We start from the raw sequence: 72,089 nt of genomic DNA, 5'->3' as shown, positions 1-72,089 counted from the left end.
TTCTAGTCCTAGATTAAATTACTTCAACAGAAGACTATTTATAAATCATACTGGGCAATGGTAACTATTTTTTTTTTTTTTTTAAAAAGATTGCTGAAGGGAAAAGACCCAACTCTTCTGGAATTTTCTTGCCCAAATTCTACCATTCAGTCTTTTGTCAGCTCCTTTATTTACTTTATACCTACCTCAAGCCACTTTGGCATTATCTATGGGAGACATTTTTGAACACTTCTTGCATAAGAATTGTACAGAAAAGGCTTCATCCTTGGTGGAAAAAAATAATTGTTTAATAAGCTTGCTTTGTGTATTTCTTTTACCCTCTTCAAAGACAAAAGAGGGAGGGGGGGAATGAAGAAAAATTTCATAAAAAACTCTCCAGATCAAACTCAGAGAAATACAAAATCTAATCTCAGAATATAATTACATGTTTAGCAGTTTCAGAATGGTTTCCAAACACCTGAAAGTTCTCCTCTCACCAGAGAAAACTTGATCCTCTCACATTTTATATAAACTTACTGATTTTGAGTAAAAAGAGATATTTTGTGCCCCCAAAACAAAGTCAAGAATATTTTTGGTTTATTTCTCAATTATTTTAATATATTATATAGGACCAGATTATAAACCTTACAGTAGCTTTTCACAGTCAGGTGGTAAACCAGACTTTTCTGTTCCCAGCCTGACCATCCATCCCCATGAAGCTCACAGAGCAGCAGTATGGGGAAGAAAAGCCTGCAGAGCTCAATGTCTCCCATTGAAGCAAGTGAGTTACTTCCCAGCACACATGGAGCTCCAGAGGAGAAGCACAGAAGTTTCTGTACAATGAAGTGGATTCCAAAGGAAATATCACAACAACCTCTACAAGGTGTTAAAATCCCATGATTTGCAGGAACAGCAAAGTGGATTTATGAAACCCATGTCTACCCACTGCATTTCTTCAAACCTCAGTACCACCAGAGTGCATCCCAGAAATTGTTGGAGACCCACAAAGAGGCATTTACAGGATAATGTAACTCATAAAGGAAGTGCACCTCCTAACAGCAGAGTTCAGTAGGGAACAAAGCATCTGTTTCATGAAGAATTAAGACCTTGAATTATGCCACTTTACAATGAGAAAGAAAACTAATAGCTTCTATCATTTACCAGGAAAAAAAACTGTCAGAAAGTATGAAATCTTTCCTACTTAACAGCTTGGTGATCAGACGTATTCATCAAAGTTTAGAAACTTTAGAAGTTCCCATCCTAAATTATAAAACAAACCAAACAAACCCCTCAAGATTTCCCACATGATAAGAGTGTGTCCTACTAATTTCTCTACACTGTTTCTACAATGCAGAGAACTCTGGAGAACCTTGAAGCTACCTGAAATGATACCAGACATATATGTACCTCCAGGCCTGTCTTCTCCCTTTCCTCTCACTCTTGTTTTTGTTTTAGTTTGCTTTTGATGGTTTATATTGCTTGTGAATGATGAGGTGACAAATTCTTCCTCACAGTCGAGGTAATTAAATTCAATACATATTTCAGAAGCACAGATAGTGAATAAGTTCAAAAGTTACCTTCTGATAGTAAAATAACTGACCTGCAGCCACTGTCACACCCCTAACCCCATTGTGGAACAATTTTCTGCCCAGTCCTCATGAAGAGCAAGGAAATGCTGCAGCTGTACTTTTTAACATGTCCATAGTTGGCACCTATGAAGCCTGTGCACACTTAGAATGTTTTTTAGGAGTGGGTAAAGGAGAGAGATAAAACTAGCACAGAGAAATTAATCTACCTGCTGACTATGCTTCTGACATATAAACAAGCTTATGTGAAGTTAGGTGTTACACTGGGCTTCACCAGAGTCCAGACATGCAGAGAAGAAATTATCCAAACAAAATTCTAATGCATTCTGAGGAAGGGACACAAAGTGCAGGGTAGGGTTTGCCAGCAATTGAAACTGTCTCTGCATACTTGAGCTGCCTTGCATGCATGCATGCAGCTACAATTGTTCAATACTATCAGTGGTTTTTTGTCCTTCTTGTTCAGTGCAGTTTTTATTGCCACAGCCACTATAACATCACAGGGAAGGTTCTGGGAACTATGAAATAGGCAATAACATTAGAAAGCCTTAACCTGCCTTTTGGGATCTCCAGTGTTCAGGTATGTGATGTCCAGATGATATCCAGAAATTTCATCTTACCATTGTGGTTGGAAGCATTTTTTTTGTTTGTTTGTTTGTTTTTTCAATCTGCACAATTAGATTGTCAGTTTTTCTCTCTACACAGTATAGATAAAAATGTGCTTTGAGAGGAACACAGGTATCACAACTCTTAGCAGCTGGGAGCAGTGCACCAGTTATTACAGAGCTGAGACAGCTCAAAGACATTTTTTTAATCATCCATACGTAAGTGAAGAAGCAAATCTGTAAAGCTTCTTAGAAGGTCAGGTTGTCTGAAGTATTAATAGCACAGTCAGAAACAAAAGGTGTTTTGGTATGCAAGTATTCTTTGAGGTGCTGAACAATTAACCTATGTCCACTTTTATTCCTCTGATTTAGACTGTAATTTCAGAATGCAGAAAAATAGGGTTTACTTTCCAGACCAGAAAGGAAAGATCAGAATGGAGCTACTCAGCTTCTGAACCTCAAGAACACATTAACTTCCAGCCTGCAAGCTTTTCTGAGGCAAGATTCTTACTGTCATTATTAGAAACTCTTGTGCTGATACACTGAAGATGAAAGAAATCACAGAGCAGACAACACCACCAACAGACAAACTGCAGAAGCACAGGCATTCCTTATGCCACTTAAATGCACATCCTGAAAAAAAATAATATTTGAAGGTGAAAATGGTCCATTCCATAGGACTGAGGTGTAAGTAAAGCACAAATTTGCAAGACATTACTTCTCTTCCTTTCTTGTTGTAGCTTACAGGACCAGAGGTTATGTAGTTCAGGACCAAAATCATCAGCAGCTGGATTTGTAACTCCTCCCTCATATGAACTGGACCTTAGAGGTGTACTGGTGTGAAAGAACTGGGAGTTCTCAGTTTTGAATATGCATTTACAGCACTGAGATTACAGAAGCCCCAGAGACTCAACGAAAAAAACTGCAGGAACCCTGTCTGAAGACAAATAGAGCTCTTTTTGTTCTAATAGGCATGTTTACAGGAAAAGAGCACTGCATTAAAATTGTTAAAGATAAATGACACTCCACTTAGTCTGAATGAATCAGGATGAAGAACTAAATTTCCAACCCTGAAGTCTCCAAGATCCAGAGGCCCAAACTCAGGTCAAAGCTTACAATATTCACCTAGGAGGCAAAAAACTCCAGAAATACAAGCAAAAGCATAACATGTATACTTCATCCTCTATGTGCTTTAAAGCTGACAGTCAACTAACATTGGAAAAGGTGGGAAGAATGAGGGAATTGCAAGTTTCCCCTCCCCAGCCTTCTGATGGCTTCTCCTTGGTGGAGATTTTTAAAAGCCTGGAAATACAAGAACTGCATCTTTAACAGTATGTCCAAGACAATTGTAACTGTGCCTCCAAGACTAATTGTAAATGTCTTCATTCTTCTTTAAAGTCAGAGCACAATCTAGCAAGCCAAAAGAGGTATTAGTCTTCTGCAACATACACTGATACTCAAGCTTTGTTCTAAGTGTGTTTCTGAATTCTCATTCCAACTGAAAAAAAAAAAAAAAAAAAAAAAAAAAAAAAAAAAAAAAAAAAAAAAAAGGAAGACATTCTGGTTTCCTCAACAACTTCCTTTCTTCCTACTTATTCTGAAAATACAGTAAAGGTAGACTGACATTTCAGAGACTTGACAAATACAATCATACAGAGAAATTAATGTAAATGACAAAAATAAAACTATTCTCTGCCCCTCTTCCCCAGCAGCCATTTTGACACTGTCTCTAAGCAACTACTTAAAAGTAGTATCTTTTAGACATTTAAATATTCCACATTAGCTTAATCAGCAACACACAAAGCTTTGTTTTGACTCTTGCATTTTCACCTGTTTGGTTTTTAACACCTACCACTCTGGGAGCTGTGATATAAAGACATTCATTTCACATTCTCCCAAGAACCAATTACATGCACTGCAAACTTTCTACTCTGCTCTGTGGTGTACATCAGTTGCTTTAAAACCATTTAAAAGCCAACAAATGTACATACACAGATTTCTGTGGTCAGGACATCTGCATATTCTCAACTGTTTCTAAAGCAGGAAAAAATGCCTATTAGTATAAAATTTGAAGAAAAATTGCCCACAGGAGGAACGGGCATTAGCCATGCTTCACTTCCCTCCTTTTTGTTGACATATGAAGCACTTTTTTTCTCTTCTTTTCTTTCCAATTCAAAGTGGGTCTAAAGAGGTGAATCAGTGCACAGAGAAAAAGAGAGAAAGAGAGGGGAAAAAAAAAAAAAAGAAAAAACCCCACAACCCTCTTTTTCCAGGGTGGGTATGAAATATGAAGGCCCAACAATTGTCTGAGCTCAGTGCATTGGAATAACATTGGTTAAATTATGGATAGTTTTGAATAGTGTCACTTTTTTTTTCTCTGCAGATGGTTGTTCACACAAGGAGTCTGGCCTGCATAATTGTATCACTAATAAGCAGTAAGGCAATTAGTTGTGTAAGTGTGCTATAATCATTCTAACAGAAGAGATGACGAAGAGACAAAAAAAAGGAGGGGGGACAAAAAATGTCTTTTTTCAATTCATCAACTGACAGCCATAATTAGATATATATAATTGAAAATTCCACAGTAGGGGGGCCAGCTTATACAAATGAATTTTCTTTGCTTCTCTTACGCATTTTTTCCTTTTGCCTGAACATTCCCCCCAAGAAAAAGGCAGAAAATTTGTCATTCCAGGGGAGCGTATACTGTATGAATCACAGGCTGCTCATTCAGAGCAATGATGTCAGAATAACATCTTTTCCCCCCACTAAGAAATAGACAGCTTTGAACAGAGCCTTTATTAGCTGTTTCCAGCCACTAGCAAATTAAAAAAAAAAAACCAAAACCAAAAAAACAACAACAAAAAAACCCATAACAAAACACAAATTCCCCCAAACCAACCCAGCCTCGGATGATCTATATCAGTTTGCAGAACATGAAATGTAAAACTCTGAGAGGAGAGGTCACCTTTTTTTTTTTTCATTGACATGAAGACAGCTTGGTTTTGGTGCTGGGGGAAGAGTTCTGAGTTATAATAGACCATTACATCATCAAGCATTATGGGAAGAAGGGGATTTCTTTTGAGCGAAGCCTGATTATCAAAGGCTATAATTAAATTTGGGCTAAAAATGCCCAAGTGCTTATGAGTTTGTGGAAACTATGCACAAAACAGCTTTCCACTGAATTAATCAGCTTGCAAGTTTTCATTATTCTGGAGCTTCTCCTTTTAAACTGTAAGCTCACAATCACAGCTTATTTTTTTATCAACAAACTCCCCTAAAATTTAATTGGACAAACCTTAACTGATTTTTTCCCCTTAAAGAGAGAGAATGTTAAGGCTCAAGCTTGTTAATTAAGTACTTTAAATGCACCCAGCTGTGCAATAAATTTTCAAAGCTATACAAATGCTTTTTAAAAAATGTTTGCTCCCTTGTTTTTTAGTTAAAATATTTGTGAAAAAAGAACAACTAACTATAACAGAAGACTTCAGAAAATTCCTATACCTATGGATGATCCTGGTTAATGAAAACATAAAGAATAGAAAACTGCAGCTGATTAGAATATAACTGCATGTTACAGGACTCTTTTCAAGGACTACAATTCATTTCTAAAATGATTTAGCAATTTTTTAAAAAAATAAAATAATGAAGAAGGCTCCATGTTATACATGAATAAGATACAGTATGTTGTAAAGTTTTTCCCAGCAAAATCCTTCTAACTAACAGCAGTGAAAAGTTTACTGAAACATCACACGGAAACCTCCACACACTCAAGGACCATATGCTTGGCAGGATAAATCAACATAGCTTTGTTATCACAAAAATTAGTGGTCAGTATTCAGATCTGAAGGCCTCAATACAATTCTGAAGATGACATGAAAAGATGTATTTTAACATCAGGTCCTCTAAATATGTATTTTTGTAATTAACTAGACAGCTATGTTTGTCTAACTTATTAAAGTTAGATAAACCAAGATATTCAACACTAAATACTCTTCTATTAAATAAAAATTTGATTAAATATCTACCTGGCAGGGAAAAGTTACTGAACATGCTGACAAGTAGAGTGTTAACATTCTTCAGTAACAAACTTCTGGATAGCTCAGACAGAGTTTGTTACTGAAGAAGAAATAGTATGATAGGATCCAAGACATTAAAAATCAGTATTTTCTTACCTACTACATAACAAATCCCTGATGGCACATCCTCATGTTCTCCTTGAAAAGAGCTGACTCTGGAGAATAGGAGTACTGACTTCTACTCATTTCAGTACTTAAATTCACTCTATGTTTTACAAATGTTTCTGTTCTAGAAGTCACACCCAACTCTGGCCTTTAAAAGGTTGAAATATGCACCTGGAGACAGATACCTTAAATATCACTGGCAAAATATGAAACAATACTTTGCCAGCTCTATAGAAGCTAAATATATCACCAAAACCACTTTAGCAATGTTATGCCACAGCTTAGGTTACCAACTGCTAAGTTTAACAGAATCTGACATTTCCAGACTATCTGAGTCAAGTTTGAGACCTAATGAGGCCAAGTCCATCTCAGTGAATGGAAGATGCTCCTTGTTCCTTTTTCATTCATACAATGCAGTCAAAAATCTGCCTATGGTTACCTGTCTTGGGGAGCACACAAGGGATTGACCTGATCTGATGCCACATGTCCTCTCAACACTAAATTCTTGGCAGAGAACACGTAGGGCAGGTTTTCCCCTTCTCCTTTTAGCTTTGTAGTGTCAGGCTCAATTTAGACCTAAGAGACTGTCAGGTTAACAGCTTTTGTTCCAGAATGCTTCTAGCCAAAATTTCACTTTATCACAATAGAGTCATGGGTTGCACCAAAAGCTTGGAACGAACCCCCCCTAATCAACTAAAAAAACAAACAAAACCCCTCACCAACCCAAACATCTCTCCCTCGAAACATGCAAGGTGAGGTTCGACGAGGCTCTGAGCAGCCTGATCTAGCTGAGGATGTTCCTGCTTACTGAAAGGGGGTTGGGACCTTGAGAGGTCTCTTCCAACCCAAACCATTCTATGATTTTATAAAACCCAACCAACAAAAATGCCCCAAATAAACATTCATTCAATATTCTGTAGCTCTGCTGGTCATTACTATCAAAAACATCTTTGAATGCTTTAAGCTATTAGGAATTTTGTGGCTGATCCCAACACACTGGAACCCACTGACTGTGTGAATACATCTCCCAATGTGACACCACATTTCTCAGCTGATGGTATCTGTCACATTCCCGAAGGGCAAATGAATTCTCCACTAAAATCTTCACTTGTTTGTTCATTATTTCGAGCTGTTCCTTCAGCTCTTATACAGTTTATAAGAAGATAGCATTTTTCATTAGCAAAACCACAATCAGAGATGCACAAAGGAATGGGACTTATTCTGGAAATTCCTATTTGGAAACCAAAAACTAACTACTGCATTTTTCCTATTGTTACAGCAGCTGTCTCAGGTGTTCTTTCTCTTGCAAATAATATAACTGATCAAATACTCTGAAAATATATACTTAAGAGGTTAAATGAATGCACATTCTACTGTATTATTTTTCTTACAGAATTAAAGGTTTTATTTTATCTTAAAAGATTCTTGGCTGCATTTCCATGGTACACAATGACACATTTGGCTCTTTGTGTTTCTAACTAAGTAATGACATAGTTCTTCTAAACCATGAAAAATGTTGCGTTTGACCAAACAAGAAAGGATGAACTTCTGGGAAATTCTATTCACTGGATCTTGAACTAGACCCAGAACACTGGGACGAATCCTTTCTCTTCTGCAGCCCCCTGCCAAACCTGGCTATAGCTGCAGTGGCACTGCATTGTTTCATCCTTATTCACAGGGTACAGTAGTATCAACACAAACTGTGCTCAACTGCTGAAAGCTTGATTCTCAAACATATGGATATGTTGAAAATTAAATTGCAGGGTTTATTTGAATTTATAGACAGCTCGGTGAATGTATTTCTGAGATACAGTCTCTGTCAAGGAGATAGATGTCACCTGCCATGAGGAATATGATTGTGTAATGTGAAAATGCCACATTCTCTTTGTAGGTTATTCTATTCAATAGCTTCCTGCAAAGATTGGGGTAATGAACACTTGAGCAACTGTGGTGTGAGCTTTTTTTTTTTCCCCTACTCCCCACTCTTCCCCCTTCTCAGAATCTTATTTTGGATTAGTATTTCCTTGTTAAATATGAAACTGCCCAGATTTTTTTCCCAAATCCCATTTTCCCTTTTATTACTGTGGTGCTTCTACCCTTTTAAGACTGCTGCACTTCTGAAAGAGGAAAACCTTGCAGAACAGCGTAAAGATCCATGTGAAACTGCTGAACCTGTGAGGCAAATGATTCTTTAGAGTCACTCAACACTGTGGGAACAGTTCAACACTCTTTCAATTATAGTGTTGCATTAGCTTGTTTGTTTACATTCAAAGATTTCTTTTTTTTTTTTTTCCTATTTAATCATCTAGTCAGTTGTAATTGCCATCCCATTGTACAACTTAAATCCAAATAATCTTTCTCATATCTAACTCATTTTCTGAAGAGCAGCATCTGGACTGAAACACTGGATTATATCATGAACAAATGTAAGTAAACAGTTTGCAGGAAATAATTCAGTACACATGACTCTTACTCCCACCTGCAAATTTTTTTGTTGTTTCTACAAATTGCCTGATTATTGAAATTTTTAAAACACTATGACAAATTTATTCCATTTGGACACAATCTGTAATTGTCAACTCCTCTTTACTTTTCGGAATTTTATTTACTCAGATTAGCAACTCACAAACAGAGAGCTGAACTAATTTTTACTTGTCTTGGCCATAAATTAAAAATATATCAGTCTGAAAATACGAGCAGTATATTTATATCACAACCCAACTAAAAAAATATACCAAACATTTAAGTTAAACCAAAAAAAAAACCCCAAATAAACCCCAAAACAATACAAGACATCTGATACACTCCTTCTTCACCAAAAAGCTCCAGGTTGGATTAGAAAATGCTGATTAGAATAATTGAAAATTACAGACACACCAGTGTCTAGGATTACTTGATATAGAGCTCAAAATAGAAAGAGGAAACTATTTGCAATGTATTCACAGGAGACCATTTTCTTTTCAGGATTCTTTTACTTGCAGCAAGTTCTACGAAAAGCAAGCAAAGTCTTTTGAGAAGATCAAATAGCCCAAATCTTTGCTAAAAGCTTGGAGTAAAGATCTCTTTATAAGCAGCAAGAGAGATTTGACTTTCTGGGTACCCCAGGTGGCAAAGCCATGTATATAGGATGCCCAGAAATCGACTTCAATTGTTTTTATTTAAAAAAAAAAAGGGTCATCTACTTTGTGGTATTCCCTCAAGAGGTTTGTGTTGCTTGACAAAGGTTCGTTCTGATCCCAAATTACCTTTCTACATTTCTGGCAGTAAATGCAGCCCAGCATCACTGAACCATACTTCATTCTTAAAATGAGGATGGTTTTGTACTGATTTAAGAAGTGAAACTAAACAAATCAAACCTTCACAGGTAACAACATAATATAGTGCAGCACTAAGTACACAAATACCACACTTTAATTATTTTTTTTTCTGTCAGTAACTTAAGAGAAAGGAGGATCAGAATTTTTTTATTTCTGTGATTGCAGACTCTTACACTGAGTGCTGTAAAGGGCACCTTTGTTTTAGCTTCATCTAAAATAAACTGCCCAGTCCACCTCCTTACTGTTGATTCACAAAGAAGAGAAAATTTCCATCTTGCTCATGACAACAGAGGTAGGAAAAAGTAACTTATGTTTTCAAACTACACTAAAATATATTTTCAAAATACCAAATATTCACTTTAAAACACTGAACAATTGTGCAATACTAAGCTGCCCTTGTAACCTGAAGTTGACTGCTTTGTTACATATCCATTTAGTGAGTGCATTCTATTTTTTTCCCAAGCACTTAAGTGGAAGGAGCACCAGACTTAGGAGTGCTCCTTTCTAGTTTCTGAAAGCTTATCTGGGAAACCTTATATACATTTTACATAGGTGTTCAGGTTGAAACTCATAAAAGTAGATTAAATATTTTTCCTCTTCTCATGATTCTCAGTCTCTGAAATTACTGTCAATCTCTAACAGGTTGTTTTTTCTTTTTTTCTCACCTCTCCTCTCAACCCCCCATTACGCAAATCTCTTCCAGAAATAAACAAAAACCAAAACAAGGAAGATAGAAGTGAAAATGAGAATCAGCTAAAACACAGAGCCCAAAGCATTATTAAAATGGGACTACATTAAAAAAAAAAATAAATCAAACAAACCCAAAAGAACAAACCACAATAGAAAACCACTAAACCAAAAACCCCAATCAGTTGATAGAAAAAGCTTTCCAAAATTACAGTGAAGTGATTCTGGCCCCAAAATGATTTTCCACAATTTGGCATGTTTTTCATGGCAATCCATTAGCTGTGCTGGCATCCACCAACAGTGAGAAATTGTAATGAAACAGGAGGTCTTGCCATCTTTAGCATGGAAGAAAATGGGCTGGGGAAATGTGAGGCACATCAGGAAATCTTCTTCCACCCCATTGGTTAATTTTTACTAGCAGATTTCTTGAAAAGCACTACACTGTATCAAAGACCTTGATGTATTTAAAACAAAGAATTTATAGGCACTACAAGTGTAACCTACCTTCCACTCTTCACTGAAATACATCATCATTTTGTGCCTTGTGGTAGCAAAACTAATTTAGAGGTTCCTGACAGAAGTAATATATATATCATTAAATCTGTCCATTAATACACTCGTGCTATTATAAACATAGCAGTTTGTGGATGACAGAAACTAAAACCAACTCATTTGTTTGTGTCAGTTTTAAAATGCAATACATTTTCTTTTCAGATTGGAGCCAAGTGAAGAGAGCTTTCTGAGTAGAAAGTTAGCCCTAAACAAGGCACAGGGACCTCAGATTGAAATGCAACCTTTGAACATCATTTTCATTTGGTTCACCTCTTGGGTGTATTGAGAACCACGGTCTCAGCTCAGACCCAAGATCAAACTGTTCCCAAGCAAGTAAAAATCTTTATCATAAATAACATTCCTATTTTCAAATGAGATGTAAATTGTAAAACCAAGGCTTTTAGGGGCCTAATCTGACATAATCAGACATTAGAATTATTAATATCTATTTCTTAAAAAGAAATCTAAGCTGATTTAGCAGGATGGTAAGAGAAAAATGAAAACAAATCTATGCAGAATCCATATAAACAATTCTTGAGCCTGTCTACCTGGACAGCTTAATACTGTACAAAGTTTAGATTAGTACCCTTCCATCTCTCCATCCATCCATCCAAGATTGATGTCTATTTATGCACAGAGGAATGACAAGTAGAAAGATCCAGAAAAGAAGTATTTTCAGTTAGTAGACTGAACACACAATTTCACCAAATGGTCCAAAGGAACATTTTACAGTTCAGATGCCCCTGCTGGACTTTACTCTGAAAAAGAGCAGCATCACTCAAATGGTTGGGTACAAATAGGCCATGATATAAGAAGCTGCCACCCATCCCCTGAAATACAATAGCTGAAGGCTATTTTTACTATGTAGATATTTTTAGAATGTGTTACCATATAGTATCTATAATACATAGCAATAAAAACCTGTCAGGAAAGGAATAAAACATGCTGCATTATTCTAAAATTAATACAAACTTATCTGGACAAAGTTTTTTTTTTTCGTAGTCTGAAAGTTCTAAAAAGTACCCAGAGTTATTTTTACAGCATGTGATGGAAGTCTGAGTTACAAACACAAGCCCTCTCTCTAGGAATTCTACTGAAAGCAATAATGTACCATACATTATCACTGTGGTTATACATATATTGCTTTCACTGTAGGAACAGAGTTACTCATTTTTTCCATCTCCTTTATTTTATTTCTCAAGGAATACAATAGTCATAAATATCCTACAGGAAGTTCCCAGTGTCTACAGACTTGGCTAGATATCTTCTCTCCATAGACTTCTTATTTGGGAGTATTTGTCATGTCATCTAACTTCAGGACAGAGTGCTGACTAAGAAGAAAAGCATTTGTACTTTTTACATATACGTGCAGATGGCAACTTCCATGCCTGACACCTTCTATTTAATGACAGATCAATAAGCAAGCCTACATGTTTGGTTGTCATGGTTCTATCTACAGCAAGGAAAAGATGCAGTTGAGCTAATTACTATCTAAAAAAAAAAACAAACTCTGGGTTTGATTTTGTGTAATTTAGAAAAAAGCTTATTCATATTCTACTACAGTAAAGAAGTGGTCTTTTGAAAGATACAAATGGTTGCACTGAATGTCAGAATGGTCAGTTCTGAGAAGAAGCAACCTCTTTATTATACTCTATACTGTGATCCTCACAAAGTTGTATGAGCCACAATAATGAAAACCACTTTTTTCTATCCAACCCCAGGGTCAGACTTTCTAAATCACTCAGCTTTCAAAATATTGATGTCTTCAAATATTTTTTGTAAATAATTAGGAAAAGGAAGGTACAACTATTTTCCTGATCAGTACTAACTCCTGCCTAGGGTTTAAAAATATGTCCTACTAGTCATGTTCCTCCACCTGAAAAACAATGAAGTTTATCAGCTGTTGAGAACCAGTTTAAACACTTATGGACTTTAAAGCATCGTATACTTGAAGCAGAGTGCGTGAAGGAACTCCAAATGAATCAAGGTGACTGACTTGGCCCATTTGCTTACACCACTATTTTACCTCTAAGCCAAGCAGCAGCTACCAGTCAGCTGCACAGCTCAGACACTGATACAGCTCCCACACCAGGCAAGGACACACGATGTGGCTCTGAGCCAGTATTTTAAATAGCAGCCCATGTTCTGTTTCTCCATTTCACAGAATCACAAATGCTGTGAAGAACCTCTGAGATCATCAAGTCCAGCCTATGTCCTAGCACCACCACATCCAGCCTTTCCTTAAACACCTCCAGGGACAATGACTCCACCACTTCCCTGGGCAGGCCATTCCAGTGCCTGATCACCCTCTCCATGAGGAAGTACCTCCTGATATCCAACCTAAACCTCCCCTGGTGCAGCTCTTCTCTTCTCACTCGTGTCCTGGGAGAAGAGCCTGACCCCCACCTGATCACCACCTCCCTTCAGATAGTTTATTAACACAACTGCAGTTATCAGCCTGTGTTCACTGGAGATGCTATGCTTTGCTGGTGTTAAAATTTGAACGTTATTACTTTTATCTAATTTGTAATGCAAGACCAACATTTCAACATCAGAAATACTGGGAGAGAGCTGGAGCGTCTATGGCAGGAAATCTTTGGGAGCAGATGTAGTGATATCCTTATTAAGTTCAACACATGTAGGGTCCTTAGAATGTAAGAGAGACAGAAGCATTGACTAATGCAAGTGTTATGCCTTTACCAAGGTTACTGCCAAAGCAGAGTCATAAACCAGCAAAAACATTCAATGTGACAGGATTTGTGCTCAGATCTCCTGCAGAGATCTGGGAGAACAGCTGAGATGTAACACCAAGACAGATGCTCTGCTTTTCTTGCTTCTGCACATGGTCCAGCACAGAAGTATGCAGAGCTGGAGAGGTTAATTTAGACAGTAAGGAATCCCTCAGAAAGTTCAGTAATAAATGTTCAACAGGCACTTTTTCTCCCCCAAACTGTTCAACACACACTTTACTATTCTAATATTTTCTGCCTCAAGTGCAAAGAATGCTAAATAGTGTTAGTGTTCTTCTAGTCCTACTTGTATAGCAAAAAATCCAAAATGTCTGGAGAGGGACCACGTGCACTTTACAAGTGATAAAGGGGACTTGAAAATAAGTGCTGATCGACAGCAAGAGTTTTAGGGAAAACAGCTGCCAGGAGAAGCAAGGACACACCCTAGTTTAAGGTGGCACAGGGTAGGCAGCCCAAAACTTTTCCCAACTTTTTTGTTTCCCTGAAATGGTGTCACTAGAAGATCTGACCAAAGGATGACCAGAACCGTTTGACACTAACATGTAAACATCACAGCTGCTGCTTTGAAAATCTCCATAGAAAAAGAATTGTTTCATAAATTCCATTTTTATTGCATGTGCTTGAATGCACATACTAAAGGTGCTGCTACCTGGATTGCAAGAGTGTGGTGCTGTTCTTTTTCTGTCTGATCTGCCTGATCTTCTGCCTGATTCAGAGATTTTCAACTCAGATCATCCTGCCTCAAGCAGTAAAGAGTCATGAGCACACCTGCCACATCCTAGGGAAATTTCTAAATTATTTCATACTAAAAAAAACATCAGACATTTTCCCTGCTCATCCTGTGCTTCATGAATACTTTGTTGGAACATATTCCAACAGAACAGCATGCTTCTGCTAATCTAAAAGGCTAGCAAAGTTGGGTTTGCTAGGTGAAATCATAAGTCTTGAAATCCAAAGTTATCTGCCATTATATTTAGGGAAAAAATAAATACAAAGGAAATGTTTAGAAGTTTATCTTTACACTTATTTATCCAACAATAACACCTCTATGCATAGCCCATTTACTTAGATTTGCAATTTAAAGATGGATTTTTTTTTCATTACGTAAATCAAAGAAAAATAACTTGAAGCTGAATTAAAAATGTCCTTAGAACAACACAGAATACTGTAACTAACTAATCTACTGCTACTTTAATTCATCAACCTTTAGTAGCTAAATTGTTTTATTGTAATATGTTAAACTGCAAAGTTTCTTTACCAATAGGGTACTGAAGTTTGTCTGAAATTCTCTTCTAATTCTGTTTTGTTTTTTTTTTTTGTAGTTTTACATTCAGAAAGTTAAAGCAACTGTCTAAACCTTAGCTGGCTTAGTTGGATTATTACAATTTTGCTCTGGAGTTCCTGAGATATCTGCTTGAATAGTAACAGCTCTCTCTACTAACTATATAAATATAGATTTGATTCAACTGCTGAGTTCACAGAATTACTACTGACAATTAGCAGCTTACAAAGATCTGATTTTTTAAAAAATGCACTTCATGTTTCCAAACCAATAACAGAACTCTGGGCTAGTAAGGAGGCCTATGTATGTTTAACTTCATTTCTATTCCCCTACCTCTATGCTCCCTACCTGGCTCTAAAGATCAGTTATCAGACAAAACAGCTCAGCAAAAACTGATATCAGGCAAAATGGAAAAGGCAGAGTGGATCCACACCAATCTGAGCTGGTGGTTGAGGGCCAGTCAGCTGTGCTCCCAAGGAACTTTCCCACATTCCCTCTAACTGGTTAATAACAAGAGTTGTAAAAGGCATTATTGCACAATACTCATACCTAATATTATTGTATTTGTACAGTATATTATTGGAGGCCTCCCAGAGAATTAAGTTTGCCAAAATTAGAGTGGTTTATATGGAAACAGGATTTGTCTTTCTATTAGCCTATAAAAAAAGCATCAGTGTTATTTAGGAATAAGGTAGAGTGTGCAATTTATCTTTCTGAACTCAGATTTGGTTTCAAGCTGTATTCTTTACTATGCTTATGTATGTGTGTACATGAACATATGGATACACACATGTAACCCATAATATTTATAGTCACACCAAGAAAAAGGTAGACCCTTAAAATTGATTTCTGAATTTACTTTTGCCATTTTATCAAAAGAATATGGCTGAAACTCTATTCTTACTGCAATGTAACACACACCAATGGAACCTGGATATGAGGTATCTTGATCTTTTTATTGTGTCTAATCTAAAAGCAAAAAAACAAAAAAACCCCAACCTTTTCAGCCACTTTCCCCCCCCCCCTCCAAAAAGGTGACTTTTTCCCCCTTGTGGTCCATTTCATGCCATTTTCTTTAAACAGAGATATCAAATTGTTAAACATTTTAACCACAGTATGTCCTGGTAATTCAATCCTTTGGATTTGCTTGGGTGTCCCAAAGTGTTTTAAGTTCAAACAGCAGAAGGAAACTGCAGTGTTGGTCAGTCCCCTCTTAAATCTTCTTATGGATTTCATTTGCTGTGTGGCCTGAGAGAGGTCAAAAGGTTTTCGCACAGAAGTAGAATTTGAGAAATAATCACCTTATAGACCCACTAAATCAATCATAATTAATGCACTTGCCTAGTTCTGTCAGAGAATTGCTGCTAGAGGGCAAAATAAAGAGGCCCCTTCTAATACAATTTGAAAAGAGATCAGATCTGTCATTTCATCTAATAATTGAGCCAAATGAAAAAAGGGAAAGGTCAGAGTTCATTCAGTGACCTTATGTAAGCCCAATAATACATAATTCATTTTCATTTTATGGAATTTATAAGATGCTGTAAACTGTCAGTATACTGACTCATCTGCTTTAGCTTCCACCAAATTCTTCCTGCTCATCATGCAACACACACTGAGCTGCCAAAACTTTTAAGTGGTACATTCTGGCAGAATAATCCAAAAGCCTTCAACAAGGACTGGTATTTAATTCATTCTTCCAAGCGTGTGAAGTTAATAACTGAATAAATCACTCGCAGCTCTTTCTGAATGATATAAAACCTGTAATTTATTTACTGAGTGTTACAAATACAGTTAAAACATGTTTTCATGCAAAATGGTTTCCCTTTTTTATTATTGTTATAAAAGATTTATCTATTTCACTGTGTGGGTTTTCTTCTTGTTATTGTTGTTTTTGGTTGGGTTTTTTTTGCTAAAATAGAATGTAAATAGGTATGCCCTCAGAATGGAATACTTCAGTCCATCCCAAGTCTCAACTGACCATAGTCAGTAGAGCTCTTTTCAGTTATTACCTATGAGCCAAAAATAATCAAGACATATTAAGGAAACATTTTTGAAGTAGTTTTATAGGTTTTTTTTAATTTGATGCTGTATAATAATTGAAAATATCCAACTTGATTTACCTTTTTTTTTTAGTTTCTACAGTGAGCTGCATTCTTTACTCAATCACACTGCCACAACCAGGTTAGAGCTCTAAGTAATAAAGATGAATTGATGGTTTTGAGTTATTCCTCACTGTTTTGTCTCTAATGTCAGTACAACCTACATGTAGCACAGCATCCAGGCATTCATGGCAGAATTTCTTAATGCAAGATAAATGAATCAAGATGTAGTTACTGTCAACTGTAGTGCCCACTACAAATCCTGCTGAACAAAAGCTTTATGGAAGATACAGCACTGTCTGCCTGATGGTCACTGGCTCGACAGATTTAAGCTTCAAACACCTGTCCTGCACCAAAGAGCTTTGCATAGCTGGGACTAAAATCCCATCATGAAGGGCAACAGATGATTCTCGACATAATGTGCTTCCATGCTAATTATTTCCTAGGCCCAGCAGAAGGCTGGGTTAGAAAGCCCTGGGCACAACTCCTGCCATGTTCAGGAAAAATCATGCCTCATGAAAAGTCAAGAATCTGACAGGTTCCCAGCTTTTTTTGGCCACTAGAATTTAGTCCTGTCTTGAAGTCTGTACTGCTATCTGGTCAGTCAGTGTAATGAAAGCACAAATTTGTTTTACATGCTTTTTCTTCTCAGCTATATGAGGCTCAAGGCTGAGCCTTTTATCCTCTATGATACAACTCCTCAGAGATCATTTTAACAATTAAGAAAGAAAACCAAGATTCCATACGATACCTAATTGTACCATCTGATGTCATGTTTCCAGTTAGCTGGATAATCTATGAAACAGCTCCTCAACAGCAGCACTGGTGGCAACACCACATTGCCCTTCTGCAGTATCATGACTGCATGATTTTTAAACAGCTTTACAAAAGATCATAATCTGTAGTGTGTATAGAGAGGAAAATGAAGGCACAAAACCAACAGGTTGTTTTATACCAAACACTGAAACTGAAACCAAATTGAACAAACTGAAACTGAATAACAAATTTTCTATTATTATCTTGTACCTTACCAATGATCTTCCCCTTTTAACTTTGACTTCATATAGCAAGCCATGAAAGATACACTTCTGGCTGCTTAATGGTAAAAGTCAATTTCTATACATAAAAGCTGCAAGACATATGTGTGTCTCTCTCAAGTTACCCTTTATCTATTTACCCTTTTTCCATTTGAAATGACAACATTCTTGTATTTGTCATATTGTTTAAATCTGACCTTTGATCCTAAGGGTCACTGCACTCCCTGAGGTCATCTGCCCATCTGATTAACACATTCCATAATTTTGGAGGTGGCCAGTTTAGTGGTCTATCCCATTAATCATGGCAAAGGTACTAGAAGCAGCATGAAAAAACACTGAGGTTATCAAATCCCCACAGGAGATTAGGAAGTTAGATAAGCACATGAAGTTTAACAAACAAAAAGTCCATGCACAAACCCAAAGGCATTCAAGGCCTGAAACCCGACACAAGCAAAGCAGCATGAGAAAAACAAATATCAGGAACTTTACCTCCCTCTCATTTTTCTCTTGGAAGATTTCATAAAGCCTTGATATTTCCTCCTGAAGGTAAAATGCCTAATATGCCTTCTAGGTCAGAGGACAGTGTGAAATTACTATCAATTCTAACACTATCCAAACCCAAGAGTACAATACAGGACTAAGTCAGAAACAACTCAGATAAGAGGAGTAACCAGTTTGGGACACCACCTGCAGAACAGCACCAACCAGCCTTCAGTACAGTGCAGTTATCAAGGATATGATAAGGAGTGTTGAAACTCAGTGTGAGTTAGTTGATGAGGGGAAAAGTATTTCTCATGATGGGTCTTTTTATATTGTCTATTATACAATAAATTAAAATAATAATATAGGCATAGAATAAATTAGAATCAACCTCATATATTAGGACATGAAATATAACTTTGTATCTTGCCACTTTGCTATCTAGAAAAGATTCTTCAATGTTTTCATCTCTTCCCTGGTCTTTCCTTCATGTATTTTTACAGCAATAACAGGGACCTGTATCCTGAATGGTCTGTTCCTAACAAAATGAGACTTTGCTTGTTACCTTGAACACATCTAGTACCTAAGCTTGAGGAGAGACTCTGGCACCAGTTTTAAGCCTTTCCTTGCATTAATTAATCTAATATAAAAATAAAATTCCCATCCTAATGACAGTCCCAGCACAGCCAGTTTCAATCTTGCAATTTCTGCTTTATGTCTTTAGTTTTGAATGCATAATTATTTTCACTTACAAAAATAAAATTGGTGTGTGACACCAGGAACTTCTCAGATCAGCTGAAAGTTCAACAGAGAAAAAATTCCATCTGCTTTATCATTTCAAATAACTGGTTTTTAAAATACTAAACTGACCAAAGCTGGTATGAAACACATTCCCTAATCTGTGGCTAAACATTTAATTAATTAAATTAAAGTTCACAAAGAGGTTTAGGATCTGGGTCACATGACAGTAGGGACAGAAACCACTGCAGATACAAGCAAAAGCAAATAGTTCCATTTCTCTTATAAGATTAGGAGAAGACTTAAGCTGCTTGAAAGCATGCTTGCAAACTTGGGAGGTGGGTGGAATTACAAGCAGGATTCTTTAGAGGATCCCAGTATTCTTCAGCCTGTTCTGAAATACCTTCTTTGCTCCCCCCACACATCACAAAGTCAGCTATGATTGCCTTCCCAAAGACACTTGCTTTTCCCTACTTGCAAGAGGGAAATTAAAACCAAGTGAGTCCCAACCTCTGTCCACCTAATGGTAGAACACAGCATTAAATCACAGAATAATGGGAAATAACCAGGATCTGCTCTGCACTTCAGGTCCAAGGCAATGCACAGTAGGAAGAGCCTTTGTTTCCTATCTGAGCAGACAAGACAAAGACACAGCCCAGCCCTACTTGAACATCTGTGTGCTCTGAAGGTCTTAGTGGACAGACATTTCTGGGATCAACTAAATGATCAGTGCAGACCTGACTGCCAGGATTTCAAGTAGCTCACTTTATTCTTGGTACTGCCTTTTGTGCCATTTTGTGATAATTCACATGGAATTTGCAAGTTCTCTCCTCCAACTTGCAGTGAAAAGGCAAAAGCCACTTCTCAGAGTCAGATGCACAAATTTCCTAATGTTGTTGTCTACATGAAATATATAATCATTATACTATCTTTAAGCACTTTGCTCATGTTTCAAAGTATAAAACCTATTAAAGCCACAAATTTATAGTTCTCTGTGTGCTTCAGAGAAGTACAATGTTATAGCCGTTATAAATAAAATGCATGGATAAAGGCAGAACCACCACGATGTGGCTGCTTCCTCTGCTAAATCCGTGCATTCATTTTCTTGGATTTGGTCTGAAGATGTTGGGATGAGCAGAACATGCAGGCTGGGAAAAGCAAATCAACCCATGCTGAAGCACTTATGGGAGAACTAGAACACTGCTTTATGTTGTTGCTTCAGACACTGGAGATACAAAATAGGCAGCACAGAGGGGCAGGAGATGTTTCAAGGGATGAAGGGGCATCCTTGGAACACAAATTTCATGTGGTAGGATATTTGCATTCACCTATCAAAATTCAAAGTTTCACATAGAGTGGAAAAATTCACATTAGGTGACAGGATCTAATCAATATTTAAACACATATCTTCACATATCTAAACATGTGTCTTCACATATCTTCACATATCTTTAATAGATTAGGACTTCAAATCCTTTTAGCATGGCATAATCTTACAGTCCACCCACAATCCAAGCTTTAGATAAAATATACAAGTTAAAAATTAATATGAAAAATACGTGGTCAAAAGCTGATTTATCACAATGTTTTCCTTCATATGGAACTATGTGAACTAAGAACACCTTTTCCACAGGTTAAGTGATGCCCTGCCAGTAGAGCTGGGATGAGTTAAAATTTGGATGCAGAATCCTCAGAGGGTATTGGTTCAGATTCTTCTGGTTTTCTTGTCTTTTTAACATTTCTTTTTATCATCATCCCCCATATAATATTCAAAGACAATAATACCATTGCTCTGTACTTATAAGATAATCATATTTACCTCATCCCTGAGTACACTGCAGCTTTTAAGGTGTTTAAATCTTCACAAAAGTGAATTAATTAAATGACATATTCATTTTGCTGGTGGAGGAACCCCACAATGAGTGCCTAAATCATCCAGAGAATGTCTAATAAAACTCAGGGTCTATAATTCCTAACTCCCAGCTGCCTCCCTGGGAACAGAATCCAGGATCATGGAGATACTACAGCACCATACGAAGAAAGAACTTGCTTTTAAAACTCACACTGTAGAAGCCCAAGTCCAACTTGTGTGGGCGCAAATCTGTCTGACAAGCACAGGATGCTACATTCACTCCTGAAATATAGTGCTTTTCCAACAACTAAGCACATACTTTCCCTCCCCATCTTGGTTTGATTGATATTTGTTCTTAAGGAATAGTTACAGGAGCTTATGGAAGAAGCAGGAATGGAACTGAAGCTTCATGTACCTACAGCTTGGACTGACACTCAGTAATTCACATGCATGTATATTTAGAACATTGCTGCTAACTGTATTTTTATAAAGAAAAATTTAATAATCTTCTCTCTTAATATCAGATGTATTAAGGAGAAAAGTAAGAAGTTTGCATTCTTGACTAAGGAGGGATAAGGCAATTTAAACAAAAACATTGCATCAAAAGTTTTGAATGACACTCCTGTGATATCTTAAAAGAACTGGCAATAAATTCATCTTCCTTATTTTGTAGTGACGTTCACATTTAACAAAGCAAATGGAGACTTATTATTGTTACCTAAAGTAGGGGCACAATTAAAGAAAATGAGATTTGTTTATAGAACAACACTGGCTTGTTTTTTTTCTTCATTACTAATCATGAGTTTAATTTTTAATGGGAAAGCATTGCTAGCACAATTAACACTCAATTGACATGTGCATCCATAGACCTAATTAATTATATTTTATTGATGCCTCGTTGCTCTTTTAAATGCTTTCCAACTGCCTTCAAATTGATTTCAAATGGTTGATAGTGAAAGTCTGCATGTTTCTGGTAGGAACCTCCCTAATTTTTTTACACATGTACCTTACATAGTGTAAGTACTCATTTCTTCCCCTTTTTTACCTGGGGCTGCAGTCATTGTTGTGTAATAGACTGTTAGGAATAAAGTTAGGGAATAGACTATTTAAAAACCAGCAATGAAATGCAAAATATAAAATTTAGAGAGTTTGGATTTTCGGGGTGGTTTTTTTGGTTGTTTTGTTTCATTTTCTTTGGGCTTTGTTTGTCTGTTTGAAATAATTTGTATTTTCCAGTAGTCATGGACAGAACACATCAGTGATATTTAAAAAGTACTCAGAGAACATAAACTATAAAGTATCATGGGATTAGTGACAACTGGATTTGCTTAGCTATAGTATCACTAAATCAGGAATAAAGTTATTCAGAGAAAAAATTATTTTGAGAATTGTTATATTGGAAATTATTTTGGGAATGCTTTCAGCCTGTGGTACTATTTTCTTCTTTTCTTAAATGATATGTTAAAATTTTCTTTTTTAATCATACCATACAGATGTGCTTGAACCATTGCCATGTTATGCCAGCTAAGAAATTCAACTTTGAGACAAGCCTCAAGACAGAAAATTGCTATTACTCCAGTTTTGGGAAACTAAAACACAAATCAAGGAACAGGTTTTAGATCTTCTGAGGACAGTAGTAATTTGTAGAAGATTTTGGCACCAAGTGAGTTTCCAAAAGTGACAGGAAACCCCAACAGGCTGAAATTTAACTTATATTGGATAAATCTAAGTACACTACACTTAGCAAAGACCTTACTTGTGTTGTTGTTTATGGACTGAACTGAATCCATTTCCTCTGTTTATGTTGATTAATTTTCATATTTTAGGATTATTTCTGGTAATGTGCACTTCATAATTCTCTGGGTTGCAAGTTTCTCTTTTATTGTCTAGCTAGGGGAGCTGTATCTTTGTCATGCATCATTATGACAAGACCAATAGTTATAAACCCTTCTCTTCTAGCTCTGTGGGAGGCTGATTTTCATGACATCCTTTATCCTCTGAGTAAGCACCTGCTTAGCCTGATTATTGCCTTGGTGTTTCTTATCTAGATTATATCTAATGTGAAAGGCTATCTCAGCGACCATAATGATAAAATAACTGCCTACTTGCATCATAAATATGTTTCTGAGCAAATACATTTGTTACAAATGTTTTAAACACATAGTGAGTTTCATTGGATTATCAATGTGGAAGTCTGGCTTTCAGTCATACCTCAATTAGCCTTTGTTTCTATAGTTTAGGTATTTTTCAAATGCTAGAAAAGTATATAAATGTGTATTCGTGTACACATTTTAGATAAATACAATGTTACCAAGAGGGAAGTTCAATTTTATAAACTTTCACAATTTAATGAAAAAAACATTTTTCTTAATTGAGTTGTCTATAGCAGGAAAGCCTCTGACAAATACTATCCAGAGAATTATATTCTATGATTTTTCCTTCACTTACCATTGTGATTTAAACAATATTAACCATCATATAATTTCACTTTAACAGAAAGACAATCAAGATGAAACCTTAATTATTAAGAGCTATCAAGAGACATCAACAATTTCATATTGAATTTTATAAAAGTAATGATTGTCCTATTACAAATGCTGTAATTTCCCTTTCCTGACTGCTATAATAGTTTCCTCAATCATTAAACACTTATTTTCTCACTACCTGCCAGCAGTTTCATGGGTGGCCTCATTTAGAGAAACTAAAAGAGTATGAAATATTAAGTTTGTAAAGAATTACAAATGTAAAATAAAACCCCATGTTATTTGGTAAAATAAATTATATGTGTGCAGCACAACCATACCTTCCTTTAAATGTCTTTGGAAAAAAATATTAAGAAATAGGTGACAGATTATTACATACATATAAAATACAGGTAATAATTAAAGACCTGAAGGTCGAATCAACATTTTACAGCTGGTGAGGTAATTTATGTGATATTTTTCTTATCTGTTAGATCTGTTTCTAGCCACAGAACTGGAACTTGCAGACACAATGTCAACCTATAACAATTCAAGAGCCAGGACTCTCCAGGACTATCACCTGCATTTGCAGGCAATACCTCTGAATAATTACTCTGCTCAATTCACAGTGGAGATGTCAATGTGTTTACCTTGCAAATCCAGTGAGTGATAAAGCAGAGAATGCACATACATGGGGCTGAAAGGTTTCATTTCAGCCCAATAAAATCAGCATTAAAAAAAATATATATAAAGAAAAGCTATAGACAGGAAAATATTTACTGAATCCTTATTAACAAAGAAAGGCTTAAGTTTATTAATTGTTTAGAGGTTTTTTAGAAAAAACTTTAGAACAGAAGGGGAATTATCCAAAATCTACGTTTTCAGAAGTGTCAGATTTACAGGGAAAAAAATGAGATTCCTACAAATATTTTTCTCAATGGAACATAAAGAAAGGCAGTGCTAGGATCATAACATCTTAGAAGTCCACGTATAATTTTATAAAGATTCTGTAGGTCTACTCAAAGAGAATTCAGCTATAAAATTAAATGTTGATCTGTTGTCTTTTTCTGCTGCTGTTTTTACTTAGGCCTTAGTCTAATGTTAAAGTCACCAGATCAAAAATATCACATTTTAGCAATGTTCTGCTCAGAATCAGTCACCTTAAAGATCACTTTTCTGGGCTGGTAGTTGACTGCTATTAGAAATGCTTTTGCTCAAGTTTGGTGTGAAGTGGTACTGTAACCAGCCTTAGAGTGCAGGGGGTAAACTGCTGGTAAGGATGCTCACTGCTGACAGCAGCCAAAGATACTCTGGATCTGTGAATTGTATGGGAATGTCACACTCAGGAGCAAGTTCTGGCTGCGTTGGGAACTGAATATTCAGATCTCACTTCCAGAAGAGATTATATCAGAGACGAAAGCAAAATATATCAGAGATTCTGGAACACCCCCCCCCCAGCACGAGGCTGTAAGTGTGGCCAAGAGTAACTTAAAACGAAAAGACCTGCTTGGAATTCATATGGTGTAAGCTGAGAATATAAGATCTGGGTCATCAGATAATCATCAAGGTAGAATCTAACTGGCTTTTAGGGTTTAGGAAAGATTTTCCCTTTTCCATATGGAGATTATGCTACTGCCATGATGTAAGAGGGCTTGTGCATTTCATTCACCTACTTCTGAAGCCTCTGGTCAGACAGAAGATAATGGATCAGAAATACACAAGGTTTAATTTAGCACACTGGATAAGCACCCTTAAATTTCTGCAGACATATGAACAAACCCCCTCCACATATGCTATATTCTTTTATCTTTAATCAGCACCCAGCTTTTACATGGACATCTTAAGTGTCAATGTCAGCACAAACAAGAAAAAGGTTTGAATCAAGCTGGAGCCACTCTTCAGCTGCAGACCAAGCCAGCTGTAGTTTTTGCCTTGAACAGACCTTCCAGTACACAGTTTCTCTCCATGTCCCAGGTACTTTGAGGGTTCATGGTGCCCATCTCTTCTCATCCAAACTGTCAACTGAATCTGAATGAAGTGCTGAGTTGTAATCCTATGGGTATGTTTGGAAAGGTGGTCGTTTTCTTGGAAGAGCCACAGGCTCCTTTCACAAACAGTTGCAGAGCATAGAGTTAAAGCTCTTTAAATAGCAACTGGGTCCTCAAGTCTTATAGAGCCCTGTGAAAATCCCAGGCAGAGACAGGCTGCCAGGCCAGGTGTTCAGCAGGCAGGAGCTCTTCAAAGCTCAGCAACAGTGTGGATGGCATGAGGAGTGCATAATGTGGGCCAGCATGTAGGATACCATGGATATGCCTGGCTCTTGTCAATCACTGTCAGATCCCTAATTCTATTTAGAAATGTTTTTTCTGGTGCTTAATTCAAATCTCCAAATCGTAAGAGCCCATAAGATAACATTCTGAGGTGTTTCAGCATTTCACACTACAGTTTAAAGAACATGCTACACAGCATGTTCAATATGAATTAAAATGTTTGCACTGCTGTATTCTGTTCAGAATTTTTCCTTTAAATGGAGATTTATGGGTATTTCAGTTTCAAGCCAACAGAGCAATATTAACATTCCCATGGGGGGTGTGTGAGTAAAAGTAATCACTAATAACAGTGAGAGAATATCAGAAACAGTCATTCAGGGCAAGTTCTTGCCCTCCCCCCTTGCATCCAGATTTAAATACATCATCCTCTTTAGAGTAGGATTTAAAGGCCATCAATACATCTTGCACCCTAAAGACAAGCCCATACTCTATGTTGGAATTGTATCCCCACTTCATAACACTGTAGCAGTTTCACAACTGGTGACAACAGGAAAGTTTGAGGGCATTTTCTTATTTCACTGTGTAAAACCTGAATTAATAGATCATAGTAAGTTCTTTGTGCAAATTAATCTTTCTCAATTATTCATAAAAAATATACTCAAAAGCAAAATGTTAACAAGATGGTCACCTGATTTTTCACCCACCTCTTCATTTTAAAACATTTTGCCTTAATACAAAATGTATGATCCTTTTCACCTCCAAATGAACAAAATATGGTAGGAAAAGCACAACAATGCAGTTGTGCTAGTCAGCATTTTATCTAATGAACTGCAACAGAAACAGCCAACTGTATTGCAAGCTCAGTCTTCACTGAGAAAACATGGGGTTAGGTTTTTAGACTCTTTTATTATCCATCTGTTGCACTCAGTTATCATTAACTTAGTATTTGTCAAGATCTATTAAGACCAATTAACATGTCAACAAGTATAGATAATACACTTAAATATCCATCTAAAGCCCTTTCATACTTAGTATATTGAGCATGTACAGAAGCCAGCAGCAGAGATAGACACGTGGCCCTATGGGTACATGCTTTATTAAAAATAACCTAGAAGTGACATTTATACAAGACAGTATTTGAAATTTGGATTATCAGTCAGTGGAGTAATTCTTACCTTTATGTGGAGACTTATGAAGACAAATGACACAATATAAAACCAGTGATGATAAGTGCTGTAGTGTTGTTTTAGCCATAACATTCAAGGACTAAGCAAGATGAACCTCCTACCAAAAGAGAAAAAAAAAAAGGGGGAGGGTGAGTGGAAAAAGCACTTCTATTTTTCCTGGAAAGAGTCTGTGTCCTGCTCTCCGCTAAAAGAACTGACCAGTCAAAAAAAACATACTCACCTCACAAAAAATCCACAACCCACAGACCCCAAACCCACCACCATCCTCCACAACCCCACAGTTTAAGAGACTTTAAAATTTCAAATCATGGAGAAATGAACTGAGTAATAATTTCAATAATATTTTTGTAATCCAGCTAAGTAAGCTTCTAAGTCAGTTCATAACCATGCAATAATACAGTTTATAGTATCAGAACAAACTTAACCAAGATGATAGCTGTTTCTTTTGGATCATTTCCAGGTAACTGAATTATCACTTTGCTTAATAGGAATACATTCTGTTTAAATTTTCTTTAAACACCTCATATCAATCATATACTTCCAGTTCTCTTATTTAAGAGGAACAAAGTATATCAACTAAATGCTTGAATGGATCAGCATGATTCCAGCTGTTCTTTTTTTCATTTATAAAGGAATATGTTTCAGAAATTTCAGAAATTATACTGCAAAATATTCCTACAATTCCTTGGATCCATTTAGAAGGCATCACTTCATCCTTTTCAAGATAAAAGACTGAAACTTGTTATATCAAATGCATTATTCTCCAGCAACAGATCTCAAATTAAATAATAAAATACATTAAAGAAGCACAAACATTCTTTCACAGAAATACTCTAGTTCAGCCACAACTTCAAATGCTGTGTGCCAAGTCAAAGTGAACACTCAAACATCCCTGCTCCACAGAATTCTACCTTGTTTAGTGTTCTTATACTGATCATAACTACAGAAACCAAAATTAAAAAAAAAAGAAAGATTAACAAACCATAAGAAGATCAAGCAAGAGAAAAGGAAAATTATCAGTTTGTAATGAACATTTGACTTTTTTCACCCATTTTTTCAGTGCTATTAAAGCAAATCAAGATTGTGAGAGGAATTACACAGACAAAAGTCTCTCCAAGTTTTCAATTAAATGAAAATCTGATTTTGCTATAAGTACATGACCATCTTGTGACCAGCATGAAGTGCTTCAGACCATCACCACAGTGTAAGTCACTTGCACAGTTCAATCTAACCTAAGAGTAACTAGCTTGAATGTGCTAGTCCTCAGAGGCTTAATACTTTACAGAATATATTTCTGTAGTAACATCATGTGAAGGATGAAATACACCAACAGAAAAACATTCCACAGGCCTGAATTCTTCTGGTATTTGAATCTTTGAATGGAGATTTCTGAGTGAATGAAATAACTCCATTACACCCACCCGTGGAGATTTTATTTCCAAGCAGGAAGAAAATATTCCCAAAAGAGTAAGAAAATATTCAAGAACACACAGAGCACTTAAAATTTCTACCATACTGGCTGAAATTTTAATCAGAACAACTTGAGATTTTGGTATTTATGCCCAAACCCAAATCCAATTTTACCCATGATACATCTTCAAAAGTACATAAATTTGTACTTAACCATCTTTGGACTGGGCACCTCTGCTCTACTTATATGCCTATTTAATTGCTTAAAAGTGTCTTTTTTAAGCAATGAAAATGATCATCAACAATATAAAAGTGAATTAATTTCCCCAGCCATAGTTCAGTTTTCTTGTCACATAGTCAATAGACTTGCAATAATTGTAATAGAAAACCTTGCTTGCTTCATTCTTAAGCTTACATGTTATCTGCTTAGAAAGAGACTTTAATGCAAATGCAAGAAAGATAGAAAATACACATCTGCCATCTTTCAGAGCAAGACTTGAGAAAATGTGTTACATAGTTATAAGAATATGAACACCATTAAAACAGAAAGTGGGAAAATACATTTTAATTGAGCCTAAATGTATCTAACAAAAAAAAGTCACTTATGACAGAAGAAAACCAGCAAGACTTACGAGGAGAAAAATGCATAAATAAGAGACCTTAAAACAAAATTCTTTAGAGTGTCTCAAAAAGTATGATTACAAAAGCACTAAGCCAGGGTCATCCCTGTGGTAGAGGGGAACTGCTTCCTTAGAAGCATTTGTCTCCCTTTTTATTTTTTAAAGTGGGGACTTCAGAGGCAGTTGTTAAACTAAAAGTATCCCTCTAGGTTTGGGATAAAACTAAAAACCAAAATCTTCCTCACTGTAGGGCAATATTATGTTTCCCCCCCTTGCAGACATTTCATAAAAATGTCAGCTATTAAGTTAACATTATTTAAAGGACTTTAGGTTGTAGTTACTGAATGCAACCTAAGCTACATCCATAAAGGTCTGACATTGATCCCTGCTTGTATAAAACATGATACAGAGAGGCACTAAATAAATAATCTGTATACTGCTTCCAAAGCATCTCTATTTATCACTGCATTAATGATAAAGATCTGATTTAAAGTGAACCCTAGCGAGGGTCAAATCCGAGCACAAGCTGTAATATGATCTGCAGGAGTGCTGATAACCTGAAACAATATGAAGAAACCCTGTCAGATAAATAAAACAAACCAGCTGTCCATTAAACAGCTCACAGGCCAACAAAACCAAATGAGGACAGAACTTCTTTTTTTTTTAAATTTGTTTTCAAGGAGTGTAGAAAAGCTGCACCTGAAGATCAAGCTGGCCTAAGCCTAAGGAAATAACACAGCATGGAACAGCAAAACTGATCTGAAAAATGACAGGGACTCATAAAAAACAATTTAGATGTTCCCTTGCATCTATCAGACACCAAGAATTAACCACTAACTTCTAAATAATCAAAGGCAATTTTCTTCATGTTAAACATCTAATGTGCACATGCCATATTATAAAGGCAAACTGATCTGTTAGGTTTAAATACATTAATTTTTAAAAATCTCATAATACAAATAAAACTCTCTTGATGAAGTGAGGAAAATTCTCACTAATCCTGTCAAAAAAAAAACACCCAATGGTTTTGAAGTCTTGTGGAAAAACAGAGGGTAATTAATTTGATTTGTGTGCAATATAAATGTGAAAAAAACCAAATCTGAAATCTAGGTTGTCTTTTACTGAAGCCCCATCCTGATAGGAATGCCTGCCCAGCATTCCTATAACACAGGGCTCTGTTCACTTTGGGTTCTAATGTCATTTGCATTGGGGCCATCAGCCAAAGCACAAGGGACTCAGGACTGAAATTCTGGAAATTCCCATTCCACACTCATCCTGCTGTCCTAAAAACTTTGTTATGCTAAAGTATGTGAAACTAAACAGCTAAATTCTGATCTTTTTGATAGTTTATAATTTTTTGTTTGTATTACAGTAAATAAGCAACATGCCATCACTGCAGGCAGGGTTTGGACAAACAAGTAATCTTCTGGCCTGAAGACCACACAGAGAAAATGTCAGGAATGGAGAGCATAGCCCAGGCAATTCATCCAGACCTCCTGCCCATCTTAACATTTAAGGGGCTCTGAATTGCTGGTTACTAGCTTTTCCTAACATTCAAACTACTTTTAATTTCTTATTTAAATGATGGTAAATTTAAATAAACAATTTTTTACAGTGGATTTTTTTTTAATTGATTATGAATCTAGTACACGAGCCACAGTGGTAACAGATAACATTTTTACTGGATAGTCTCAAACCAGCTGACATCACAATTTAAAAGAAGAAGTAATAGTAGTTACAGCTGGAGAAACTGTAGAGTAAATTTGCAGTAATAGCTCTGTGTAAGCCTTTATTCTACTGGACACTATATATTGTATTTCTCTAAATGCAGAAAACATTTTCAAATTTTATTGTCTTTTTATATACATTATGGTCTCTCTATTCTCTGACCAAGGCTTCTTCTCCCTTCAATTCTATGCAGCTTCACACATCTAAAGGAAATAAACATATTCTAATACTTCTGAAAGATAATAGAGATAGGCTACACATGCAGAAGCAATAGATATTTGCTAAGCAAAAGTGAATGCATACCTAAACTGGTGAGAATAATAACTAGCAGAAAAAGGAAAGAAACCAGGTATCTACATAAAAGAAAATAAATATTAGAAATCATAAAATCTTTGCAGTGAAGAAAGAATTAGGAAAACAAGAAGATTGTGAGCAATGAAAACCATTTAGAAGCAAAAGCAGGATAGAAAACTGAAAAGGGATTAGAACACAATGAGGACAAAGATTGATGTTAATAAATGCTTGGAAAACAGAAAACATCTGCTTACATCTATGCTTTCATGTAACTGTTGAGTACATGTTGATTTGGTGGGGGTTTGTTTAATATTGTTTACATGCTTGCCTGAATATTTGAGCACATGCTATGATGGTCAGGCATGAAAGATGTTCATGACTCAGTAACAAAATCAGTTTCTGAAAAGCTCCAGGTTCTAGGATTCACACTGTTCAGCTATTGAATACAGAAAATCATAGGTTATAGGGATGTGGTAGTAGTAAAGGCAGAACCTCTAGACTGTATCACCCAGAAAATCACCACCAAGAAATAATTCTGGGATGGACTACTTCATTGTGTGGTTTTGCACTTGAAATTTCAAGTAGTTTCAGAACCTTTATAATAAATAAATTTATTTAGGTTATACGTATGGGTTAGACAATAGGTTTACTAAGCACTTACCAAGTGATAATAAACTCACAGCCAATTAGAACACTGTCTAATGAAATCTTCTACCAAAAAGCACATATGTGAGCAGCTGAGCTTTTCTGTGCTACCTAGAAATCTTGGTAAATAGTAAAATGCAGTCAACAGTAAGGTGAAAGAGAGATTCAAAGGAATAGAAGAATGAAAGAGATGCAAGCTAGCCTCATAATTTTCATCTCTGCCACAATTATTAAAAATATCATGTAACCTAATGTTTAATTAAAATAATATTTTTAATAAAATTACTGATCTTTTACTTTGTAAAATTGATACCTCCGATATGATTTCTAATTATTTTTAGATGTTTAATTTTGAGCGTCCCTATATTTTTACTGTACCAAATTTATGCATTTTCCTAAATTATAAACCTAATGGTTAAGTTAATGGTTCCAATTCACTTTGAACCCTAAACCATTTTCCAGATAGACCCTCTAGGTTATTCAATCAAGAAGCACAGGCCAGGTATAAGGCCAATTAAAATCAATGACAACTGTGTAACTAGAATTTTGCAGATCACTTCTAATATGTATTTAGGCTGAACACATTGAAACTTCCTGATGATTTTGGAAGCCAAAAGTTTGCCTATTGCAGGGCAATTACGTTAACAGTTCTGAACAACTAAATATGAATACATCTGATGCAATCTAGAGTACAGTATCTCCTCAGTGCTTAACATAAGGGGGATGCCTTCACTAAATTCAAAGGTTTATCTATGATTTTAAAACTGGAAGCCTGTTGGAGGGTCTTTTCAACTACAGGAGGCAACTATACTAGTACAATTAACTTGAGATCCTCTCTGTCTCCACAGCTACTTTTTCTCTGTTCTACTGAGCATCCACACCAAGGATCCTAACCAATACTGTAACCTGTTTACTTTGTTGCATGGATAGCCCTGGTTTTCTCTATCACTTACCACAGCTTCTGTCATACACCTCCCCCATGATTTATGTTTATGATCTTTGTGTAACTAGATCTATGGCTTGCAGCAAAACTTTTGTCTGCAGATAGACTTTAGGAGTATGCCAGACTTCAAAGCACTTGTCAATCCCATTTCCTGCTGATAGAGCAGGCCCGCATTGCCTGATACTTTTATTAAAAAATCACTTATTACTTCATCATTACTATGAATCCAGTAATTACACTGTACTAAAAAAGTACTTGTCTTTCCTCATTTCTTTTCCCCTTCTCTCTTGGAGAACACATGCCTACATCTCCTGCTTCCTGGGAGTGCCTGAATTATCTGGTTGTGGTGTATAGCTGTAGCTCCACCTCCACTGACAGATTTTGGTGCCTTCTTCAGTAAATGTTGATTTTAATCAAAGAAGAGGGTCTCATATCTCCAGCCCAAGGCACACCTTGTAGGTAAAAGGTGCAGGTTCAAATCTACCAAAACCAAAAGCAATCTGAGTTTCCAAAATTATAAGAAAATGCAACTACACAAAGAGTGATTAGAAATAGGAATTAGGGCAGATTAGTTTTGGACTATTGAATCTATGTTTTCCAGTTACTGTAACATTCAAATAAATTCTAACAGTCTGTCACTAAGCCAGCTGATCTCTGCATCTGTCAAACAGGCTGCATACCGTTCTTGTTTTACTGTTGTAATACTTGTGGTAAAAAGGAATTTAAATCATTAACCACCTAAAATAAATGTTGAATAATTTTAATCAAAGAGAACAGAGACTTGTTTTCCACACAGCCCCAAATCCGACCTCCTGACATTTACAAAAAAAGCTACTCTGTATTTTCTGCACTGACAAGAAATCCCATGTGTTCATACTGTGTCACACTACAAAAGTAAGTCAGCCATGGATTAACTTCCATATGTTCTTTTAATTGATTTAGCAAATATACATAAGATAAAGATACTTAGATGGTATTGTAAAGAGAACAGACTAAGACCTGGTCACCTTCTGCACCTTCCCAGTACAGACCTTTGTGGGCATTTCTTGTGAAAGGAGCAGTCTTTACAGATAATACACAGGAATTTACGGATAATGATACACTAGAAAGGGAGTTTTCAATTTAAATTCCTCTATAAAATTAGTATCACAGTTATACAACTTTCAAAATGCTTCCATAGTTGCTCTCTTTAAATTAAAATAACGCTGGCAGTATATTTCCAAGTTAAATTCCTATGATTTCACTTCTATGTGGATTTATAATACATTTTAATCTCTCAAAGAACACACTCTTTAGAGCTGAAACCAGCTTTTTAGGCACCCTCGAGAACTAGAAGCCTTTAAAAGAATATTTTACTGTCCCTCTGCAGACATGATCACTCCCAGACTGACTTAGTTTTCTGTTTTAATCTCTGAATAGACGCAGGCGTTTCTTTTTGGTCATAACACATTACATGCTGAGACAGTGACAATCTGTGGGAATTCAGTAACCCGTTAGAATTCGACATTTTTTAAGAGAGAAAATGTCAGCTGTGGTCAACTTCCTACCCTTTTATGGGTGACTTTTATTATTCACTCCTACCTCTTACTGCCTTCACCTCCTAAGCAAATGTTCAAACTTCTATTCAAATTGCAGAAGCTAACTTCCTCTGCAGAGAATAATACAGATTCAAAGGAGGACAAGTGTTGTTTATTAGCAATTACCATGAAAGTCCTTCCTGTAATTAACCTCAGCTTCATGGACACTACTATTTGCACTCCAGCTATCTCATAAACAGGAGCTACATTTCCATTATAGTTAGGGAAGCTGAGTCACTGCAGAAGAATGCTTATCTCCAGTCACTTTTAGCTTGCTTTTGTCTGCATGAGATATTAGTCACTGGTACCTACAGGATGACAAGAATGTCTGGATTTGGGCTTCTTTTTAAAACCCTCTTTCGTTTCCCTCTTCATATATTCAAGAATGCAGCAGTAACAGAATCAGGGCTGAGAGGTATATAAAATTCTCTTTTCATTGAAATGTACACTTTGCCTGTATGATCACTGAATCATAACCAAGAAGAATTCCAGATTGTGCCCAGCTAATGGGAGGTCTAAGACTGAATAACCCAACATTTGCTCTGTAGGCCATAAAAAGACAATAGCAAAGGATTTGTTTTAACATTTTGCAAGCTCTCAAAGAGAGCCGAGCTACAAATCAGTGCAGTGATGTATGCCTTTTGCCTGACAAAAAACCCTAAACAGACCCCTACTTTATTCAAAAAACACAATAAAATATTAAAATACCACTACAATGCACATTCCTAAATATTTGTTTTGTACTTTCCTTTTTATTTATTATTTAACACCAAGACATTAGGAGATGTTAAGAAAATATTTACCATACCAGAACCTAAAAGTATATCTCAATTCCTTGAAACTAAAAATTCAGTAGCCCCTCATGACCTAATCCTGCAAAAATGCATGCAGGCAGAATTTCCATATCCTATTACCGATTTTAACAGGACACAATCCACATGGAACTACCTGCAGATATTTACCACCAGACTGGGTCCTTCTGAAGTGTATTCAGGAATAGATTTACATGTTCTACAGAAGTAGAATGAGTACAGAGTCAAGTTAAAGCTTTACTAGTAATGCAGCATTAAACAACAAAGCTGTGGTACTTGCAATCTGACTGTAGCCTAAATTAAAATCTGATTCAAAGGGCATAGCATTTACCTTCTTTGCCTATTTAGCTATAGAACTATCAAGCAGAACTCACAGGAAAATAAAAACACTAATTAAGACTAACTGGGACTTGAAATTCTTCCCATACATACTCACTCCTTTGAGCAATTTCACTTCACATTCCCAAGTGCTAATTCCAGAGAGTTAAAGCAAAGCCTGCAGAAATCTGTATTAACTGTGAAGTCAGAGATGGGAATATTCCTTTACTTCATCTGCAAGTTTAGTGGGCATTTGGTATTTTATTGTTATTTTACTCTTGTGAGATATACTAGTTAACAGCAAGGCAGAAAAATAGACCTAGGTTATTGCATTCAAAACATCTACATTTGTTCATCCAGTCCACTAAAATGGTAAGTTTTAGGAAAAAAAACAAACACCACCCTTGTTTTCTTTTTCTTTAAGCATTTTTGTATGCTGTTCATACAGATTACAGTTGAGCAAAACGAGGTTGAATGCCATTCTCTTGAGTTTTCTTTTCAATGTATACAGTGAACCAACTGCAGACATAAATTGCATACAAGCTGGGTTTTTTTCTTCCCCAGTGGGAGTGGCAACTGGAATCTGGACCTTTGCCACATGAGTTGTGCAATTCAGAGCACAGGACTTATAGAGGCAGGATGGTCAGTGCACCAGCATACTAATGCACCTGAGTACCAGACTGGCCCTTGTTAGTCTTTTATAAATTAAAGTGAAACTGCAGTTTAATGTCAGAAAATACCACTCCAACTAATTTTTATGATTGAAACATAACTTCCAGGCATACCATCTGCATCTAAAGGACAGTTTTGTAAACTCATTGTTAAGGGTTTAGCTTCTCTAAATGTAGCATTTAATTTGAAGTTCTCAAACAACATAATAGAAAGAGGACAAACACTTTGCATTTTTTTTTTTTTTTTTTTTTTTTTCTTTTTTCCCTGTAGCCCAAGAGTATAAAACTCTATGGTTTTCAGTTGTGTACAGCATAAAAATAATGTTACATTAAGGAAAAAATCAAATAACAAAGCATTCACATTTCAAAATGCTCCTGTGGTAAACTACATTTCAGAGAGAAGGGAAACATTTAAGATGTGTTATTAGTTTTGGAAATCTTTTCTTATTTTGCATAGGCATTAAGAGTAGGAACAACTTTTTCAGCTTGAAGGTACTGACAGGGATTACATGACACAAGTTCTGTAAACTTTCCCTTTTGTCTAGCTTTTAAATCATACTTTTTAACAACATACATTATAACAAAATGGTACTTTGCTCTGTCAACAAGTTGTGAAGTCACTTGCTCAACCTTTTTCCTCTCATTCCCTCTGCTGTTCCTCTTCTTGGTCCTGTTTAATTTTTTGCATTTCCTGATTTTTATCTTGGGAAAACAAAAGGCAGCTGCCCTAAGTTACATGAAACAGCAAAGTGACTCTGCTAGTTAGTGATTTGCAGGTTCTAACAGTGAGTTGTGTGAAATGAAAAGGGGAGTGTCATGTTGCAAAAACTCTTTTCTCTCCCCTTTCTACAGCCGTATTTCTAATCAGCAGAAGATACATCTTGCTTGGAGTCAACCCCCTTTCTCTCTGCACATTCTTAACCTTCTATCTTATGCATGGATCACTGGTTAGCTTAGAAATGCACAGACACAAAAGGGGGAGCTGACATGTGAGGTTTGATGGCAATAATGGCTGTTTATAAGCCTAATCCATCACATTTAGTGGACACCTCCATTTTTGTCCCTCTGAAAAGGTATAAATAATAAAATGGTATAGCTTCGGCTCAGAGGTGCCTTGGTAAATATTTTAACTATTTACAAGATCACACCAATAACAAAAGAAGCATCTGTACCATCCATACAGAGGCCTCTGAATCATGAGAATAGTACCCAGATGGTTCTTACAATTGATCAACAATAAAATGTCTTCACGACAGAGCTTTTGTGACATCAGTGATATTTTTATATGCCACTGTTCAGTACCTCAAATCTGCATTCTTTTTCCCAAGAACAACTTGGTAAATATTCTTTCTCAAGAAAGAAAGAGGAAAACTTATCAGTAAAGGATCCACACACATGGTAGATCCAGCTGCAGTCCTCATTCTCTCCAAATAATCAAGGATCCAGATTACTTATGTTTCTCTTCAAGACAGTTATTATCTGGAATACATCAAGGTTTGCACTGTGTCCAACCCTGTGATAAACTCAGGCTGGTATTGGCTACATGGGCAGTAGCAGCTGATAGTTTTTCTTTGGTTTTACACTACTTGTGTCAGTATCACATCCAAAAGCAGAACAGCATACACAGTGACAAACCATAAGATAGGAGATCCAGCAGTCACAAAATGAATGTGATGGGAATCCTATTGAAGACGTGACAAGTGAGCTCTGGGGACAAAACTCTGTTTATTCTGTTTCTACATAAAGCAAATATTTTGAAGTAGTAACACATAGGTATAAAGACAGTACTTTTACCTAACTAGAGGCTTTAGGTGCCAAATCAAAAGCAACAGGAGTAAACCAGACAGTTTTAGAAAAGTGCTGAATATCTACTTGTTAAATAACCCATGAACTTAAAATGTTTCATACTGAATCATTTGTCTCACTGAATGAGGATTGTTAGCAACTGGTACCAATTTTTAATAAGGTCAGTACCCAGGTTTTGGTTGCTTTCCATCTTATTCACACATATTATAAACTAGACAGTGTTTTAGATAGCCTAAAAACTGTACTCAATTCTCTAATATTCCTTAAAACAGTGAAGCTTCAGTCACTGAATTAAAAATCCTTCTTAAATGTTACTTCAACTGGGTTGAACTATTTTACAAAGTCTATACACACCAGTACTAAATCTTTTGTCTCTAATTTTTCAAAGCCTTAATAAAGCAATTAAATTCCACCAGGCTAAAAGGTACACAAGCACCAACCAATGTAAGAAAATTAACACTGGGTCTAAATAATTATATCCATTCTTTATATGCCTGCACACACACACACACACACACACACACACACACTTGCTGTGAACTATGGAAAATGCTAACAAAGAATAAAAATGAAACGACATCTTTTTAAAAATAAAACAACTCTCAGATATAGTTTGAACCCCTTTCTTCTTCTCACAGTTAAACAAAATAGTATAGAAGCAAAGCAATTCAGAAGCATTCCTGAATATCAATGCTACCCCAATTCCAAAATTTGGTCAATAAAATTAACAGCCCTCCTTTGAATGGAATATCACACCTCTAAATGAGTTCAAGCTGGTGCTGTTATTGTCCAGTGGAATGTGAGATTTACATTTCACAGCTCCTCACCAAAGTAATGAATGAATCTGATCTCGTAAACAAACAATTCCAGTTACATGTTATTTCAATGGCCCTCCAACAATGTGTGCCTCCACAAAGAAAAATATTTATCGTGTTTGTGCTCAGCTCCAGTTCTAAATGGGACCGTAATAAAATGACACCATAAAAAACATTTTCACAGCTGAGTTTGCAATTTAATAAACAGATGCAAACAGCAGCCCTTGGAGATCAACAGTTAAAAAATAAATTATGTAGAAGACTCCCCACATCACAATGGGAACAATTGGAATGGCCTCCAGCCATGTGTAGCAGTCACAAGGTGTGTGTCCTTGGACTTTTCACAGGCATCAACCTTTGAAGTATGTTATCATGACACCAATGCAAAGCACTCAGATGATTTCAAGGAGAGGTCCGAGATTATTTGCCTTGTTTTCATGGTCCTAAATAGTAAACAATTATTCTGCAAGCACCAAATATTTTCAGCACAGAATACTTGTACTGCTCTGACCTGATAACAGTTACTAATCCATTCATTTCCTTACTCTTCATTGCTCTGCAAAAAAGTCATCAACGTTTTTTTTAAAAAAACCCAAAACTCCAGATCTTAAAAACAACAATTTGAGACATTTTTGGATTTAATTTGGAGTTTTTAGAAGTGCACACAAGTTGCATAGTTCTACTGGCATTCGTTGAAGTCAGCAGGAACTTTCCCCTCAACCTAAGTGAGAACAGTTAAACTGAGTTCTTGAGAGCCAAAGCTTCCAAATAATACACTAACCTGTGGGTGATTGTGCACACTACTTGGTTTTAATGGTATTTTCAGTCACTGAAGACATGCATTAGAGTACCATGATTGGCCAGAGATTTCACAGGAGCTCAGTTCACTAATTAAACCTACTCTTCTCAGCAACTTTAGATATTGGTATTATCTAGAGTATAATGATACCACATTAGATCAATAGCTCTACAGTGGGAAGGATATAGACAAAGATGAAATTTAACAACTGTTCAATTTCTGGATTGCAATCAGGTTGTGTGATTCTTGGGATTTGTCCCTTGATTATGGATATAATTAATTAATTAACTGGGAGTCAGTTATGCATTCAGAAGGATTAGTGCTACAAGTGACGAAAAGTAATAGCCTAACAGTTGCATTTCTACAGTAAACCAGTTACAAATCACAGCATTAAACCTATTGGAAATGTACCTTGTGGTCTGACAACCTTAAACTAAAATAGTGGGGGGGGGGGGGTGCAAGACCTGGAATAGATTTTAAAAAGTCTTCACTTATTTTCTCCTCATTGCGACGAGCTTCAAATGAGATGAACTTCTAGATTTTCATATTGTTTAGGCTAAATTATAAACTTTAAAAGTTTTACTTTGTAGGGTCCAGCAATTTAATATTCATTCCAGTATTCAGCACCTAAATGCTAAGAAGAAAATAAAGTGATTAATAACACCAAATCTTTTTTTTCCCCCCTCTAAAATAAGCCTCCCAATAAAGCAAATTTTAATGAAAAACTGTACTTCAAAACTCTGACCTGGCCAATTGCCCAAGCAGAGACTCTGCCCTAATGACAGTCTCTAAATATAGTATCATGAGAAAAGGAATAAGCCAGTGATAAAATATATTGTTTGTCCTTGGCAGATCCTTTGAATTAATTAAGAATTAATTTGGCCTTTTCAATTGTCATGAGACTCCTCTGATATACATATGATGATAGGAGTGAAGTAGTGTACTAGCTAAAATGAGAACTGATAGGAGCTTCAGGGAAATATCTCCACCTGGAAAAATTCAAAATGTTTGAGGTGACTCCCTGCTCTTCAGGATAGAACATGCTGAGGGATCCCAGCATAATTATTCAAATAAGCTTTACTGAGAGACTAGAAGGGCAGAAAACACAGTGACACATGAAGCACTTTCAAACTGCCTAGGTCTTAAGTTGAATCTCTATGTTTTTGATTGGGATAAATAAGATTAATTTTAAAAGTCAAATGGTTAATCTCTTTCCCTGCCACTAATCTAGATGGAACTGCTTTGATTATCCACCCAATAATATGATAATAAAACTAATTCTTAATCTTAAGTTTTTGTATATGCATTTTACATCTATATTTAAGTTAGACTCTTAAAGGGATCTTTAAGCCATGGGTCTGTTGGCATACAGTAAAATTTTGCATGCAACCTTGCAATGTAAACATACACATTCATTTCAGGGGAAGTATCTGTGAATTGTTCTACTCCATGGAGAGATTAAAGATTATGTAAAGGTGTCAGAGAAAATGAGCTAATTGATACTTCTCTGAAGTGCTAGTTAGAGCAATTTTATCAAGATACTCTAATGATTTATAAAGTGTAATTTTAAACATTGATTTACAAATGTGCACTTTAATGCTTTAGTAATCAAGAATCAGCTCAGAAATTAATGATCACTTTTATGGTAGCTCCTTTCATAGAGCTCTAACCCCATCAGATGGTATTTTAAACACTGAAAATGGCTGTTGCCCCCAAAGTTATTTTACACTCCTTTAGGATTAATATGGGACTTAAAATAATGGGTCCTGAACACAAAACTGCAAGGGTTGCAAGCATCCCTTCATTCTAGTCAGGTAGCCAGCAAGGCACACTACATGCTGCATTTTTAACAGTCTTCTCGGTATACAGAGGAAAAGCCACAGAGCAAATTGCTTCTCAGGTGATTGTGCAGGCTCTGATCCAACTCATATAAACAGGAACATTTCCATTTACTTAACAGGCTTTGGCTCACACAACAAGAAATGTGCATTTCACATCCCAAATTATCTCAGATCCACTTAATTACTAACCACCTGACAACTAACTGGGAATTTCGGTATCATAAAATTTCCAGTTACTGATAAGAAAATCCATCTATCTATATATATATATATATATATATATTTTTTTTTCCCCCCAAGTGATATGCCAAGTGAAATATGCCTATGGCAGATTTGATATCATCAGCTTGAAATTCTATATTTTTATGCTGGAGGCTTGAACTCAGCTAGCTGGAGCTGGTGGCTGAATTTCACCTTAAGTCAATGGCAGCATGAGCAAGGGTACTAAAGCTCACCATAACCTGCTTTCTTCAGATTTTTCATTTATTTAAATTTGCACTTTTCAAACCTACTATTGTCAAAACAGGAGATTTTATCAGACAAACTCAACTTATCTTTTGATACATGTTGTATTTCATATCTACAAAGCATGTGAATCTGATCCAAGCTGAGTCTCTACTGAGAGATATGGACATTTACAGATCTGCAATCTTCAGTCACCACCAGAGTAATCAATATCTAGATCAGATATACTGCAAATGGAAACCACTGCACAAATGTCTCATGTTTGACAAGATTCTTTAGCTTCTGTTCACTTTAACAGTTGAACATTTTAATATTTCCAAGAGTCTCACATGAGAAAACAAAATTTTGATGCAAAATTCTTTACTCTAAATTTCATTTGACCTTCACAAGCTTTTTCAGGCCTTTCAAATAATAAACCTGAAGTAGAAAGCAGCATGTAACAAAGATGTCATCAACTGCCACACAGCTTCCTTGGTTTTGAGGTCACTCTGTGCAAGACCAATTTGTAGAAGAAAAAAAAATGAAGCAGCCTGTGGAATACTGGCTGATAATGGCTCCAGAAGAATGACACCCTGTCATTCCCTTCCCTAGGTGTGCAGTCTGCTTGGATGAAAAACTGAATTACTTCCTCTGAATCCTCTGCATACTATGGTGTTTCTGTCAGTGCCACACTTGCTGTACCAACTCCTCACCAAGAGCTTGCCAGAAAGCAAACACAGAAACCCGATGTCATATTAAAAGAACTTGTCCTAACTGTTTAACAGTTTCTAGATACTGTTGCACTTCCTAAGACCTTAAGCTGCAAGACAGTGCTCTTAGAGACAGAATCACTGCTTCATGCAGTACCAGCACATCCCTTCCAGCATCAAGCAAAAAAAATAAAACAACTTGTCAGACTCATGGACAGACGTGTTCCAAGACAGCAGCAATTCCTCAAACATTTCCAAAACCAGGATGAACAGATGAGCAATTGACAGGTTTTAATACAGGCACAAGACATAATTCTCATTCCAGTTGGTATGAAATGTCTAATGCCAGAGGATTTCATCTGGCATTAGATGCCAGAGGATTTCATGCCAGAGGATTTCATCACAGGAGAGCTTCCTTCTTCACTCATGTTGTGCAAACACAGTGCACTGGCTTGGGCAATGTTGGGTCTGATTGAAGGGAAGTTCACTGTGTCAACATCAGTATAAAACTGAGGTCATCCTTTGACCCCTTCATTGTAAGAAGGGTGGTAAAGCCCCTACTAAACTCTATTAAAATAAACCTTAGAAATGAGAAATATTCATAGCATCTGGTTATAATAATGCAACTCTCCTAGTGAGAATTTTACAGTATGTTTAATTAACAATGTAAGAGCCTCACTTCCCAGGATTGGATGCTAAATGGAAGACTAAAAAGGGAAAAAATGAAAATTTTCAGGATTAATGGCATTTCTCAACTGCTGTATTCATCAAGTGACCATCAGGCATGTTTTATGCTGTAGTTTATGCCTCAGTTTCCCACTTGTAATCTGAGATAAACAAAATTCTTTCCTTGAAATAGCTCTAAACCTGTCATCTACATAAATTTAATTTGTAATATTATTAGTTATCCACAACAAATAGTCACTTTAAAACATGTTCCTATTGCCAAAAATGCTTTAACTTACACAGCACACAACCCATGTTATGCTTCATAAGTTTAACTTACTGATTTTAGTAAAAAACATCTTTTAAATTAAATGCTATCTATTTTATTGCTCAGCTTGTACTGTGCTTATTGCTTTTTTTGTGCCTGCCAAATTCATCTAATCAACACAACAATCTAACTGAAATCAAAGACAGTGGGAGTATTTATAAATCCAATCTGCTGCAACAAATATGAAAAAATACAGACTTTACAGTATTCAGTAATAAGAACCCAGAGGCAGAGTATCTGCTATTTTTAAAACTTTTTCTATTCCTTCCATAGTTTTATTTGCACTTTTCTTATGGACAGACATGTTACCTTTAAAGGCATGCTGCATAGACAATTTCAGGTTAAATTAGCAACATAAAAAGAGTCAGAAAGTCCCTATTTCCAATATATTATGCCAACCTTTACACAGAGGAAGGTTTGGTTCTGTGGCAAGACCTGGTGCCAGGACACATGGAACACCTTAGCTCTTTATTCTGCCCTTGACAAAGGGTCACACACTTCCTAGAAGCATCACATTTATTGAATAGGTGCAGACCAGCTCTTGGGCAGAAGACTGGGCAGTAGCCTTCCTCTTGCCCAGTTTTAGGAAAGTGCTCTGGCTGTGCAGCAGTCAGAATGTTAACTGTTAGTGCAGCTGTCACAGCCCCTCTTTTTATCTTGTCCTTTTATACAAACAGGCAGAGATTAACTGTGGACACAGCTACTGACATATCCTGAGCTTGGGAATCCTTCAAGTAAAGTTATGTTTGATCCTGGGGACCATGGAAATGAGGAGAAGATGCTTCCACCAGAAATGACTGTGGGGCATTGATGCACAGGATGGATGAATTGTCCCAGCAGGCTGAAAATAGACATTTAGTATCCAAACCATATCTACAGTCTTTACTGTTTTCTATGTTTTTACTTTTTTTTTTTTTTTTTTTTTTTTCCAGTGGAAGAGGACTGGCAAATGAAATGTTAGCCTAGACTCTATTTTACCTCCTCTTTCAACATAGGAATTGATGCTTAATATAACATGTACTCTGTAATTCCTGCTTGACAAGTGAGCTGTTCATTTCTCAACAGTTTTTTGAGTCCTTCCTAAGTATCATGCATTTACTTTCATAATGACTGCTTCAAGTATGCAGGTATTAATACCCCTCTTTTAAAGACAGGAAGCTGGAGGAGAGAAGGCTAAGGTCAAAAGTTTTCAATAATTCTAAGTGCCCACTTTGGGAACTCCATGATTTTTTTTGGACAGCTCTGCAGTACACCATACCAGGTGGGCTCTAAGCAACAACACTGCCATCCAGCATTCAGTAGTGCAGTGAAATCACATGGCAAGGTGCTTACACTAAATCATAAATGACCATTTCAAGTCATTTGTTCAAGTTAATGGTCTTCAAAGTGCCTGCATGACCAGATAACTGAAGTCCCAAACCCACATCACATTTTTTTCATCTGGCAGGTTGCTGGGCTCACATGAGAGTAAGTAAATGTATAAAAGATCAGAGAACAATGAATGATTTTGGTTTGGAATACAGCCTTGAACACAATCTGACAGGATTATATGGATATTGCCATGTAGCCTGTATGGCAGATGCAGAAATACATCCTAACCCTCTAGGACAACATAAAATATTTTCTTTCCCACAGGTGTGCACCTACTTTTTGGTTGTCTTAACCAGTCTATTCTAACCTGCTGCATTTTATTCCCACCTTGCTGTCAACCTACTTACAGTCTGTTTCTCATCTCAGTCTCTAGCAAGCAAAAGTGACTCCTGTGACTACAAGGGGTAAGCAAGATCAGAAAGCATCCCAAAATGCAACAAAAGTGAGGTATCAGATTGAGAGTATTTACAAATACATTTTCTTCACACATGAAGCTGTGTTCAGGACCATTTTACAATTTTAACATGCTGCAGTACTCATATGTTAGGCCAGCCTTGGGCACTGTAAATTAACCAGACTGACCTCAAGGAATAATGGATAATTCTGACTCACAGCCCAAAGTAAAGTTGACTTACCTTATTTCTGCCCTGCAAATAGTGTTTGCCAAATATTGCATTTTGGTGCTTTTCTAACAAATTACTGGACTGTCACTGCAGAATTGAGAGAGATCTTTTGGCAGCATTTCATTTAAATATTGTGGGGCAGCCTGCTAATTTACACAGAAAAGCTCATGTTTCTCAGCAAGCTTTTAAGTGGACCTGTCAGAGGGTAGAGTTTTGCCAAGGCAACTGAATTTTCAAGGAAAATATTATTTATTTGTTCATTTCAGACTGGTTGGACGTTTTGGGGTGAAAAACACTTGTGGGTTTCTTGGGTTCATGGAAAGAATTAACTCAACAATACTTTAGGGTCAATTTTATCACACTGTTAAAAATAGTGCTGTCCTGAGGTTCTCTACCAGATCTGATCTTAAAAGTTATCTGTATTATCCAATAGTTAAGTGAACTATTTTTCAGGAAATTTTGTCATTTTAAGGATTGCGTTAGTAAGATTTGCAGTTAGTAAGATTTTTAACTCTGCAAGAAATTAATGAAACAATGTGACTTATTAAAGTGAAAGGAGAAAGTACTATTCTTTGAAACAGAAAAAGTTAGAAGGGGGAAGAAATTTAGGTTAGAAAAGAACCTTTTTAGAAAGAACTGGATCTTCATTCAAGGCAAAGATCTGATAAATACTGTGTAAATAAGTTCAAGTTCATGGCAGCTGAAGAACAGTTCAACTTCAACTGTATCACTGTCAGGAAAAACAAATACAAACTTGCCCGAAAGCAAAACAACATTAGAGAAATCAGGAAGAGGACAGATAGACAGACAGTAAGTTATGGACATAAAACTCTTTGTACCAAAACCAATTAACCCTAACCTAAGGCAAGCGTTTTTCTTCAAGCCCTTCACTTAAACGTTTTACAATTTATAGCCTGTGTTTCTCAGGGGAGGTCTAGCTCTGCTCTGATTTCACATTTCACAGCAGCACATGTGTAAACCTGCTGCAGCACAAAGCACACAAATAGCTGATATCAGGAAATTCACTTTTTACAAGTGGAAAGACACTGGAACAGAGCAGTAACCAGAATCCACTTCCATTGCAACAGGCCATACCAGCATGTTTGCAGAAATGAGAGATGGGAGATCTCATCAGAAGTCTGTCAGTCTAATCCTGCATCTGATATCCTTGGAGGGGGGCAAAAAAAACCCCACAAAACCAACCTGCTACATTATTGTTTGAAAGACAACTAAAATTTTTCAATTGTATTTCAGAAGTTAAAGTTAGGCTTTGGATAGTCATGTATAATTATCATTAATATCAAGACTGGAAAAAGGAATATGACAACCGTTTTATTTACTCACTGCCTTCAAGTACCCAGAAAATGCATGCTTGAAAGTCCTGACATGGCAGGAGTAATTCACCAAATTCATAAAAAAGCCTAACTTGCATAAATGTGCATTCTTAATAATCTTCCAAATTTTGTATGACCTCAAATCAAGTAAAATGCACAGATACTTATATGATATCAACCCACCAACAAAAGCATGAGCTGCACCAAGAAAAGAATTCAGAAGAGGATACACATTGCTATTTATGTGTAGATTTAGGCAGAGGGGAAAAGAAATCCATTCTACAGCAATTATTTGCAAATATTCAAAACCTAATTCATGCCATGGAATTCGTTAAGTCAGTTTAATAATTCCACAGAAATGCTTACTAAATTCTACAGTACTTAGAGCAAAACAACAAAGTGAAAAGTTTCCTTTTTTTTTTTTTTTTTTTTTTAACATGCATAAGTTTTATGTACATGCTTAGTATCTATGCATTTCTATAGCTTCACAACATATATTGATGTAGGGGACATGCATCTGCAAAGGTGCTCTCACATTACATTTGCATTCTTGAAAAATTAAGGTGCAGCCACCTTATGAAGATTTATATAACAACTAACCATACAAACCCAGAACTTTAAAAATACGACTATCTGTTTTGATATGACTTATCTTATGGAGTCTTGTTTTTGCTCACCTTTATCTTGGGAGATAGATTTTCTAAAATTTCCAAAAGCTTTCTATTAATTCTATAACTATTTATATAATACAGGGTTTGGATAAAGAATTTCTCCTACTTCTTGAATACAAATATATATGTATACACACATACATGAAAAAAAAAAAGGCACCAATATCAGAAAAAAACCCAGCAGTTTAGAACAGCTTAAGCCAAGAAACTTTACTACTTTATCTCATATCCCAAAAGCTACATTGTCAGCAGGTAGAAGTATAGTTTTCAATATTTTCTCCCTTCCATCAAACCCATCAAAACACCTGTGCTAAAAAATTTAGATTTCCCATGGTGAAAATAGCTTTTAAAATTATCTTACTTCTTGGGAAGAAATACTGGTCCCATGATGGACTGGAGTTAAAAAAAACCAGGGCCACTGGTTCAAAGCCACTGAAAGATTTGATTTTATTGTATTATGCCTATAAAGTGCAACTGTGTTTCTTATGCATTAATATGTTTACTTCTGAGTATATACCACATATCTTAAAAGTGACTCAAAACTCAGAAAAGAAACATTGTATTTTTCTAATGATTATCTAATTATTTGCAGCTCATTTAAGGTAATAAAATGAAAAGCTCATTTATAACTTGTTTTATGATGGAAATGAACAGCACACCAGCATGCTGTATCTGTAAAATAGAGATAAAACTACCAAAAATACAGTTTGAGCATACATACAGCATCTTCCTCAAAACAGGTGCTTGATTTCAGTTGCTTATTCAGGCTTATATTTTCTCATTAAGTAAACTTAGATCCTATATTCTTTGAGATTCTAAGTGCTAATAAGGACAATTATTCATTGTATGAGTATGTGTAGTCCCTTAAGTGAAAAAAAAAAAAAAAGTTTGCTTACAGAATAGATCAGTTAATACCTGAAGAAAAGCTACCCAAAAGGATATGCTGTTCCCTCAATTTTTTCCTGCAAGTAATCTACAATACAGCTGCGTACAAAGACCTGAAACAATTATTTGTATACACCTAATGAACTCAAACCAGTGGTATGCTCTGAGATGCCATTATTTGCTTTAGAAATGGGCTTAGCACCCAAAGATGGCTCTGTATTAAAGAAATTCAGGGAACATTCAATCTATCCTTATTTAGCTAAAGCCACCTTATTCAGGCTGGGACCTCACTATGAATGTCACTGAGCTTCTAGTCTGTAGTACATTATCCTTAAATTTTCACATCAAGATACTTTTCACTTGGTTTAAACAGGGAGATGGACACCCAAACAGTTTGCTTGATGATGTTGAACTGTGCCAAAATCTAGGATAGATGAAGACTGATCCCAGCTTTGCTATTCTGTATTTCTGACTTAGCACTTGTACTATGGGCTTCACCCATTATCTGGAAGCTATGCTGTAGTTGGAACTATAAATAACCAGTGTACTAGAAATGTGAAGAAATCTAGTTGTAAAAGGGAATAGAGGGAGTGACAAAATAAAGTTGGCAGAAAATAATTTAACAAACCTCATTAACACATTGTGCTACAATCCTGGAAGTTAACATAGACAGATATTTAAAGCCCATTTAATTGAGGTACAATTTTTCAGTGTATACCAAAGAAAAGTTTATAGTGCACAAGTACTGACAACTGCAAGTTATCTACAGATTTTTGTAAGTTAGTACTTACAGATGGAAATGTAAATTACTTTTCAGACAAAACAACCAGGGCAATGAAAATGGCTTTTAATAAAATATGAGTGCAGTTGGTTTTTGCCAGCTACTTTCAGAAGAAAGATATTGTTCATTTCCTAGCTAACATGTATCACAGAACAACTTCACGTGGCTATTGTACATTCTAATTATTTTACTAGTTTTTTGTTTTAAAAATGTTTTATTAATTAATTTTGAAATTAGCATATATGTTTCTTTCAGCTAGACATTATGACTTAAAGCAGAAATACTCTTTTTCCAGAATTACTCTTACATATCCTTGAAGATTAAAACCTCATGTCTTAAAATATCCAAAATGCCACTTATCACCACACACAACACTTTGCAAAAACATGAGTTTTCAATTAATATTTAATATCAAGCCATTTGAATGCCTTTCTTACCTAAGATGTTCACCTGAATCTGAGGTGGAATCTCAACCTAAACAAGTGCAATTTTGAAATAATATACATATTTAGTTGAAGTATCATTATTTTTTATTTCTTCTAGACTTTAAATGCTGGAAACAGGACTTGCAGATGTCACCTTCTAGGCCTAAACACAACAGGAATGAACAGCAACATAATGATCAACATAGCAGACTAGAGTAAATAATTTAACTACAATCATACATTCTGCATAGAAGCCTCCAGCCAGGTGTGTCTTAAGAAAAAACAGTAGAATAAGATATAGGTACTGTAGAATTAGGAAATTTATTTGCCCTTTGTGCATGGAGAATAGAACAGTGACAACTTTAATATTAGGACCAAAGGAACAAAACAAAACTGCAAGAATTGCCAGGATGGGATCTACCAACTACTAAGCTGTCTCTCTTACCTGCACTTCTTTGCAATTACAATACATCTATATTTTCTCTTACTTGTCAGAGAACAATTGCACTACATTATATTGACTTTGCTTTGAAACATATAAACAAATTGTACTGTTTGAAAGCACTGAGTTGTTGAATCTAACTTCTTTCTTACTCAATTTCATCTGACTAAATACCATTAAATTATACCTATAATTAAAAAAAATTGCACTGCACATTATATTTATTGAATACATCAGGCTACAAAAAACAGGTAAATATAAGCATCAAATCTCCTTGCTGATTTACATCCTATTTTAATTAACCATATTGCTACTGTTCTGTTACAGGATTTAAAAAAAACATCACTGTAACCATAGCTTGTTACTCCTATACCTGCTCTCTAATACGCTCCTTCACAAATTCTTTCATCCTTTCTCTCTGATATTTTTCATTCTGTTGAATGCATGAGTAAATTTAATTTGCTATATTTATGATTTAGCTAACATGCTATTAATGAATATGATATCTGCACTGAAAATATGCACCTGTTTAAAAACTTACTATAGTCTCTGGAACATCACAAATTTCTCTTAAAGCAGCAAGACTTGTAGAGCAATAGAATAATTTTTAGATGCAGCACAGTTGTGAGTAGTCGTCTGAACTGACTTAGATTCATCTCTCTTGAGACTCAATGTCAGCATCAATGATGAAACATTCCAACAGTGAAAGAGAGCTCAGCATCTGAATTTCAAGCACACGAGCAAATGCAGTGGTCTCAAATGTCTGCTGGGACCACCTCTGCATACATAGAATCCTCAGCACTCCAACAGTTGAAACACACAAGCATCAATAGCCTTTTGAGCTCTCTACAAAAAATATCATTATAATGTAGTAGGAATTCTAAAGTCAGATTAAAAAATTGTATTAATTTAATTATTAAAATACTTAAAGGGGTCAAAAAACAAAAAACCTGAAAAATCAGGCTGCAAGAAACTACTATATTCACTGACAAAATGCCATTATTTGGAAATTTCCTATTAAACGCAGTAAGGTGAATGGCCTCTGTGGAAGAAACACACTGATATCCTTCATGTTTTCTATACAAAAGGTGAGAGACTTCACAATGAATATTGATTATTTTCATGGAGAAATTACAAATTTTGTCAATATCAGCAGGATTGGATCATTAATGCTACAATGAACCATTTTAACTAAGGAATAGAAGATAAAATACCTTTGTTTCCTCCACTTGAGCAGATCAGAAAGACAAATGGGCTTTTCGGATACGTATTTGAAACTGTAGCATTTGAGGGCCGTTGAAATTTTCTCTTCCACTTTTTTCTTTTCCTTCAAACCAGGGCAGGAACAACTTTCTGGCACACACACCAGAAGGAAGCGACCGACTGTTGTCCCAGTGTCACACTCAGCATTCACTCAGGGCCTGTCCTTGTGCAGGCCCAGAGTCAGGGCTCAGCCGCAGAAGATGGCGCCCACCTGAGGTCTCCTCAGAGAGAGGAGAGAAGCTCCGAGGGTGGAAATCCACCTGGATTGAATAAAATAGCAGGGCTGACACAAACACCCACATAGTATCCAGGCTTACACTCAGCCCAGGCTTCAGGAACAGCAGAGATGGAGGAGATGCTGGGCAGGGAGGCTCCCAGCACAGCTCCCCTGCCTGAGGAGTGAGGTGAGGGGTGAGGGACAGCCCTGTCAGCAGGGCAGGACGGGGGCACTGCCCGGGCTGCAGCTCCCCAGGGCTGGGCACCCAGCAGCCTTTGTCCCGGGCTCCTCTCCTCCTGTGTCCCCCTGTCCCAGAGACACCAGGACAAAAATGCAAATAGATCTTCTCAAATTGCTAAGCATAGATGGATTCACTGACAGAAAGACTTGATTCTTTTGATTCTGGTGTGTTGAGCCCTAGAATGGCACTTCTTTCAGCTGCTCCCTGCTGCACCATTGCTGTGGCAAGAGCTGAGTGAAGCACACAGGGGTTATCTTGTACAGCTGGATGGGAGCTCAAAGTACGGAGTCTATGAACTTGTCCAGATTCACAGCTGTTGGAAGGACATTTGTGGATCTATACTTATTTGCCCCAACTAAGCATCTCATTTGTTAGCAGGCTGAGCAAGAACAGTCTGTAAATAAGTATGTATTCTATTCCACCTTCCTATAAGCTAGATGTACTGTCTTCTGTTTATCTATTGAAGTAGATAAATCTTTAAAAATTGTCATCTTTTGTCCCATAGACAGGGCCAGTTTAGCCGAGGCTCAGCTGCAGAAGATGGCGCTCACCTGAGGTCTCCTCAGAGAGAGGAGAGAAGCCCCGAGGGTGGAAATCCACCTGGATTGAATAAAATAACAGGGCTGACACAAACACCCACAAAGTATCCAGGCTTACACTCAGCCCAGGCTTCAGGAACAGCAGAGATGGAGGAGGTGCTGGGCAGGGAGGCTCCCAGCACAGCTCCCCTGCCTGAGGAGTGAGGTGAGGAACAGCCCTGTCAGCAGGGCGGGACGGGGGCACTGCCCGGGCTGCAGCTCCCCAGGGCTGGGCACCCAGCAGCCTTTGCCCCGGGCTCCTCTCCTCCTGTCCCAGGGACACCAGGACAAGGCCAGTTTCCACCTCAGAGCTTTTGAATTTAGACATCTAAGTTTGACTGATGAATCATCCAAAACCAAACCAAGCCTCTATTTTTAAAAATTTGGTAACATGCAGAGTACTGAAACTTGAATGGGTTAATTACTGCTGTTCTGAAGCAAAATTTCCGTGGAACATAGATGTACCTTTCACTCAGCATGTGAGCAATGTACTCGGAAGTTGGCAAAGAGAGTCCAAACACAGCAGTATTTTCTGAAGAAACAAAAATTTATGTAAACTAAAGTAATACCTAAAAAATTATGGACATTTAATGACAAGGTAATTTTAATTCATTGTGAAGACATTCTACACCCCAAGGCTCTTTTCAGCACCATCTTTCTTATTAGGACACAACATGTCTTCCAATGAAGTCCTGTAGTACTACAAATAGACTAAAAGTGCAGCTAATAAGAACTTGTATAATATATATATAAATATATATATGAATTTTCAGGCAAATTTCATTTACCCCAACGGAAGAACAAACAACTAAGTCAAAAGGCTGCTTTGCCTCCCCTCCCTCCAGCTCCAAGAAATATGAATTATAACTTTGATTTTAATTATGAGTGTGCAAAAAATCCAAGATGACTATTTTAAAATCAAGATGTAGTTTCATCTGTCCAGCACTTCCAAGGACAACTTCCTACACAAGAAAAAGTTAGGCATTGCTCAACAAGAAAGGAACAAAAAAAAAAGGAAAGCACAAAGATCATAGAATGCATTGGGTTGGGAGGTACCTCAAGGATGATGTAGTTCCAAACTCTCTGGACAACTCCTACTAGACCAGGTTCCTCAAAGCCCCATCCAAACTGACCTTGAACACTTCAGGGATGGGGCATCCACAACTCTGGACAATCTGTTCACCTCTCACCACCCTCAAAGTAAACAATGCCTTAAAAACATCCAGCCTAAATCTACCCTCTTTCTGCTTAAAACCATTACCCCTTGCCCTATCAGTACAGACTTTGCTAAAAAATATGTTTTCATCTTTCTTATAGGTCCCTACTCCAAACTGAAAGGCCACTACAAGGTCTTCTCCTTTCCAGGCTGAACAACCCCAACTCTCAGCTTTTCTTCACAGAAAAAGTGTTCCATCTCTCTGATCATTTTTGTGGCCCTTTTCCGGACTTGTTCCAACACCTCTGTCTTTCTTACATTGGGAGCCACACAACTGAAAACAGTACTCCAGGTAGGGTGCCAATTGTTCATTATTTTGCCTACAAATCTGGGCTAATTGCCAGTGCATGCTAGCAGAGCCATCAGTCACAGTGTCACGACAGCAGGCTCCCATGATTGAGATGCAGGGAGCATCTCGTCACCACCTTTGCTCAGCAGTTGTACAGTCTGTGCCATCACTGTGTGCACTATGCACAGGAGTGCTATTCCCTGGATATGGTGGGAGGTAAATTGTTTTAATCATTTAGTTACAGCAACAAGAGGAAGTAAAGCTGTGCAAAGAAGCTTTGATCAAGAGGAGAACTAAGACATGAGTATAAATTGCTTTCTATGATTTATTTCTATGCAAATATACATTTTTCTTTAAGCTCTGTAAAGAAGAATTGCTGTTCATATGCACAAGATCCCTATAGCTTATTCTGTGAAAATCTGTGTGTTCTTTGTTATGCCAAGACTACTTTTATACTTCCATACAGAGAGTAGGTACACATACATCATATATTAGAAGCCAGAACATTCTGTGAAACAGAAAGTTTGCAAGCTAACAATTAATCAAATTATAATCACTCTGTTATTTTTTTTTATGAAAGCAGATATGCAAATATAATAGTTCATTACCAACACAGAAACCCAGATTCCATCTACAATATAGAGATGTCCTTAGTTATATGACCACAACCAGGTTCTTAGCTGTAAAATACAAATGGAAACACTACTAAATTATTATAAAATAATCCGGGCTGGTTATGGATTAAGGCTCAAAATAAGTTTGACATACAAAATACTTGAAAAGTTATTTTTCAACATTATAATATTGGACTTCCAGACATATGCATTTGCCTGGAAAAACCCCCAAACCTTAGGCATCTGCTAAAACAAGTCTATTATATAGGAATGTTTGATTATCCTTTTCACCCGACTGAATTTTTAATCTTAATGCTTTTGGAGGTTTAAGGCATTAATAGAACAATTTGTTATTGTATTTGTTTGGTTCTGTTGTTGTTTTTTTTCTGGTTTTTTTCATTTAATAGAGAATAATACATATATTAGTATAAATTTGAGTGACATGAGATGCATGGGATGATGTTACCAATAAAGTAATTTTCAGCAATAAGTTATGGTGGGATAGTATTATGAGAATTAAAAAGAAATAGAAATTTTTGTGCAAGACAAATATTAGTAACTAACTTTAAACTAGTCTTAAGAAAGATTTACTTAGGAAGAAAATTTTTTGTTAAAATATTTTTTTCCCTGTCAAAACAGATTTTCTTGATGTTTGCAGTATATTTCTAGAAACAAAACTAGCACCAAAGTAACATTTTCCTTTTTAAATGGCAAATGAAAAAATGCTAGCTATTTAGCACTACTCCATGGAAATAAACTCTGCTTTCTTGAGGGAGGAAAATTATTAACATACAAACACAATAAATGACAATTCAAGCTCATTGGGATTAAAACCACAGCTAACTACTTTAATATCTTGATCCAAAACACATGCTATTTAAAGAACTGTGCTTACTTCTAGCTGACTGTGATTCTGTATGAAAATAGCTCCTACATCACTCAAAGCTAAAATAAAAAAAAAAGTTTACAATACAATACAATTAAAATACAATGTATGCTGTGTATAATTTGCTTCACAAAATTATGTTAATCTTAAGAATAGAGACTGGTTTTAAGTGAAAATCTTGTTATAACATGTTGATTCCCTGTGTGATTGGTAACTTCTTTTAATCTACAACGTAAATTATTCCAGGTAGGGTGTCTGTAGTCACTTAAACCACCATGTACCTCCCTCTCCTCTTTTTTTGTATGCAACAAACTCATTGTGTAGATATTTTCTTCAGTGAACCTAAGCAGCTTTTAAAATTATGGAAAATGCACTATATCAAAAGAAATCAAATTTCAAATCTATTAAAATAGAATTTTATGAAAATAAATTCCTTAAGTGGCTTTAAAAAAAAGGAGAAAGGATTAAAGCAAGCAGTAAAAGTGGAAATTGGTTTTGCAGGTTTCTCAGTTTACCAGAGAGATTCCACACTTTGTAACTTTTCTAAATTCCTCTACAACAGTTCATGTTGGGAACCTGTACCCTGGAAAAAGGGGAAATCATTCTGTAGCCCATCCCATTTATTTCCTCCCATTTTCTCTCCTCTCTGGCAGGTTACAATCTAGATTTGTTAGTTTAGCATCCCTTCTGTATGTTTTCATACAGTGCAGAGGGAAGGCTGTCTCAAAGACTTTTTATTATAATGAGAAAAGAAGGAGTTTCAACTTTTGCAGCTTTCACCCCTAAACAAACACTAAAATCTACCTTTTCAGCATGGTCATACCCCACCTTCCCTTTTATTGGTCCAGTTTTGCTGCATCACTTTATATTTAGGCAAATTGTAGTCATCAGGTTCTGCAGTTGCCAAATTGAAGAGATCTGTTTGCACTCACACTTCAAGAAAATACCAAAGACTCAATGAAAACCTGCCAGGGGCAGTTTTTGGGATTAGTCTCTAAAATCACTTGTCTATAGCAAACTCTAATTACAACGCTCAAGGCAGCATGCTAATAATTAGCTTTGAAGACCAATCTGCTTTAAGTTCTTAAAATGGTTTCCCACACTGCAGAACCTGAAAGGCAAGGTTAGAGTACAAATTTACTATAAATTTGAATGAACATAAGATTTTTACATAGGTCAATATGCCTGCTAAATCTGTGCTTAAGAAACCCTAATATGGTACCTGTAAGATCAAGACAGAGTTTTCCCAAGACTGTATCTGGCCCAACAGCTCAGCCTGGACCTTTACTTGAGCTTCCATCTGCCTGAAGACAGGCAAGGTAACAGCTTTGTTCCTGAGGTTTGTACTGTGGCACCTGGCTCTGACCCAGAAGGCTTCTGGAAGAAAACTGCAATGCAAAGCCTTAGGTCACCTGAGTAGTTTGAAGCAATTTAGAATGCTAAAGAAGGTGAGCCCAGGTGGCATGGTTTCTAATTTGAGAGGTGAGCACATTGAAAACCACTGATTCAGCACTTCTGCACTCCTGGTTTTTCATCAGGAAAGGAGAGGTTCTTGGAGCAGTCAAATGAAAGAGGATTAATGACTGCTTGGGAATCCTAACATTCATTCTCCTTTCTGCCTTATTCTGGTAGCAGAACATTTCATAAGAATTACAGCCAGGGTCCTTTGGTGCATCACCGTATCATAAATTCAAACTTCAAAAATTTTTATTGAAAGGATACCAGATCTTTTTTTTTCTGCACAGTTTCAATTTTACTGTCAGCAAAGCCAAAACTGCAAAGCATTAAAATTTTGTCTATGTGAACACTGCACATAAACATGTAAGGTGAAGTATTGTATCATTCAAATAAAACCATAAAATCAATTCTTTAATATCATGCTTATATGATAGAATCAAATTAATAAAAGCCTCATGCAAAAATTTTAAAAGCTACATCTGGCAGAATTGCTTTGCATTCAACAAATGCTACAACCAGGGGGAACGTGAGGTATTCAGCCCATTCAAACCTCTACCCCTGAGAACACTGAGAGAGGCCATCTTCATTAGCTACTCTGGTTTTATTACATTTACAGGGACACAAAATCTTACAGAATTATTTTTATTTACTACATTCTAAAGTGTGCAGTAAGGGCAGAGTACCAATTATTTTGTATTACAGACATTAACAAAGGAATAATTTTCAAGGGAAAATAAAATAAAACTCTGAAGTAAAAAAGGAGAGGTGAGTGGAAAGTAGGAAAGCACCTGGATTTTTGGGTTTTTAGATGTTTGCTGTGGAAACAATCTGCTCAATTTTAACAAGAGGTGACATCATCAAGAACATTCCCTGCCATCATTTCACCACTAACTTTTCTTACTTTTTATTTTTTTAAAGTACTGATTAAAATTTTTATTAAAAAAAAAATAAAAAGGCTTCTAAGTAGCTGAAAAGGGAGCAAACCCAAAACCAAACAAACAAATTAAAAGCCCCAGAGTTCAAATACTGAGAAGTTAAAGTTGGCCTTTAGAGATACACTATTATCTACAAAGCTTTTTTTTTTTTTTTTAATTTCTGAATGGCAAGTTTAACTTTTGTTGAATGCCAGCCAAAAAACCCAAGGTGGTATAAAAAGTTTTAAAAACATGACTTTTTAACAATGCTGAGAAACAGAATGGTCCCATTTTAATAGCCATATGTCTTAAAGACTATTTTTATTTAGGAAAATCTACTTTAATTTAAACATCATAAGCCCATGAGCTATAACAAACAATATTTTTACCATATGTTCTGAATTATTGCAAAGAAAACTGTTACTTCTCCTCCTTTCTCCTTTAGAAGTCTGAATATACACGTGTGTTTATGCGTGTCTGTCTGTTTACTGTGAAGGAAGGAAACCACTAAATCCCATTAGTTAATGTAATGGCAAAACACCAAAAAGGAGGTCTTCCCTTGGGGTTGCTTTTTATCCCATATCTTTCCCTAGTCCATTTTCCATATAATCCCTTCTTGCAACAGTTCTCCACAGCAAGCTGCTAGTGGTAACAGCCATCAACCCAGATGATGTGGAAAGTTGCTATAATTTCTTTCATCTGCTCTTTTCCTGAATTCATGCACTGTATGGTTTCAAGTTCCCTTTACCAGGTGCTAAGAAATGGAAATGAGTGCATGCACTTCTGAGCACTTACCAGCTTGGTACTGGAAGGAGATACAGACACTACTCTAAGTCTTCAAGCAGCACCACTAAGCATAAATTTTGAAAATCAACTTGCTTCCCAGTGCAAAACATCAAGGAAACAAATGTATGCATTGGGCACTGTTTGGTGGGCTTTTTTGTTTTTTGGTTTTTTTTAATTATTTATTGAAGTCTGTGAATAGCTATGAATTTTATTTTTAAAAAAATATATTTAGAAGCTTGGGGGCTAACTTAATACTTTGGGTCCATAACTGTGATTGTGAACACCTGATCTTTTACAAGACCTCAGTGTTAAATTGCAGATGGCAAACATTGCTCACATTGGACTGTCCTGTGAGTTGCAGAGGATCACAGTGAGCAGAATTTTTAAAAAAGGTTGTTTTATAACTGCTAAACATAAAGCAAACCTGTCATATGCTCACCAACACTTTACTTAAAGCAAACAGAAAGCTGCCCCATGCTTAAGATGGAATTTCCTTATTTAAACTTATTTATATAAATTAGCCTGGCCCCTGAAACGCTAAAAATCATACATGCAACTAAAATTTTCATGCTGTTTAGAGAGGTCTGAGAGGAAAGTGTGTAGTTTACCTTAAAGGGAACAAAATGTTTAATAAACCAGTAACAGAAAGCAAAATAATTATTCATCTACTACTTTATAGAATTAAACTAAAAATCACATATATTCTGTGTTTGGAGTTGGGATATAGTATAAACCATGAGTCTGCTCTTCGTAAAATTACCTCTTCTGTGAAAACAAAACACAAAACCAAAACACAACAAAACCCCCAAGCTTTATATAACTAATTAACTTTGCTTGACAACAGTACACTAAACAAGTTTGGAAACAAAGCATAATTTATAGGCAAGCTATTTACCTGTGCTTAAATTTGTCTTAGACTTGTACTTAGAGAAGCTTTTAGGAAGAAGAGGACTTAAAAGCACAAAGGCCTCTTCACCCTTACCACCAACTCACTCAGTCCATACACTTTTTCTCCCATATAGCTCCTAGTGCAATTGTCACAAGAAGGGGACAAGCCACAGCATGTGGGTGTACCAGCTGTATGGCTGTAGGGACAGAGGAACCCCAGCATCCCAACAGCATCTGAGACTCACAGCCCTGCCCCAGGCAGGCACTGTTTGTGCTCCAAGCAGACCACTTCTGTTTAATCCACCAAGCTTTGCATAACTTGTTTCAAAATTTTTACCAGGCAATGGGTGCACCCTTAAAAGAAAGTAGTGAAGTACTATATGAGTTATTGTGACATTCATCTGGTTACATGCTATTATTTACTAATTTCTGAAAAGTACTTTTCCTTTCTAAGTATGCTGCACTTTATTTTCTAAAAGCACCTTGGTCTCAAAGTCTTTGTAGGTACTGAACATGTGCAGATGCTATTTGCAGGATTCATCCAGTTAAATATTCCCAGTATTTAAAAGGCTGACATATTAGCAGTATGTACTCTTTTTCTGTGTGAAAAAACCCCAAACCACTGTTGGGATCATCTGGCTAGGATTTTAATGCATGGCATCTAGTTCAGCCACTGACAGATTCAAGCAAATGCTGCTCATGAAAAGTTTGATTCTGCTATTACTTGTATTGATGATTTCCACTGAAATACACATTTAGACCCACACCAATCACAACCAGTAACATGGAGTCAAACTCTAATGATATTCCTAAGTAAAACAGACCAAAATGTAAATCCTTCCTCTGTATTTAGCTCTTAGTAAACCTCTGGTCAGGGACCATGTACAGAATTCCAGAAAGACTGAAGCCCCTTCCTTTCTGAGGTAATCAGTAGCTCTTGTGTAACACTTTGCAAACACAATGGCAATGGCTCCACTTTCTGCCCAGAAAGAGCCCCTGTGTTAGTCTGTTCAGAGGGATGCCTATTTGGGGGTAAATGGAAGCTCAAAGGTCAAGTTGTTGTTCTTACTATTAGTTTATGCAGCATGTGAAAACATGAAGCATATTGGCAAGAATGTCTTCCTAACATCTCTCTGTAGCCAGTTTGCTCCTGTTTATGTGAAACTCTTTAGTATTATTATTAAACATAAACTAAACCTGCTCCTCTAAACCAAACATCTTTGAACTTCAGTCAGTGCCCCTCCAACAAATAAGCTGTTTTGAAAATTATTTCCAGGGCTATGCCTGTTGCCATAGAGATGACATTAAGTGAAAAGGACAAAAAATATAGAGGGTGATAAACTGCATAGTTGGATGACATACTTGACTTCCAAGTCTGTGTTCAAATGAGGCATACCTGCCAAGATTTTTTATGAAAGACAAAATTAAAATGTATCACTATCAAGCTGTAACTGACAAGGTATTGTGTGGTGGCTGCTAACATAATGCTCCATATATTTATTGTTTGTCATTTTTCTGGCCCTGATAAAGGTCTTTTAGAGCTGTAAATCATACCATTAAATCTGCCACTAGAAACAGAGGCTGTTTGGAGATGAAAAGAAAAGAAAACACAAAACTGAATCACTACTTATAGGTTTCTGCTTCGTGACAGACCTTAACTATCACATCAGAGATGACATTTATTCTTTGAATTTGGCACATTTTCAAAAGTCTGACTGTTGGCTTATGACCTAACTTGAGAAAAAATTCTCTTGAAGACTAGGCTGTTTACCATGGTAATGTATTGCACAGATACAACACACAATTAACTACATATGGCTTAAGACAACATGAAGTTATTGTCAGGATTTAAAATATTCAATCAGGACTAACATTGCTATTTATAACATTAGCTTTGTCTCCACATTTTGCTTATAAAGGGACAACAGTATTGTTTCCATGATCTTGATTGGTATTACTGATACAGAGCAGTGAAGCATCTGCTTAGGTTCCTCCATGAATATTTTGCTCAACACTCTCTAAACACAGACACCTAAAACTGACAGTTCATGGGAGCAAAATGATACAAAACTTGATAGAGATCTGATGGGAAAAGTATGATGTATGGCACACAGAGGTAAATTTCTTCTTAACACAATCAGTGTGGAAACTGTCTTACTAACCCAGATGACAACACAGAATTCAATCCTTATCACATAGGCACAACATCCTCCCTCAACACTGCCCTGTAGCAAGTGTAAGAAAAAAAAAACCCCAACATAAAAAAACCCCAAACCAACAAAAAGCAGAAACCCCCAGACCACCCTGTATAAAACAACTCAAATACAAAGTGACCTTTCATCTTCAAGAATACTATACAGATTCTCAGAGGCTTTTAAAGTCATGCTTCAGAATTTGGGACCGAGACCATCTACAGCATCAGCTTGTTAAAGGTGAAATTTATTGATACAGGACTTCAGTTACATTAACAACTGATATTTAGCTGGACTCTACCCAACTGTATTTTGTAGAAGGCAAATCAGAAGAAAGCAGATGTGGAAAACAGCTTCAGATCATTCAAGTCTCTGGCATAAGCAATAGCATCCAAAACCAGCTCCATTTAGAACCAGCTAACCAAAGGAGATAATTCTGCCTTCCAGGGACAGCTGAGTCTTCTTGCACATTAGAAAGATGTTGTACACCCTGTACCCACTCAAAACTGCACCTTTTAAAAACATACTAAATTCTTGCTAAGATTGCACATGTTTTCACCAGATGCCATTAACATTTCACTGTGCATTTCATGCAATCTGAAAGAAAAGTTCATGACAGGAGTGCAATGCACAGAGCAAGGCCCCAGAGAAGCACAAGTCCAAGATGAAGCATAGATTACACACTTCATGTCAACGAGAAACAAAACATAGAATCAATTCATGGAATTCTGCCTGTAGCTCATTCTGAATGCTCCACGGAAAGCTGCTACTAAAAATCTCCGTTTTACTCTTGCTGAAAACAAAATTGGTAGTTAACACTATGTCAGTTATGCATAATTTAACTAAGATGTTGCCTTTGATATTGTATATACTGCCAAACGCTGCACGGGCAATAACAAGAACTGCTGTAGGCATAGTAGGATAGAGAGCTGTGTGCTTAGTAACCAGAAACTTTTTGAACATCTGACTGTAACTAGGTACCCTTTATGGCCTAACTCTTGTTAATGAAACTTTATAAATTTTTTATTGGATTTGTCAGTTAAAATTAAACAAATAAACAGCCTATTGCAGCATGAAACCACCCAATTTTGTCCCTCTTGCAAATCAATGACCTCCAATGAATAAGCAGCAAGGTAAAGTGTAGGTTACATAATTTAGAGTCTCAGGTTTGTTTGCACACTAAATTGAATGTTCATATTTCATTCAAAATTCTCTTTAGGGGAAACATTTTTCTTCATAGTACAATATTCAATGGTTTTCATTGAATTGGTGAAATATGATCACTCAATCACCTGCATTTCCTTTACTTTCCCAGGCTATCAGAAAGGATTTTTTTTTTCTGTTAGTCCTTAATTTTTTTTTTTAATATAATTCTAGAGTCAGCTTAAGTGTAATTAATACTAAGTTTTTATTTTGAACACAAGCAACAATAGAAAAAGAAGGCTATTAAACCATTCTGGTGCTTCTGCTGGAGCCTTTTTCCCAGAATTATTTTCTGGTTTTAGCAAAGAAAAAGCATTGCAGTTTATTGCAAAACCAGAATATATACAAGAGCTGTGCATAGCAAAGTGTGGAGGGAAATTTAGAACTAAAAATGTACCCCACATCTCTAAGGAAATCTGATTCCTATGAAAGATTAGACAGCTTATTAATAAATGTATCTAAGAAATTTTAATGTGAGTGGCACACACACATTTACTTTAAGAAACTGATAGCCAGTTGTTAGTGCTATAAAGGAAAAAACTGAAAGCAATCACTGGAATTAAATAATCCTGACACAGATGTGTCATCAGGCTATTTTATTGAAGAATTTTATTAAAGTATATTATTGCAACTATACTGAGTGAAATTCAGTTAACAAGTCTAGGCAAAACATCTATGTACATCCTCAGCTCCAGTTCAATCTTTATTTTGAAATAAATCACTGGAAATGAAATTAATTTTAACCAAACTTTTAAATAACACATAAAAGTAATAATAATTAAAACTGCAAATAAGCTTCCTTTGCTGTAGATATGAAAGGGTCCAGTAATTCTAAAATAGCTTCTGACATCTCACCTCTTTTGTAGTCTAATTGGTTACATCAGTAAATTGCTGGGTGAGTGCTTTAAAAGGATGCAGAACAGGAATAGAAATAAAGCTTTATGGGAAGTGAGGTGTGAGGCCATTAAATGCATTCACTACAGCAGAATGTTTTTAATCCTGCTGACCAATTAAGTAAAAGATATCTTGGAGCAAGTAAATATAATAGTCCTGTTGCTGACTGTAATAACAGATACGGCCAAGGTGATAAAATGTGAACATTAGTTGTTAATTAACTTGATGAAAATATTGCTTTAGTATCAAATTCTTGAATGTTTTTCCAAATCACATTAGAGGAAAGAGGAATGAGCAGATCAGGCCAAACCAGAGCAATCTGAATATAGTTTTAAAATCCCAACTCAAATTAGTACATTTATTTCAAGAAAAACTACATTGTCAACTTAACTGCTACTTCTGAGCAAAAGGATTCACTACTTCAGATACTATGTGATCATCTTTCCTACCAAAACTATAAATTACACTAACTTAGACTCTTCATTTAAATCTCAGAAATTCCAGAGCTTGCCTACAATTGATGCCATGCACTGAGTGAAAATAACTATCTTGTTTATGCCTACTTTAAAGAGCATTTGTTGCCACTAATTAAACTTCCTACAGTATTTCTGAGTTCCTAATTTAACTATGTGAATTAATTAGACCTCAGCTCTACTCCCGAATTCCTTTAATACCACTTCCTCTCTCCTCAGCTGCTCCACATATAAGGGAGAATATGTACTTTTCTTTATAGAGCAGTCTGAAATCTATTAAAAGAGAACACTACGTAAGAGCTCCTTATATTCAGAAATAAAAATCTGCTTTAGTTATTAAATAAAATGCTTGGTAAGTAAGGTTAAAACACTTGTGGTAGCTCTAAAAAACAGAAACAGCAAACCAGTACATTTGGGATATGTAAATATAAAGGTCAGGTCATAAATAAATCATAAAAAAATTACCAAAGATGCTTATGGAGTAGAGACTATCCCTAGTTTACATAATATCAACTGCCCAAATAGTTTGTTTTTAAGATGAGATTTAACTCAGGAATTTAACTAAACAAGGAACAAGGGATTCTTTTCAGAAATGAACTATAAAACAATGTGGTTTCTAATGTTCCAGAACCTAAATACAGTTACTGTGTTATTGATCAACAAGATATGTGTGGGTAAATTTGAGATGGATCAATCTCAAGCACTGGTCTTGACAACTCTGTGCTACTAACCTGGTATGGTCAAAAAACTTACAGACATTTTCAGGCTTACCACACCAGTAGTCATCCTGTTCTGGCTCTGCTATTTAAATGCTCTTTGTTTAATTGAATAAATATTTCTTGTTGTATTTATATGTGGAGTATACACTAGTGACTTAGAGCCTTAAAATAGGAATTTATCACATAAGCTTTTAGCAGAGTTTGTAGTTACTTATATATAGACCGTCTAAAAATTAAAAACATTCTTTTGAATTTATCCATGAATACTGAGTGCATGGTTTTTTGGGACTGGCCACCTCAACACAACACATCTCCAGAACTGATTCAAAGAGTAGTCCCTGATTAATTCATGTTAAACTACCATTAACTTTGCCTAGGACATCATGTTGCCAAGGAACACCTTAAACTCTTAGACAAAGAGACATAGTAAGAGAGATACAGGGAATAAAAGGGAGAAAAGAAAAGTTAATTCAGTGTTTTATATTTGTGCTTTCTCTACTGATATAACCATTTATCAAAGGTTTATCACTTTTTAAGTTATTCCAATAACAGGGATTCCCCTGCTTCTTTCTTCATAGACTGAGCAACAACATGACAGTTGTTCCAAAGTAGCCCTGAAGAATACCTAAAGCAGTAGAAAAGCAATTTGCTGCCTTCTTCTTTTTAATATTTTAAACATTGACTACTGTATAGTATCGTGGAGATACCTTCTTTCCCCTTAGTCTAAACCCAGCTTGAAATGGGACATACAAAAGGGCAAAATGAGAACCTTACTAATGCCACACAGCTGTCCCCACACAATTACAAACTGTCCTCACTGCCTCCTTAGTTATGCTTAGATTCAGCTACTTCTGTCTTGCCATAAACAGAACAACAGAATGCTGCTTTAGTTTTCCTCAGAAGAAAGGACAAAATATACATTTGAAGGAAACACACTGGACCACCACCAAATTTTGAACTGGAGAGGTCTTTGGCCATCAAAACCATTAAAGAGTAATGTTAAAGGCTGCTGGGGACTGGAACTTCCAGCTCCATGTTCTGTCTCATATCAAACACAGATAAGTGGTGCCCTGTAATTTTTATGACTATGGTGTCAAAAGTCTTCCATCCAAATCGCAATAAATATTGTAATGAAGTCTGGAAGCAAGGCCATTTGTACTTGCTTGGGGCTGAGAATTAAGATAGTCTGGTTTGAGTTAGACAGTGATTACAAAGATCTAACATCCGTGGTAAATGGTTTCCTGTTCCAAGTACTTAAAACTAGTTTTAGGAAAACTGACTTCCTGAACATTTTCTTTACATCTTTTCCAGTATATGATTTTGAATTCTACACTTTTTCTTTTTTTTTTTAAAAAAGCTGGGTTCTTCAGACTGTTCCCTAGGTATGCTTATTTCAAGTAAACTCAAAACCCCATCCTGCAGATCTTTCTCTCTACTCACATATTTTTATGGTGATCCAAAGCCCATTGTATCAATATACAGCCCAATGCAGAAACCTGTTACCAAAGATTTTGGGGAAATAAAAGGTGATCTATCCTCTTTTACTGTCTCTAAAACAGAACTGATTTCTCTCCTTCCCCCCTTTCAATTTCACTCATTTCAATACACAGAGCTAAATTAATATTACTTTGGAAAAAAAAAACCAAAAAACTTGGCTCAAAATAATTTAAAGACATTTTCATTAGTATTTCAAACCTAGGTCTTCTGCCTATGAATTACATTTAAAATTTCAGCTTAAACATTTAAGGTAAAAGTGCTTCAATCTGGAGACTCAGTAGTGAAAATGGGACACCTCTTTGTTGTCTTTGAGATATTTATTATTCCAAGGATAACTTCTTTCCTGTTCTATAATAGATGTTTTGACCATACTTTCCCATAAATTTAGACAACAATTTTTCTGTTTTGTAGGTGACTACAGATATTTAAAAAGTTTACAGATCATTTGCCATATAGCAACAAGTTAGATGTCAGTAAACTACATCCAGTACAGTAAAAAATAAAAGTAGTAAACACACCTCAGTACTTATAGTTCTATACCTGTTCAATTAAAGGTGATGCATTTAAATCTGTATTTGAGAGAATGAATATCCCTTTTTGTATTCCTTGACAAAATCCATGAATTATTAATTTCTCCCATTGTATTCACTGAACAACTGTAATTGCAAGTAAATGTTGAAGTTAATGAAAAAAATTAATATTTCTCAGTCAGATTCAATTTTTGTTCTGGTTTGTTAGGAGGATTGGTTTGCAGTGATTCCAGCTAATGCTGGTTTAGGCCAGAAATGCCTCTTCAGACATACCCTGATAAACAGTGCATGAAGGCTGATTTACTTAGGCCAAAGACAAAACTATGCTAGAATTTGAAAGATTTTATCAGAACAGATAAGCTTGTTTGGAAGTTTACAAAAAACCAAAAGATGAATGGGTCTGATCATGGAAGTAGGATGAGGAATTACATTTGCACCTCACTTATGTAAATGGCTACCAATACAGAAAGGTAGTAGCCAGCTTAGAAAGGGGAAAGGCTACCCTGAGACTTAATTTAGGCATCCACTATATAAACCAAGCACCAAATGCAGAAACAACAATTTCTTCATCTAAGAGCAGCTTCCAACTGAATAATACTTTTTGCATGAATTCAAGTTCTTAAACTAACCAAGCAGAAAGTTTATGCTGTATTTGCATGTCAACAGGCATCATTGCTTGCTATTATAATTCAAAGGCAATCAATGCTATAGTATTGTCATTAATAAAAAATGAGTCAATAGGCACAAACTTTTAATATAAGCCTAATTATGAGTGTCTCTTTGCATGAAACTAAAGATATTGAAAATGTTGACATTGGAGATGTGCCCTTGAACGAAAAGTCAAGTATAAGTCAATAATCTATTATGATTTTCATTTTGCAGAAGTAGTGCCATTATTACAAAAGGTCTCAGAAATCAATTTAGCATTTGGTGTATCTGGGTAATAATGACATCCTAATTAAAAATCCCAATCTGAACAGCACAAAGGATAGTGTTTAATCTCTAATCAATGAACACTGAGACAAGTTAGAGGTGCAATAATCTTTCTTAATGAGAATGAGGTTTGTTTATTCACAGATTACATAGTCCTTCTTATTTCTGATAGTCACTCTTACACTCCAAAAAGATACGTACGTGGACATTCACCAATTAAAGTCAGTAAATATGATTACAAGTCAGAGAAAAATAACGAAGGAAAATATACCTGGCTCTTTGTGGATTAAGCTGCTCCTACTGCATGGGGAACTTGACTGGTAAGTTTATAAACATGCAAGAACTGCAAATTGACAAACCACCTCAAAGCTAATGTGAGGATTTAGACATCCCTGTCAAGTTAGGGGATGAAATGCATATAAGAATCTTTCCTTTTATCACTAAGGGCAGCAGTACCTTTCAGACCTATTTCTCATTAAAAAAAACAAACAAACAAAAAAAAGAATCCCTTTACTTCCCATTTACCCCTATTCATCTGAGACTGCAGATTTTAAATAGCTACCAGAAAATGATCACATTTCCTTACAGGTGTTCCTTACAAGTGCACTGGATGGCTCTGTGACAAAAGATGATCTGAGAGCTCAATGACACCTCCATTACCCTTCCTCCACCTCATATTTCACCTCCATGCTACTGAAGTGGTAACACATCTCTGAACCTCCTGTTTCTTCACTTGATTTCCCACTAAGGTCCTGGAGTAACAAATGTCATAATTATTCAGTATTATGTTTGTTTTACATTCATTCTTTCAAGGCTTTTTATAAGATGGGTCCACTGGACATGAATTTCAGGAGCAATCTCACCCCCCTGCAGCCTGCAGGAGGCCTCCTCAGGGGTGGGTAAGTGAAGACACAGATGAGACTATTGCAGAGGTTTAGCAACAATGTCTTAGAAATGCTCAGTTGGTTTAAACACAGGAAACTTAAGTATATGGCCATATTTTCTATTCTGTGTCTTTCTGTTACCTTATTAAGAACACTGGTCACTGTGTTGAGCAATTAACTGTAACACTTAAAAAATTTTTAAAATTACTACTTGTAACAAACCTTAACAGTAAGTGAACAACCTTTAACAGGGGGTTGCTCAGGGCTAGTGGCATCCTTGATAACCTCTCTGTGCAACTAAAATGGCAAAAAATTTGCTCCCACCAGTTTAAAATTCCTTTGAAAGCACATCTGTGCTACTGAACACCCCAGTGGAATGGTAACACAGTTAATGAGGCACAGAACCCAACAACCAAGAACAAAAACTTTCAAGCTACATCCCCATAACTACAACATCCCAGCTTCTCAGTAGGGTTGCACAGAGATGCATTTGGAGATAGAAGGAAAAGCAGAGGTACCAACTTGGCATTAAACCTTTTCTGCATCAAAAGCTGAGATGCAGTTTCCAGGCACCTGTGGACTCAGGGAAAAATAGCATGGTTACTGCAAGATCCAAAGGGTATCTACATGGTATTCCTCTCAATGAAAACAAACAAAAAACCCTGGCTTTGTAGCAATGTGCATGTTTTAAACTGAATGTAGCACTGATCTGCATATTTAATTTTCTGCTTTAAATGTATCCCAGATCCCTGACCCTACCCCTCAAGGTCACTGAAGCTCTTAGAAATTTTCAGATTTTTGTTAATGTTCTAAAGCATAGGAAGCCATATGTAGTAAACAACAGGGATAAGGAATTTGCTATAGAAAAAGAAAGCTACATTAATCCCCAGACTGCAAAGGAAAAAGGATGGCAAAGAGACCAAAAGCTACTAATTGAGGTTTGGAATAGATCTTCTCCCTCCCTCCTTCCTTCTCCTCTAACAGCTTGGGACACTAGAACTATTCTCAAGATGTCCATACATACAAATTGTCTCTTGTTCTTATTTTCTAAAATACCAGTTAACTTCTATATGCAAAAAGATGTCCTGCCTCAGAAATTACTGTTTTTATACACTATACCCTCAGGGTGTAGTACAGTATAATCTATACTTACGTGCCTTTTCATGTAGTCTGCTCGTAGCCAAAATGTGAGTGCAACTATGAGAAAATTAAATAGAACAAGAGCTGCCATGTGCTCCACAATTAAAGGAAACACTAAGTAGCAGCAATGGGAATTAAACAGGACACTGTGTTATGCCAAATGTGAAACCAAAATATCTGCCAAGCCTCCCCTATTTGTTACAATTTTTTCCATATTTAGGTAAATTCATGTAATTATGTACCCTGCAGTGGTAATGGGACTGTGCTTTAGTCTTTCTGCAGCATATGCTATTGGCACAACCATCCTCTTTGAGGGGAAAAAACCCAATTTGGCCAAGATTACATATGTGGATTTTATATTGGCATCCTGACTGTGCCTAACAGCTGGTCTTAAATGTAATGAAAATGTGTTGGATTTATTCAGTTAAATAACTTTGCAGACTCTTTAAGCATATGTATTTCTTATAGCCCTCTCTGTTATTGAATCTGCTTTGATCAGGGCACCAATAGTTGTTCTATTTTTCTTACTATTTGAAATATATCTCTGAGCCAAATAATAAGTACATTTATGACCCCATTTTTAAACAACAGTGATTGCACCCACAAATTTCCCTTGACTTTTTCATGTATGTGCTTACCAGGAGGTGTGAAATGATTATGTTCCTGCCTAGGATTCTTTCCAATCATTAAGGTGTTCAACACTTTTTAAATCACAAAATTTCCTTTATTTTATGTATGTGAGTGACACTCTGGAAAAGGTACCATTTTTATTTTTTTTTTAATGCTGCCCATTACAACATATTGCAGAAATACTACTACATGTATGTGAAATAATTGCTGTGGCAGAGGGTGTCCAGGTGCAGTATATTCCAAAGACAAGTCAGGTCACCTCCAGGCAGACAAACCTAACATTGCAATGTGTCTCCCAATCCAAGGCAATTCTTGATGTGCACAAATGCAAAAATAAGCTCAGTATTTCCCAGCATTTTAAGACATCCCTTGCAGAAAGTAGCAGGTATTAACCGAAGACAGATTCTATGCTATTCTCTCATAATATTAAGCAACTACATCCTGCAAACACACATAAAGCAGCAAAAGTCACAAGGAAGAGTTCAAATGTATTAAGATCAAACAAATTGAAGCATTATCATTTAAAATAACTTATTCAAAGACTGCCAGTATACACTTTGTCATCTATAAACAAACAAAAGAGTAATTACAAGTTCTAAATGCATAACATAAAGAACACAGCAATATCTGTATTAATCTAAAATAGGAGTTGCTGAAGCATCAATAGAAGAAGGTAGTGCTAGATCCCATTTTTAGGATAGAAATCTCACTTCAAAATATTCCAGTGCTCCAGTTATCTATCAAGACTGGACAGATGCTGGACATTCAGCATAGGATTTCAAGTCCTTTAAAAAGATGGGGATAGACTGAGAATTACCAATGCTCAAGTGAAACAGACTGAGAAGTTTGCAAACATTTCTCCAGGGACTTTCCACTGTCTGTACAGGGGCACTTGCATTATGCACACAGCAAAGTCTCAAGTTTCCAAGAAAGAAAACATCTTGATAAGGTTTGACCTCCTGCATAATGCAGGCCATTGAACCTTACTGTATAGAATTTTTAGGAGGAGACTGTTATTATTTTTATTTTTTTAAAGAGTAATTTTAATGGTAGTTCCTCACAAAGTTTCCAAATACCTTGTTTGCTTCCTCTAATAGGTTCAGACAACACCATTATTCAATGTCCCATTCTAGTCTCCTGAACAAATTCAGGAAAGAAACCAATTTAACAATATCATACATGTGTTTATTTGCCTTAAAAAAGTGAATTTTTTATTATTTCTTACAGAACTACTGCATTATAGCTGTATCTGGCAATACAATATAAACATTTCTGTACTTAACAGTGGATAGTTTAGAGACAAATGTTCTATAACTTAATAAAAAGATTCATAATTTTATCTTACTCTGTAGATTAATTAGCTTCCAATATTATTTTTTCCCCTCATAATTTTTATGAAAGTTGCTTCTATTACTCAACTTGAGTGGAAATATTTTTAATCCAAGTTCTGGTAGGAGCAACTACTCATTTAAACTAAAATGGCTTAGCTACATATAAACTGCATTATTAGAATTTATCTGACAAAGTCTTAATGGTGCTGAAAAATTGGGGGGCAATGAGGAGTGAAGGAAGCAGGTGAGAATTTTTACAAGATGCTTTAGAAGAACTGGGAATCATTTAGGGA

The sequence above is a fragment of the Calypte anna genome, chromosome 11, assembly GCF_003957555.1.
Source record: "Calypte anna isolate BGI_N300 chromosome 11, bCalAnn1_v1.p, whole genome shotgun sequence".
Taxonomy (NCBI): Eukaryota; Metazoa; Chordata; class Aves; order Apodiformes; family Trochilidae; genus Calypte; species Calypte anna.
The sequence above is the reverse complement of the archived record's forward strand: the minus strand, read 5'-3'. Positions refer to the sequence as shown.